Genomic DNA, 60,948 nt, shown 5'->3' on the forward strand with positions numbered 1-60,948 from the left:
TAAAATTGCTATCACTATTTTAGCTGCGAATCGAAGAGTGAAAACGTGATAGAATTCAGTTGAATTGTATAAATAAAACTTAAGTGATTTTTTGTTTGGTTTACTATAATTAGAGAATATTAAAAGCATACAATTTATACATCTATGTATATAAAATATTCTCATTTAATATATATAGGGCAACAGCTTAGCTTAGCTCAAAGTACAAAAGAATTTAAGATTTTATACATGTTTTGTTAGTCTCTAAAATAAATTAGTGAACTCCAGCTGTAATGCCATAGTGTATTAAAAATCTTATTATTTTTAGAATTTTTAACGACTGGAAATAGCTAAACGTATTTTACAAAAATATGTGCATACCCAATTAATTGTAGATATGTTTGTAGGCAACCTTAAAACATACTTTGTTAATCTAGTGTACAGATTCTTTTGGGAGAAAAGAAATATTGAAATATTAATTGAGTGAACATTTAAAAGACTAAAAATTTGAATGAAATAAACGAGATAAATATAACTAAAATAAACATTTATGTTTTACATACATTTCAAAATGAATAGAGTTTGATCTGATATCCCAATTGAAAGTTTATAGTCTTAAAGCTAATAAAATGCTTAGCATTTATAGTTTATAGAAGCCTATATACTCTTTTCAAAAGTTCTTAAGAATATATGCATATACATATGTATGTAAATAATAAATGTATGTATATTGAATATTCTGCTTTCCATTTCTCCCATTTCTTGTATTTTTTAATGCATAGTAATATATACAATATTATATATTCTTTTCATATTGCTAAAATACAATTCAGTTGAATTTTCTGTAAAAAAAAGTACCCAAATTTATAAGCACATCGTTGTGCGACAGAGACAGGTAGAGAATTGAAATTCGATTGTGTGGGATGTTTTGTGATTTCGATTATCGTTGCGTATAACTTTTCCTCAAGTACAAAGAACAAACAAAAAATTGCTAAGCATTTCACTGGCTATTCTTGAATGCGTATTTATAATTTGATTTCATCTGCTGCATTTTGTTGTGGCCTTGTGTAAGGTCGTGTAGCGTTTTATTTACTCTTTCAGCCTTCTTTCATTTTTCCGTATTTTTGTCTCTGTCGTAAGAGTGTTTGTTATTTGAGTTATTTGAAAGCCTCGAGCAGAGCTCAAGTTGTTGCCACATACAGTGCGAGGGACAGCAGCCGTGGCCAGGGACAAAGTTGCGACTCGAAGACTTGTCATGGGTTTTTTCTTTCATCTGCGGCTCTTCGCTTCACAATTTAACTATCTCATTACAGAGCAGCAGAGGTGTACTTCGGCTGGAATTGGTTACACTAAGCGAGCAAAACAAATGAAGTAGTCTTTCGCAGTTTTTACAGTTTGTTAACTTATTTCATTTAAGCGTTAAGTGGGCCAAAAGCGGATTGCGAAACTTTGCCAACTTGCCAACTTGAATGAAAAATCTCTTCAAATTTTCACAAGCTCTTTGGCAACTCCCATTGTTGCTCAAAAGTTGCACAAGGATTATTATTTCCCTCTTTTACACTCATTTTGCTCCATTTTCCATTTGGCTGTTAATTGCAATTTTCATGTCGCCTCATTTGCTTGGTTTATTTATTTGTTCTGTCTGCTCTGCTATGTACAGATAATAAATATCTTCTGAAATGTGTCAAGCAAATATGTCAACTGTGAGCTATCATATTTAAGTAACTAAGACTAATTACAGTGTACATAGATAAGCTCAGATAAGACGATAAAAGTTAAAGCATATTTTAAATAAATAAAAATAATTTAACTTCTATCTGTATCTGTATCTGTATCTGTATCTGTATCTGTATCTGTATCTGTATCTGTATCTGTATCTGTATCTGTATCTGTATCTGTATCTGTATCTGTATCTGTATCTGTATCTGTATCTGTATCTGTATCTGTATCTGTATCTGTATCTGTATCTGTATCTGTATCTGTATCTGTATCTGTATCTGTATCTGTATCTGTATCTGTATCTGTATCTGTATCTGTATCTGTATCTGTATCTGTATCTGTATCTGTATCTGTATCTGTATCTGTATCTGTATCTGTATCTGTATCTGCATCTGTATCTGAGAGTATTCAAATTCTCGACAATTTTGATTGCTATACTTCAAATTTATTAATTATCTTCGTTGTTGTTGTTGTTTATTGCGTGTATTGGCCATTTGCGAGCTGTTAAAAATTGAATTTTTATGACGTTTATTTCACAGGCTTCGTTTACGCACTAAAAAATGTGCTAAACAACAAATTCAAACCCAAATCCGAATTCGAGTTCTATGCTAATTGTTTAACAAAACCATATGAAATATGCTATGGAGTTGTTGTAAATTAATTATAGAAAAATTGATGAGCAATTTGCTAAGCAACTGGTGAAATAAATATATGTATATGTGTATTTATATGCAGATATTTTGTATATATGTATATATATTGTATATAGTATGACTAAAAAGGGCAATTTTATTTCCATGCAATGAAACTTTGCTTTTTGCAGAGCTTTTGGCACGTTTCTGGCAGATGCTCTGAAGGCCGTCGGCTGAGTGGAAATAAATTATATATATATATATATATTGTTTTTCTTATATATTTATTGCTGTGTTTCTTGTCGCTTTTTGTTGTTGGTTTTTGCAGTGCTCATGAAGCTACTGCAACAGTTGGTTATTTTAATTATGGCAAACGACTCGAGTCTCGAGTGCTGCTGGTTAACAAACGGACGACAAAAGCAACAATTGCTTACATAACCAGGCAGACAAGCAAATATACACACGCCCCAGCCATGCCTATATGTATGTAGATGTACCGACATAACTGTGTACATATGTCGGTACACACATACATACAAATATGCATACATATATATGAGCGAAACGTATTTTAGTATGCCCGGTCGCAGGTTGATTATGTTTTCGAAACCAGTTTTTGGGGTGCCTGCAGCCAGTTACCATACTCTCTCACTCTCTCACTCTCTCACTCTCACTCTCACTCTCACACTCTCTCTCTCTTAGTCTCCATCGGCATTTCCATTTCTTTCGCCTGCTCAGTCTTGCATGCTCTTCAGTGGGTCGCCCTAGACTTAGTCACGTGCCTGCTTAGAGCATCAGCAATTCAGCTTCGCTTATGATTTGCATTTTAAGTACGGCTAAAGGTATTTCGAGAATAGTAGAAGACCAGGAAAGTTGAAAGATACTCGATTGAGTTTTAACCAATTACCAACTGCAGTTGATAGCGAAACCTTGCCTCACTCAATGCTCACATTTCAAATATCAAATATCAATATATCAAATATCAAATATTTCAATTGATCGATGTTCCTATGGAATTCTCAAGAATTCCTTTGAGAAATATCTTCAAGCAGGCACATGTGCTAATTGTTATTGACGTTTGGACTTTAAGACTGAGGGCGTTACACATAAATCACTTCCGATAATTATGAGGCTTATCAATTTTCTCACAGCACTCACAAATTAAATGTCGAATCACACACTGACTAGACTACTGCAGAAGTTTGCCAACTGAAGCACCTTGTTCGACCAAGTGTAATCAAACGAAGAACAGATAAGATTCTTGAATTACGAAGGGGACTTAATTTTAGTTTTTATGCTCATTCACTCAACTGATTTGTGAATCACTTTTTAATTTATGTTTAATCTGCAATGTGACTCACTTTAAGCAAAGGGCATTCGCTAGTCGTGCAAGGCAGATACCTATATCGTAGCTTGTCTATCGCGTGCCGTTGTCAAGCTATTGACCTGTCTTTAATTTCTTATAATGTAAACATTACAAATGACTTTCATCCTATTCTGCTTCATGAATATTATATCTATGATCACATGACCACAATAAATAAAAGCAATTGAGGCGCTTAACTCTTTCATAGTCAATGTCAGCAATTCAATTGGCTCACATCGAAGGAAAAATGAAAGAAAGAGGATTTAGTGGGACTTAATTTACGTACGAGAAAAACTTGCGAAAATTCCAGGAAAAAGTACTTTAGTTTGCTATAAAGACTATATAAATATTCGATTTGTTAAAAGTGAAATATATTCCACTAAAATCAACATATTCTAAAAAGTAAACTTTAGGAAAGCACTAAAGTTCATGGTCCCGCATTTAATTCTCTCACACGTCTAGACATTTGTTTAGCATCAGTTAACGGAAACAGATTAATTATCAATTGTTTAGACTGTGCTGCCCCGAACGGCCTTTGGATTGGCTAGCAAAAATTAAACAATTCCTTTGGAAATTTGTATTTCTCTTCTCCTTTCTAGGTAATTGGCATTGCAGTCTCTGGTTAACTCAACACTTTCTCCGGTGGAAGTATTCGGCATTCGGTAGACGGCAACGGAGGCGGATGCGGGTGTCTAACAGATTGCGCAAACTTTGAGATACATTTATGAGCGCCAAGAAAACGGCAAAAGCCAGCCTCGTACGCCGGAAGAGTAGACGCATCTGTTAACAGGCAGTCGCACAGTTCGGTTTTAGTGATAAAATGTGGAGTGCGGCGAGCTGAAGTGAAACAAAGTAGAGAAAAGAAAAGAAGGCAAAAGAAAATAGAGAAAAAAAGCACACACAGACACGCACACACAGACACCCTGTGAACATAAAAGCAGCAAAAGTCAGGAGCAAAGCCGCCAGCTTAAAACTTGCCCTAGTTCGAATTTATCATAAGTTCACGCACACACACTTACACACACGCACGCATCAAATAATAAAAATATGAGCTCCCGCGAGGACTTTGAACGGCTGCGGCAGCAGGAGCAGGAGCAGCAACTCAAACTCGAACTGGAATTGCAGCAGAATCACTCCATCAGCATGCACAGCCATCCCTTGCTCTCCGAGTATTATACATGTGAGTAAAACTTACAAAAAAAAAAAAAAAAAAAAAAATGCTGGCTCATCTGCATAAATAATAGAATGCTAGAAAAAAACTCGAGCTCAATAAAGTTGAAAGTTGTTAAAGTTGCATGAATATTACTCACAGATCAAAGTTTCCATGTGACTAGAACAAACTACACTGAGTGAGCTTGATCGATTTACGCCCTGAATATCTAGGCTATTTATGGCTAGATAAGACTTGTTAACACTAAGATCGAGCCGCATTTTTCTGTCATTCACTCACTTGTACAATAATCTCCTCTTTGCAACCTCTTCAGATATGACGGCCTTTGTCTCGCTGGCCATCTTCGTGGCCGCAATGCTGACCATACTAAACATTTCCATATATCTGACCACTGTGTCGCGGCTGCGTCGGCATCTCAACAAGCCGCTGCTGGTGCCCTCCATTGTGATGGTCAGCCTGTATCCGGTCATCTCGGTGGCTGCCTTGGTCACCATACTGGTGCCGTACTCCTGGTTCATCTGTCACACAGTGATGCACGCCATGTTCATGATAGGCGGGCCCGTCTTTCGTATGCTGCTCTTTCGCTATGTCGAATCGGAGCAGAACTATCTGAAGGAAACATCCGGCGAGCCGGTCGCATTGAATACACCGCCCTGCTGCTGCTGCTGCCTCTGCCTGCCCATGGTGGTGCCGACGAAGACGAAGCTGTGCATCTCCCGCTACATGGTCTGGCAGATGCCCTTCTGGCAGGGCGGCATCATGTTGGTCATGAACATACTCTACTATCGCGATATTACGCTCTATCGTGAGGTGGTCTTCTTCTTCATTCCCTTCATCATAGCATCCATTGTGCTGGGCGCCTGGTCGCTGCAGATCACGGTACGCATGATAACCAAGCTCCACGGCGACTATCAGCTCAGAAAGAAGATGTTCTGCCTGCAACTGATTGTGCTGCTCTGCAAGCTGCAGTACCTGGTACTCTACGAGCAGCTGAACTCCCTCAAGCTGGGCGGCGAATATCCCATCAATCACACAATTTACAAGCAGAGTAAGTGCATCTAGAGATCATTGTGTGTGGTTTGTACAGCCATTAAGTTTCTATTTTTCTTTCATTCTGCAGCCATCATCAATATCCTGATACTGGTCGAAATGGTACTGGTCTCCATGTTGACGCAGAGCGCCTATCGCGTACCCATTCAAGTGCAAATCGACGACTCGAATCGCAAATGATAGAATCGCGAGCTTTAGTTGGTTAGTGACACGAGTTGTATAGCAAAAGATTGTGATAATTTAATAAAGACAAATTAGTTTACAAATAAATAGAGATCAAGTTTAGAAAATAATAAAAATATGGCCAAAAACTTATTGAAACATGGCAATGATTGATATGAAAATATTCCATTTATAGAGACACAACAAATTTATTGTGGCACACAACAATTTGGACACCTGCTGCTAACTGCTGTCTTCTGAATTTCTGCCAATAAAAATCCAATTTATGGCAATATAAATGGCCGAGCCAAAATATTAAGCAAGGTTATCCAGTTCATTTTAGTTGCATTTAGTAGACAATTCTAATGCCCGGCTACTGTCACAATTCCTTAGGCTGTAATTCAAATGAAATGGGTCGAATCTCAGCTGCCTTGTTGGCCAAATAGCCGACCACAAATCATGTGTCTTCCCGGTTCCTGCCTGAAGTGGATGGAGTGTCCAGTGTCCAGTGTCTTGCCCGGCTCAAGCCTGAGGGCTCCCAGGACACGCGTGTCGCGTTTAGCTCATAATTCTCAATGGCCTCAGGGGGCTGGCGTTGGAGCTGGAGTTGGGCTTGAAGTTTGGGTAGCGCTTTACATTTTTCAACAAAATTGTATGCGGCTTAGGCTGCATGGTCTAGGCGCCATAAAAATACAATAAATAAGTGTTGTTTTTTATTTATTTTGTTTTTGGCTAGATAGCCTTTTTCGGATAACTCAATTGCCGTCGTTGGGGCATAGCTGGGGACTGGCCAGGAGGCGGCCACCAGCCGAGGAGAACAAGGAGCAAAGGCACGAGAAAAACAAGAGACAGCAACAGCAACAACAACAACAGTAAGAGCAAATGCGTGTTGTTGCGGCAGTGCGTTGAAATTTATGATTTATTTGAAAAGAAAGTACATTGTGCGCTGCCAAAATAAATCACATCGAAGACGCTGCCAGGGCGCTGGCAACAAGAAAAGAACGCCAGCGAACGAGAATCAAATAAATAATGTGAAACAGTGCAACAACAGGTTCGGCCACTCGAGCAGCGCAAATGCCCTAACATTTAATAGAAGGAATAGGAAACCTTTGCAATTGAGACCAAAAATAAATATTGTATTGCCTACTTTTAAGCTGAAAATAATTTCAGTTGATTTGCGATCGCCATCGCATCTAATATATTTTTTGTTGCATACTTTCGTGCTGAGATATAATAAAATATATATAATTTCAGCACGAAAGTATGCAAGGGAAATTGTACAAATCTCGTACTGCTCTAGAGCAATTCCCCCATGTACTATGTGTGTTGCAAGCAGCTGGGCCAAACTGTAATGCCGTTGGAAAGTGTTTTTATCGAGGTGCTCGTTTTTGGGGCAGCAATAGGGCCACAACAGTCAAGTGCCTTGGTCGGTCGCTGTTATCTTATCGTCCTTTTATGATGTACACAACGCCGCTGAGCGCAGCAATGAAAAGCCTTTGCCAGCGAGCGAACGGCAGCCCTATAGTCGTCCTTTTCCCCTAGTGCCAGGGCATACTGACAGCTCTTGTGTCTGTCTACCTACTTATTTGGAGCGGAGCTGTCGGTTTTTATGAAGACGCTTGTTTACTTGGTCTCCGCAACGGAGTCGTCGAGCTGGCTGCCTTGTCTGCCTTGTCTGCCAGCCCTGCTCGACTGGCAAGGCAAGTAAATCAGATTAAGTACCCGCTGCTCATTTTGATGAGTTGCAAGTGCCGACGACGGCCAACGAGAGGATGAAGACGAGTACGCGGTACGCATCCAGATTAGGTGGCAGCGGGGATGCAATCCTGTGCGGCTTTTTGATTTCAAATTGGATTTTTGCAACGGATATGTGTGCGCGTGCCACACACACACACACACACACACATACGCACACACATCACTCATGTGGAGAGTGCAGAAAAAAATTTAATTAAAATTCGCACAGCAATGTTATTTAAGCTATCGAATAAAGGAGGCACATATGGCGCCCTTTGTTGTGCGTTTTCTTTTTTCTTTGTCTGTTTACAGCAGAATCGAACTAATTGCAACAAAAAAGCAAAAGAAAAACTGTTGGGGCTTTTTTTTAGATACATAAAATATTGCTATACGAAAAAGATATGCTTGGCTTGGATTACAAATGTGTTAGGCCAAAGCTAATCAATAAATTAAATTTTTATATTTCTAGAATTTATATATGTATTAAAGCAAGAGTTTGCTTGCTTTGTTTCTACTTTTTTTTGCAGCAATTTACATATTTCCCTAACATTAATAAAATATTATAGCACATTTCATCTAAAGCACAACGCAGAAAAAAAAAAAAAGATAAATTTTTTCCCTATGCCCGCATGAAATAAGTTGGAGAAATGTCGACGCCCACTTGACGGTCTACGTCTGCTTTTGGCGCTGCGTCTGCTGCTGCTGCTGCTTCTTCTTCTTCTTCTCCTTCATCTTCTGCCGGCAATGTCTGCACTGCTCGGCATGTCCAAACACGTTAGGCCATCAGCTGACACAACACAGCAGACAAACAACAATAGCAACAAACAAACGTTGAGCCTGTCAGACAGTGTCTTATGTCACTGTCCATTAGACGCCAAAGGCGAGCCAGATCAAGAGAGTGAGGGTGAGTGGGAGAGAGAGAGAGAGAGAGAGGGACTGCTGGTTCTTTAAGCTGCCTATTGAATTGCTAACGGTTGCAGGAATATTCATCGAATTGCTATGGACCTACTAGGCTTGGGCCCCAGGCATGACTTATGCGAAAGATAAATTTCATGGCTGCTTGAGCGCGAAAACACTTAGACAAATTAAATAATGCGCATACGCCATGTTGTGCGGCTGTTGAATTCAACAAATAGAAATTATAACACAATATTTGTCATTCACAGACAATTTAACAGATTCCACGATGATGCGCCACTTCTGCCAAGGCATTTTATGATTATTGACTTGACTCGACTCTCGCTTTTTATATTTTCTCGCTTCGCTTTTTTTGTTTTTTTTTTTTACTTGTTTTTTGTTTGCCGCATTCCCGTTATGTCTTATGGCTTTTGTTTGTTTCAGCATTTTGAGTATTTATGCCTGTTCTTTGTTTAGGGCTTTTGCTTCCTTAATTCAATCGCTTGCTTCAGCTGTTTGCCCATTTCACTGGTGCTAAGTAAATCAGTTTTATGACCTTTTTTCGCTCGTGCCTTTAGCTGGCTGCGTCGTAAAATTGCGAATGCCAGTGCCTTATGCTTGATTGATTTCATGCCAAACTTTCCCTCGAATTGGCAAGGCTTGGATTCATTCTTTTTCCACCTTCTTACAGGCGGAATTGACACGCTAGAAGCTTAACGCTGTAGCTGCTTATTGTTGGTATTTAGAAAACCATAAAGTTTCCTCTCCTTTTTTTTTTTTTTTTATTATTAATAATTACACTTGATGTTAAAGTTTTTAAAGTATTTAAGTTTGATTTGATTCTCGCACATATACTGTGCGTAGGCAGTGTAGCTGACTCTGTTCGACGCTCTCCGTCAAGGTTGACTGCTAAGAAGAAGAGTGAATAAGTTTACTTAGATTCTCAACTATGTACAAGCGACAACTTAAAGGAAGTTTAATTAGTAAAGTTCAATATATGAAAATTCGGTTTTTGTATCTCAAAATTCTCTTATATTCTCTTATTCAGCTAGTGTCTCGCTTACATAGCTGCGTCCTACCCAAATTCTGAGAATGTCAGATTTCTAGCTAAAGCTTGCACTACTATGCTTTATCATACTTGCTTTATTATACTTTATTCTCCACTAATTGTAACTGATGTAGCTAAATCACATAATTTATCTGTCATTTTCATGAATTTTATGTTTAGCTCTAGCTATAATTTTTAATTAAAACTTATGATGCTCGGAAGGGCTGGAAATGCGCTGCTAAAACTCTGCGACAGCCTGACAAAAATTTGCATTTTGCACACATTTGATAAATACACTGTTCAAAAGTAAAAGAAGTCTGATGGGAATTAAGTCAACTGTCTTCAATTTACCAAAAATTAAAATTTAATGTCTCAACTGACATAAAGCATGTCTCAAATTCAGCAACTGGGCTACATCTTTCTCTCAGCTTCTCAAATTGTTTCTGCACTCTCAGCAGAGTATGTTGCAGTCAGTATGTTGGCGAGTGAGCTGCAGGGCATTTCTTTGCGGGCGGCTGCTGTTTTCAAATTAGGCAAACACGCTTTGTATCATTTAATTAAAAACTTTTCGGAGCGTTGACTTTTTCGGCCAAAGTCACAGCAGGCCACATATTTAAACCAGCAGAGCCGCGCTGTCGCCTTAAATTAATTAATGCGCCGCTACGAGGCATAAGAAAAATATTTGTGCATGTTTTGGCATAATTAAACGGGGTTTTTCGCACACTCCAGTTAACAGCGCAGAAGGTGAACCAACTCTATGTTTTGCTTAAGAGCCAGTTCAAGTAAGCCAATATTAATGATTTTGGCCTTTGGCTCAAATGAAAAAGATTGTGGTTAAATAGGTCGATTATGTTTAAAGCTAACTTCCAGCTGAGCTGCAGCTAAAGTTAACTTTACGCTCGATTGCTCAGCTGATGCGATACCTGAATGTTCTCTCTCTCGCTCTCTCTCTATTGTTCCACTCTTGTGCATGGGATATAATCTTATAATTGTTTGCCTTTGTGGAGCTTATGTTATTGCTTATTAGGCTTACTTTTACAGGGTATGCAAGTTTGAATTGAAGTTTCTGTTGCTTTAAGCCAGCTGCCCGAAGTATTAGTGTGTGTGTGTGTGTGTGGGTGTGAGTGAGGGAATCAGAGGTCCGCTGTTCTTTGGGCCGGGCCCGAGCCTTATGCTGAGCACTCAGTTTAACAATGGCAAACAACTAAAGCGCTGCCAAATCCGCTTAAAGAGCATTTGTGTGTTACGACAGGAGCAGCAGCAGCAGCAGCAGCAGCAGCAGGAGCAAGAACAAAACCAAAACTGACTAGGCAAGCAGAGTGGCATCTGCTCGTGTTAAGGTTGCTTCAGCTGGCTTCTGTTGCTGCACTGTGCTGCTTTGCCTTTTAGCTGTGTTTGTTGCTTTTTTTTGTGACACCTTGCCATTGCTACATTAGAGGATTTTGCATAAGTGACAAGCAGGCGAGACGATGGAGCCGGAGCCGGAGCCGGAGCTGGAGCAACAGCCACAGCATCGTCAGCTACATTCACATGCTCCGACTTATCCACATTTCCATTCCATTCCAATCCAATGCCATGTGGTGCCATGTGTGAGTGGCTCGACTAAAGCTCCAGGCTAATGCAGGCAGGCAGGCAGGCAGGCAAGCAGGTTAGTAGCCAGGTAGAGGGACAGGCGGACAGACAGACAGCCATAAGACGCTGCTAACACGATACGCTTGTCAAACGCTACCGCCCTCGCCCCCGCAGCCGTCAAGTTCTATGGCAGCCACCGGCTCGCGGGGCGAGAAATTCAGCTTGCAGTCTGCCGCCCGTCGGCTGCCACATTAAGATGCTCTCCAAGTTGCAGGCTCAGCGTTTGCTTGCTTAATTGAATGCCACATTCGTCCCTTCGAGCATGCAGCTGTCTGTGCTAGCTGCATCTGATTGGATAAATGCTTAAGTACTTGTGCAATTACAATTACGTGCGTGAGGCACAGCCCAAAAGCATTTAATAGCCTCTGTTAATATATCACTTAAGTGAAGAGGTATATGCAGACGTGCTCAAAGACAAAAGATAATTAAATGTTGCAAGCTTAATTGTTATTATTATAAAATAATTATTGGTAGTAAACTTGCTTGCTGTTGCTGCAAGTAAATTGAGCTGCAGTTTGTATGTCAGATTTCCTAAATATATAAATATCTGTAGTATTTGTATATAGCGTCGGATCTTTGAATTGGTTGTATTGCCTGAAAGTAAAAGAAGAAAATGAAAATTATTTTAATTTGACTTAATTATCATACGAGGCCATTCGTTATTGAGTTACATGAGGTTCAGCTTGAAAAAAAACCTAAACCTAAACCTAGTTTCATATATTTCAAGCTGTTAAATTATTCTCCAATTCGTGTTGCCAAGACTCATAAAAGTATTTTAATTACAATTTGCTAGCTAGCTACATTCGCTACACTCTGATATACAGATAGATATACAAGTCTCGAGCGACATTAATTATGGCTCACCTAGTTGGACTGCAGCATTTCCTGGCTGTATTTGTTGCAAATGGCGCTCCGTGTCGACCACGAAGGCGTTACAAATCAGGCAGACAGTCCAATAAACAATCAGTCAGCGCCGTGGCAAGTGGCAAAGCAGGCAAAGGAAAACGACGCCTTGGCATAAATAAATATACATACGTACATACATATATAGAGGTGGGCGAGCTCAGGTAACCGAATGCCCATTAATGCTGTCAAATGGACGCCGACTGCTGCCCCAGCCGCTGCAGCAGCTGTTGCGCGTGGCCGAACGCCCGTTTGCTGTTTGCGAAGTAAGGCGAAGCGAAACGAAGCAAAGCGAGGCGCGGCGCAGTTGATCAAAGCAATCAATTTAATTTCACAAAAGCAATTTATTACAATATCGAGTGCGGGGCGTGGCAAAAGGCTATTGACCGGACACAGAGCGAAAGCAATGGGGAATTTGTGGCAGACACCGCTGCGTATACTTAATATGCGCACACATACGCATTAGGGCAGTCACATTTGGAAATACATATGTCTCTCGTTTGGGCTGTAACTATTTATAGCCACGAAAAATGCAATATTAATGGCCCGAATTGATATAAATCTGTAACTGATTGGTTTATTATCATAAGCAATGCTGAGCGTACAAATCCTGAAATGAATTTCTGAAAAATCATCAATTTGGTTCAGCTATATTGATCTTTATTAGTGAAATTGTATGTATTTGTCTTAATTTAATTTATTTATTTTTTAAATTGATATTTATGCATAACAAAATATTTGTCATTGTTTTCATTATTTATTTAATTCATCAATGCATATTGAAATTCTTTAGACACTTTTTAATATTTATAAGTAAATTTTTCTTTTATTTTATATACATATATTTTATTTAAGCATTCAAAATGCAGATTTATGCCCTAGAAAATATTTTTCATTGCTATTATCATAATAAACAATACCAAAAAAGTCTTTAATTGACTTTCTGATATATTTGTATTTATTTACATTTACATTATTTACATGTAATTTATTTAATTTTTTTTTTTTATTAATAATATACATAATAAACCATTTTTTATAGCTGCTGCAATTTCAGCATTGACTTCAGGTAGCTGTATTTCGGTTAGAGTCAATTTTCAGTTTTTATTTTCATTGCAGTGAGTTTCAAAACTTTTCCACTCTGTCCATTTTTAGCTGGCCCAGTTCTTGTGCGCGTTTCATGTTTACTGCGAAAATAATTGCCACTTGAAGTACGCAACATGGTTATAAAATTTTTAACCACTTGACCAAATAGATAAAGGCAAAGAGAGAGAGGGAGGGAGAGAGAGAGAGAGAGAGAGAAAGAGAGAGAGAGAGGGAGCGATGCAGTAGAGTTAGTAGAGTTTGTGAGTGAATATAAGACAGAGACAGAGACAGGCAAATGCCATTAAAGGACTTAACGCTGTCAGGCGAATGCGCCGGGATCAGCATCATTAACACTATTTTCCCTAGATGGTGCTTCAGCCAGATGATGACGACGAGCACCTCGGGGCCTGGTTAGGTAGTTGGCTTCACTGTGAACAGGGAACAGGGAACAGCAAATGGGCAAGTGGGCGTAACAGTCAACAGTCGACAGCTGGCAGTTGGCACAGCGAGTTGGCTCGAGTTCAGTTTGGTTGCCACAATCATTACGCACACTTAAGACTTCGGCTGACAGCCACATGCTGACAGCGGTGTCGCTGACACAGGCCCGAGGGGCCAAGTAGATAGGTGCGTAGGTGATGTGCCAAGCCATGCCAGGCCCACTCGAAAAAAAAGGGACATTACTGCCTGCGCCTGCGAGTCGTCAGCCGCACTTTAACGCACTTTTATACACTTACCGGAGAGAGCATGTCAAGTAGTTGCCTGGCCTGAATGCCAACCAAATCCAAATAGAAATCCATTTAATTTTCAGCTAGAGGAATGTTTGCTCATCTCCTCACACACACACAGACACAGACACAGACAGCCACACACAGACAAACACACATATGTGGGAATGTCCTAGAGCATGTCCTTTGCTGCTGCTATTGCTTTATCCAGCTCAGCTTCACCCGCATGCCTCCCTCGCATTAAATTCCACATTTTCCATTTATTTTCTGTGCCGTTTGTGGGTTCAAAGCAAACCACAACAATTTTCTATGCTGACCAATTCACATTGTTCATAGCTGCAGATAGTTAAGTGGCGCATTCCCAAAATCATTTCAGACCTCAGCTGGATTGTTGGGTTTTGCATTAAATGTATGTATTTATTTATTTTAATTATTTTACTTATGTTTATTTTTTTTTTAATTATTAAATTATTTCTTGTTTTATTTAATGATTTCAATTTATAATTTTATTTATTTTTTTTTTATAATTTAAATTTTATTAGTTTATTTTATTTCTTTTCCATTTGTTTTATTTTAATTAATATATTTATTTTATATATTTCATTTATTTAGTCTATATTATTTAACCTTCTTTTTTACTGAATGTAGGCGACAATGAATCGCGAAAATAAATGGTCATTTTAATTTTTAAATTGCTTCTCTGGAATGCTGTAGTAAAGTAGTCGAATCAAAAATACCCTCTATCGTATCATACCAATACCAGCATAATTATTACTCTTATGGTTCTCTTTCTTATATATGTGTTCACATAGCAATTTTCACTACATCATCGATAACTTGGGGCTTACAGAGTATGCGAGGCCAGAGCATCAATTGCATGGCTCATTAATTATGCCTTCCATGCGCCGTTAATTCGAATGTCGAACAGTCGAACATTCACATAGTCAGACAGTCGACAAGGCCCTGACACGCACATAGAATGGCATGTAAATTGCATTACAGCCGCGCCAATTTGCAGGCTCATTTTTGTGGCAGCAAATGAGGTGCTGCCCCCACCACCACCCCCTCTCCTCCTGCCGAATACCATGTGAATTGACTGTGGCTGTGTTCGTGCATTGATGTGTTTATTTTGCATAATGGACTCTAATTGGTAGCCAAAAGTGTGGACCAGACTGTTGCGGCTGTATTGTATTGGTAACAACAGAGCTAATTGCATGGCAAGTCGAGCAGAGATGATGGCTGAGTGGGGGGGCAAAGGATAGAGACGCACATCCAGAGAAACTGAAGAAGATTTAACCCAAAAAGTCTCTCGCTCTGCCATGAACATAGTTTATAGTGATTGTAGGCATATTTCGAGGAAGTGTCGTGTTATCCTTTCATTATTTGAGAGCACGTACCAGCAGGATATGAGGAGCTTTGATCCCTGCAACCTTCACAGAGCCGCGTTGAATAGTTCATTTTCGAAAACTCTTTATACTCGGATCTTCCAGTTTTATGCGCATTTAGCAAAACAAACGCAAAGCACATGACAAATGAGTTGTTTGCCAAGCATACACACACACATACACACACACACACACACACGCATACATAGTCTAACATCTTAGTGGCAAAGGTCATCGGGTTTCGTTGTTTTGCGTTCGTGTTGTTGTTTTTACTGGCTTTCAGCTTTGGGTTTATGTTCGCCCACCACAGGGGGGCCAAGAAGGCGTGTCATTGATGGCCAACAGCGCCTTGGGTGGTGGAGCTTTAAGGGGAGTAGTTGGCTATGCGAGGCAAGCGCACGTAGAGCATACGTGTCGGACGGATTGCACATAAATGTTGGTGTGTGTCTGTGTGTGTGTGGGTGGGTGGGTGAATGTGTGTGCTTTGACGATGTGTTGGTATTTTTGGGCTCCATTTGAAAAGAGGGGGTGTGGGCGTGGGCTGGCGTGTTAATACAACGCATTTTGTATACAACTTTTCACTTTCAGATTTTGGCTTTCAGTTTTTATTTGCCTTTCAGCTCTTTTGTTGTTTGTGCGCTCGACGCTTTCTATTTATTTATTTATTTGTTGGTTTATTTGTAGTTGTTAGCGTTTATTTGTTAAACTGTTTGGATATTCATTGGAAATGCGAAAGTAAATGCCATTTGCCACATGTTGATTGCTCTGCATACTTAAAAAAAAAAAAAAAAAAAAAATCGAGAATTCATCTCAACTCAGCTCGACTTAACTCGTGCGCCCTGAAAAGTAGGCAATGCTTTTTGAGCTCGATCTTGAGCACTTTGAAGAGCTTAAACGGGCCTTAGTCTGAGGGACAGTAAAAACAGAAAGCAAAGTCGGAGCATAAGCCTTGAATGTACTGCAATTTGTGGTTGGGGTTCTTTTGGCCCATGCAACTAAATCTTGTTTGCGACAGCATTTGCAATTTGTGGCTCGCTTGCGGTTTTTGTGGTTGGGCTCAGGGCATGTGATTAGCTTTGGACTTCTTTGTTTCACGGTTAACCCAGATGTTGGGAGCAGAGAAATGCAAAATAAGCTTGTAATGCCACGCCCATCAATCAGCTTGAAACTCCACTTTTATGCGACAAGGAATTACAATGAAAAGCTATAGAAATAAAACTGGATTACTTGGGGCAGCTGCTTGCTGTTGATATTTTCATGTATTCAACGGAAATTCAAATGGAATAATTTATGCTTTCAAGTTGAGCAATTGCTTGGGGTAATTCATAAATCGCCATCGCATATTCACGCGCTGTAAATTAACGGAGAACGCGCACACACATACACACAACTGCACAGGGCTTGATTTATAATGGAAAATATTTAATTACTTGGCAACGAGCACCTAAATGTGTCGCATATATCAAGTACACACCGTAACGGCAACGACATTGAAATTAATTATGCCAAATGGCATGCGAAGTAATTGCCCCGAATTGGCATGACCGCAAAATGTGTGAAGTGTGAGGGGTGAGGGCAGGTGGGAATCGTAAGGGTCAGGTTAAAGCATTATGCATGAATCGGCCCAGGCTCTAGCTTCGGCTGTGGCCACACAATGCATCAATATTGAAATGTAGCCAGCAGCCAACAAGCAGCAGATTGCATCGGAGCCCATTAGGCGCACCGAGTGCAGCACGTGACCTGGCAAAAGAGTTGAGCCAGCCAGCCAGCCAGCCAGCCAGCCGTCCTGTGTGATCGATGCCAAGTGTAGGCAGAGGGCGTGCACTGCCTTCCTGCTGCTGCTGCTGCTGCTGCTGCTGCTGCTCTTGCAGCTCTTGCGGCTACTACTACTGCTGCTGCTGCTGCGGCTGCTGCTGCTGCTGCTTCACTTGCCACACATCAATGTCTGCTTAGCTGAGCATCCACTGTCAAAGTTGAATTACAAATGAGCCCCAGTCGAGAGCGCCTGCATGCCGGCTATCTGTGCTGATGCTGACAGTTTTTCACAAGCAGGACATTCGAAGGTTTATCATTGTTTGGCCTGCCAGCTGACTGACTGCACCCACACACACCCCCAATGCAAACAAGCAATATAAATAGCAACTACTCACGTATGCCCTCTCTCTATCTATCTCGCTCACTCTCTTTGTATGTGTGCGTCTCTCTGCTGCCGGCTGAGTTGTGTCTTCCATTGAAGTTTGCGACAACTTTCACTGTGAAACTTTTGGCTTTTATCTGCAACTGGCAAGCGAAGGTATTCCAGGTAAGAGTAAAAATGCATAATTAACTTTTTTTTAAGTATATATATATATATGTTATTTTATATACGTACAATCAGCTTTGCACACGGTCCTCAATGTGTGCTGCAATTCCTTTGTGCACGTTTCCTTTGTTCGGTAAAAGAGCCCAGTATGGTAATCAATGGGCAAGCGAGAAATGTGTGAAGCACTCAAAGGACGTTCCGCAATTGAAAATCTGCAAAAAGAAATTTAAGATAGAGTTAAGAAAGAGTTAAAGCTGAATAAACTTTAAGGTATGAATTGGAGATTGTATAGCTATTTTATGAAAATTTAATGAAGTAATTTATGTGTTAAAAGTATTAAATATATTTTATTTTAATAATATAAGAAAAAAAAAAAACTATTTTAATGAATTTTAAGAAAAAATGTATGGTTGCAAAAAATTATATTACAATAAATAAAAACTATAAAATTAATAAAAATTTAATTATAATGAATAAATTATTTTAATAAATTTAAAAATATAAAATTGTAGTGCATTTTACTTAAAAAAAAATAATAATAAAAATAAAAATATTTCAGCCATTCTAAGTAATTGAAAAATATTAATAAATTATAATAATAACAATATTTTTAAAAATTCCAATTTTCAAAATTCAGATTTTAAATTTATGAATAAAATTAAAATAAAATTGTATTTAAAAAAATCAAAAAAAATCAAAGCGTTTATATAAATTATCAAACTAAAATAGCACAGCCAGATATCTTCACATTACAACAAATGAAGAAATTTATATATAACTTTATATGTTATGCATTAAATTAGTATTATATCCAAATATGTAAATAATTCTATAAATAAATTTCAGGTCTGCAAAAAAATTAATTTTTGTGTGCCTTTCTTATGTTCATTGGCGAATTGCATGGGAAATGGATATCAATTGTCTGCGCATTAGTAGAAGTGTCGAAGGCAGGCAACAAAAGCTTGACGCATATGGCACGAGCTCACCTGCCCACCTGCTCAGCTCAGTTCAGCTCAGCCGTGGCGCTACCGATTGTCTGCCACTTCCGCTCTGCAGAACATTTTCAATAAAATTCGCTGAAATTTGCATATTTATTCGAGTTGTATGTCTCTTTGTTGTAACTGCTGTTGTTGTTGTCGTGGTTGTTGTTGTTGTTGTTGGCTGGTCGCGTAACTCAAGACGGAAAAGCCAAATTAAAAAGTCATTTCAAACCTTTAAACGCAAAACGCAAGTAAATTATGTAAACATTATGGTTGGCCCTCGCCGCAAAAAGCCAAAGGACAACGGGCCCCAGGACGAAGCCGTACGAAAAGAATCTTAACCAAGGTCATATGCGCCGTGCCTGACATCGTTTCCAGCCGTCTGCCTCTTGCGCCCCCTCGGACCCCATCTGCCTTGAGGCCATTTTATGAGAATTTCACTTTTTTCTTTGCTTTTTTGCCTGGGGCCTGGGACGATGGCTACAAATGACACTAATAATTTCCATTTAAATGAAGCCATGAATAAGAAGCGAATGCAAGTAAACGCTTTTTATTTTTTATGTATTTTTTCTATTTATTTCATTCTTTTTTGTCAAATGACTTTTCTATTGGCGCCTGGGCAAATGGGGCGTATGAGTTACGGAGCTGTGGTGAGGACTTTAATGCAGTAAGTATATTAAACTGACATAATCTGGTGGCTATGATAAATGATAAATAAATGTATATATACAAATTTAACAATAATTTAATGTGCCTAATAATAATATCTAGTTTTAATTTTAGTACCTTAAGCTCCATCTTTTCATTACATAATCTCTTAGGAAACCCTTCCAACAAAATTTGCGCCTAACTTAAATACAACATTTGGCTTTACATTTACCTGCACAATACACCTGTATAAACAGGCTCATAGCCAGCCTGACACGTTTAGCCTGTGTTCTGCTCTGTCATGTCACCTAAATGTGTTAAATGCAAACTTTCTAACCAAAATCACGAAACATAAATCAGTTAACTTGTAAACAACACACAGACAGACACCCACGCACACCTAGACAAGTCTTATAAATACTTCAACACCTTGCCATCACTGTTGCCCATGTGTGTGTGTGTGTGTCTGTGTGTGTGCCTTATCGCAAACTTTGCACATGTCTCCAGCACCTCATTTGCAAAACTGAAAGTCAAAACTTGTCCAAAGTTCTCTTCATATATCCATCTCTCTCTCTCTATCTCTCTCTCTCTCTCTATGTCTTTTTCTCATTGTCTCTGCTTCTCCCTCTTTCACTATCCTTGCCTTGCTCTTTGATGCGTTGACTCTTGTGTGATGTAAAATAAATTGACATTTAGTTGTCAATGCCACCCGCTCTCTCCTCGCTGCACTGTCTTCATTCTTCTTTCGTCCTGTCTCTAGCAAGCTCTGCTGCAGGTGTCATCACGTGTTAATAGATTGTCAGCGTTCCGTACTCCCCGAAATTATATACTTGCATATTTAAAATTTCGTTACGTGTAGCTGCCAGTGAGGCAAACTGACAGCCCAGCTTCAGCTTCAGCATCAGCCTCAGCTCCGTAGCTCTGTAGCTCTGTAGCTGGCTCCTGCTTCGGCTTTCAGCTGCAACGACGACGAGCAGGTTAACAACGAGGCATTTTGACACACCGCCATGTTGACACATTTTTGGGGGCTTGGTCTTAAGGGGCGTGTGATGAATTTACCGCACATGTCAATCCCCCGGGCGGTTGGTTGCGTCACTCGACTCCGGCTCCTGCTCCTACCTGCTTCTGCCTGCTCCTCCCAGCTGCTGCTGTGATTGCAAGCTCACATTTCGCAAGAGACAGTTAAAAGACGTTTATGAACTCAACTGAAAAATACTCTGCATATCGGTTGGGCATGCAAACTGTGATGCACCATATGTAACATATATAAAATAGTTTATATAAAATCAGCTGATATCAAAGTTTAGCTCAATGAAATTTATTTGCTTGCTTTACATTCCGAATACCCTGGCTTAAGTACATCGCGATTCAGTTCTGCGAAACACAGCTCAAGGCAAGGACTTATTTAAATAAAGGCTAATGGATAAGGATTTGCCTTTACAATCAGTTCCATTGTATTCTTACAAGGTATTTTGTTGCAACAAAATAAGTCTTTTTAATCTCTATTATTGTGTGAGCCTCTATTCCCTGCGGCAAAGCCTTTGCGTCGTAATAAAAACCCAAATAGAAATAGATTCTCATGCGAATCTGCTCCTGAATGCCTTTTGGGAAATCTGCTGCGCTCCTTATCGCCATAAAATACTTTTCATCTGGCACTCAAATGCATTTTACATGAGTCTGAAATTCTAGTATTAAATGCAATTTAGTTAGTTAAACATTTGTCGAGTATTTTTTGTATATATTTTTTAATGGTACCTAAAAAAACAGAAGAGAATTAATTGTACAAATTCCATTTTGTTCTTCCAACAGGCCCACGGTTCATAGGCAAGTCAGCACTTTAGCCGAACAAATATTCCGTTAGCCAGGCAGCTGCCATGAATACCCAACTAGCTGACAAGCTAATGCAATTAAGGCCAATCCAATTTGTATATATTTTTCCATCAGCTTAACACGACCAGCTGTCTGGCAGCCTCTTCGCAGAGTGTGCATATTATATTCTTCTTCTTCTTCTTTTTCCTGTTTTTTTTTGTGCATAGTACCCGTTTCTAATTCCATTACGAAAACTGCAAGTTTGTATTACCCAGTTAATATTACCTGCTGTGCCGTTGGTTACTCTTTCGGCTCGAAATCCAATGCCGCTCAGTCTGTTGTCCTAATAACCTTTACATCAGCTTATATATAGAAAGGGCCCTTAATGTGCTTTTGTTTAGCATAAACAGCCAAGGCGTTGCCCTCATGTTAGCTGTCAACCCCAATCCCAATCCCAATCCCTGTTCCAATCCCAATCCCAATCCCAATCCCAGTCTCAGTCTCCATTAGCAGCATCAAAGTACAGCCAGCGCACTTAGCATAATAGCAAAAGCCAAATTCGAGATTCTCAACAACAATAAATTGGCCGAAAACGTGCTCTCTCTTATTTTGGCTAAGAGAGCGCGCTTTGGTTGGCGCTTAAGAGCGAAAGCTTTCGCTGCGTGCAACAGGCTCTTGTGGGTCCTTTGGCTGGGATCCTTTGGCGCCCGGCTTGTTGGACAATTTTTGTGTTTTGATTTCGCCTAACAAAAGTTTGCCTAATGCTGAAATAGTGCCACGCAAAAGTGTGAAACAAAGAAACTGAAATTTACTTAAATGCGCCAACAATTCAGCTCGCAAATTTACGATAATTGCGACAATTACATTTTGCAAATGATGCTGCAAACAAGTTAAGGGAATCAACGCCAACTCCTCGCCTCGCCCCGACCCGCACCGCCACAGTGCCCGTTGTTCTACTCGCTATGATAAATAGTTGGCAGCCCTTACCGCCCGCCCCGTTCGCATTCGCGTGGCTATAAAAGCAAATTGAAGCCATTGACTTGAGCAAATCTTGTTGGGCATTGCATTAGCTTGGCTTGGCTTGGCTTGGCTTGTCGTTCAAGGTTTTATAAATTTCAATTTGTTAAATGCTTAGCATACTCCACTCCACTTCACTCCACTGCGCACTGCGCACCACAGCACAGCACAGCACAGCACAGCTCCGACTACAATCGTAATCAGCAACATTAGTTCATCTTGTCTAGAATGTGGGCTGGAGGGTGCATAATTAGGTTAAAGTTGGACCTGACTCTGGCGTTGAGCTTGTGGCGCAACTTGTGCCACGAAGACTTTCAGTTTTGAGGAAATGGAGAGCTTAATACATCTCAGAGCTGAGCCAATTTACTTGGCAAGTGATAATTTAATTCGAATTTGACAGCTTAAATAAATTAACGTGTGAGAGTGAAGGAATTGCGGAGCGCGCGACGTAAAAATACCCTTAATCTCAGTTCAAGAATAGCAGTTGAGCATTAAATGAATATATGTGAATATAAATATATGAATATGTGTGAATATTATTTGAGATGGATAATAATAGAGCGACCAAACGGCTTAGAGTTTATATTTAATTTTGCCCTCTTTCTCTGCTCAGTTGCAGAAGCCGACGAACGAGCCCTGAGAGAGTGACTCTAGGGAGAATGAGGTTATTCTGAATGACTCCAGGCAGAATGAGTGTATGCAAAATGAGTCCATTGAGAGCGTGCCTTCGAAGCACGAGCCCTGGGAGAAAGAATGAGTCCAGGGAGAACAAGTCTTAGAAGAAGGAGCCTTGGCAGAATGAGCCATGGCAGAATGAGTCAAAGAGAATGATTACAGGGAGAATAAATCAAGGGAAAATAGATCAAGGGAGAATATATCCAGGGAGAGCCATTTCAACCATTCCAGGGAGAGCAAATCCAACTCTAAAATGTATTACCCATATACTCTTACATATACCTATTATTAAATAATACATATAAATAATAGGCCAACTATAAGGATCATTAACAGAATGATCATTAGCTTAATACTACAATTATTAATATAACAATTTATAAAACAGATCATAAATAATTATATTGACTACAATTTGGCTTAATATACTTAAAATACCTCATATAATACTAAATATACCAACTACTTGCTTAAAAACATACCAAATCCGAAGAAGAAGAGGAGCTCTGCACGACCGACCACCAACAGCCCAAGAAAACAACTGAAGAACTACAGCACCAGGCCTGCCTTTATATAGGGGGAAGCTCTCTCGAAATGCAGAGACCAACTTGTTCGGGCGCAACTCTTTCCAACTCGAACCTTGATCAGAGTTAGTTCTTCGTGTCGATTATTGAGCGGCAAATGGGAGCAATACCTGCTGCTTCTAATCGAATTCTCTCTTAATATAAATGACGACTTGACTAACTGCGATGTTACTTGTTCGATCAGACAGATGGTCAGAGAGAGAGAGAGAGGGAGAGTATTCTAAATATTCTGATAACAAATATAAATAAATTATAAATGCTGCCACGCCTTTGTGCTGCCTATTACACACATTTGCAGAAAACCATTTCAAATAGGGATAATAAAATATTCAATTATTATAAAAAACATCATCAATTGAATTATTTCAATCGGAAATGAAATGAATGTGAATACGTAATTGAGAACATGGCCGTATAATTGTTTATAATGATGATTTCAATCGGCTCCTAATGAAACATCATTCATCATTCATCGAAAATTCAATTAGCGCACGCCCACACAGAAAGGCAGACGCGCAGATGATGCCCAATGATAACGCACAATTATTGTGTGTCATTTTTATTGCTCATACGACATGTTGTGCACACAAATAACCGCCACGCCCACACACACACTCATGTATGTATATGAGGATATCTATGAAATTCAATGGAATCAGGCACTTTGACTTTTGGATAATTATTTCGCATGAGCACGTACTCCCATCCACTCACACTCCATAATAATAATCATTGACAGCAACAGCATAATGTGCTTATCATGATGCGCATCTCGGATTTAAATGGAAACGTGGCACGTGCTGTAGCTAATTAACTTAATTTCAATTTGCAAAACTAGTGTAAAGCCAATAATAGTCATGTTTCATATATTATTGGCAAAAATAAAAAAATCAAATGATTTTTCTGGTTTTTTTCTGGGTTTAATCCCTGCAATTTTTGTTTGTTTTATTGGATTGCGGTGCGAGCAGCAAATTGTCAAGCCACAGCAATTTATCGGCCATGCTGGCAATTGCATTATTAATGGCAGCTTAGACCACATGCAGCGCTCGACGATGTAAGGGTCTTACCAACCAGCACCAGTCGCACAGCAGGAGAACAGCAGGCGAGCAGGAGTCGTGGCGCAGGATGCCCACACAATCACATTCCCAACAATAAACCAATTTAAAGAAACCCTATGTAAACAGTTTTATAATGGATTATATATGTATGTGTGAGAGTTACATCTGTAGGTATTTATTGTTTGAGTATGTGTGCGTTTGTGTGTGTGTGTGTGTGGATGAGGTAAGAGCTGCTTAAAAAGTCATTGAACAACATTGGTAAAAAGTGAAATAAAAAGAAATTCTAAGAATTTACACAGAGACTAAAAAATAATTTTAAATATATATTACCTTCTTATGCAAATAAATATAAATGTAAATAACAATGTAAATATACAAATATATAAATATGAAAATATATTAAAATACAAATACATATATACATATATAATTATAAATAAGAATATGTATATAAGTATAAAAATATATAAATATAATTTAATAATTTTAAAAATATATATTTATATTCATTATTTTTTCCAACGTTTATCATATGAAATGAATAGAATAAAATTCAAATGTATTAAAAAAAATTCAGAGAAATAAGAGAAATATTTATCTATCAAACCATAATCAACAATTGAATTCGAGCTCCACTCGAACCAAAAAGAAGGTCAAACTTAATCTGAGATAAAACTCATGCCAGTTGCAAGTTTCTATCTTTATGTTTGCTCTGGCATATAAATTAATCTTTCCTGCTTCTGGCCTAACGTGTCCATGTACAGGCATGTCCTTTAATCTGACAGCATCTGGTTGCCGTGTTCTTGGCAAATTGTTAGAAATTCCATTTGTTTGACAAGCACAATGGCAGCAGAGCTGAGCTGATCGCAAACCCAAACACATGCTAGCCAAATGCTCTGCCCACAGAATGCATACACAGACACACACACACACACACAATCACGTAAATTGGTGTTCGTGGTGCAAATATGAGTAGAGTCTACTACTACGCATTGGTCCAGTACCGACCATTTTTGTCCAGCTATTGACCACCTCTGGCGCAATAAGCGTTAGCACAATTTGCAATAGCACCAATGGCAATGGCTTCTGCACCTCTTTCCCCCACTCCCCTTCTTCCATTCGCTCCCTTTTAGTTGGTATTCTCTGCTCCAAACGCAATTGCCAGCCATTGTCAGCGGGATTTGCTGACCACACACAGTAGCAGCAGTCCCGGAGAACCATTAGCAAAAGGCCCAGTCCGGACGCTGAGCCAACTCCTGTTGACTGTTCAAGAGATGGCAAACCAGCAAATGCTTATCAATAACACAGTTTCAACGGCATTTCAATTGTTGTCTCAAGCTGTTGTGGCACTTTAAGTATTCAGCTATGCCAGATATTCAGTATGAATATTTTCCCTTTCCTTTTTTTTTTTTTTTTTTTTTTTTTGTAAATGCATATTTTCTATTCATTCCTTGCAAGTTGACAAAGCCATCAGCATATTCAGCAGCTGTGTCTAGGCATTCACCATTGCAACATGTTCGAGCTGCCCAGAGACAAGTGCACTCAAGTTGCAGCAAGACGCTCGACTGGCTGCCTTTGCCTTTGTGGTAATTGTTATTCCAATTTGGAAGATTTATTACGCAGAGGGATTATGCTGCAAGCAGCTCTTAAGCTGATGAATTTAAAGCTTTAAATGATTGCGAAAAATCCCAGCGCTCGCATTAAAGTGTGAATAAAGTTTTTCAGAAAAATTCTCTGCCAAATTTGAAAGGAGAATTGAATGCCAGGCAAAGACACACACATATATTAATGACGGCCGTCAGCAGGACTCGAAATGGGTCCTGTGCGCTGAGCATAATAAATGCGTGCCGAAATGAAGTGATGCCTAGGCAACGTCAACGCCCGGGCAGACATTCAAATCACGCATACGTCGCGTGTGCATATCAATATTCGCATTTTCCATTTTTTTTTCTGTCTCTTTGGCAGGCCTGACAGCTGTCAGCAGTACGCATCTCTCAATGCGTCCGTCGGCTGTCAAATCAATTTATGCTGTCATATAATTATACAGTTGCCGCAGGGCAGAATCAATTAAACGGCGTCTGACTGCAAATGCAAAAATATGGAGAAAAAAAAATGGAAAATTGATTCGCAAATTGAAAACGCTGAGAGCTACACTCCAACTGATATCAAGTATAAGCCGCTTGCACGCATGCTGAAACTTAATTTACCCCACACCTACCACCCCCTGATAAATCTTTGCATTTGCCAAACAATCATCTGGCAGTTTGCCTTTTGTAAATTTTCACGTATCCGCTTGCAGCATATGCAGCATCTCCGCCATTGTTTGGCCACGTACTCAGGTGCCGCTGCCACATCAGCAGTTCCAAGTGATTTCCGTCCCAAAGGCCCTCACAGACACTGAAACAGAAACAGACTCAGGCACCGACCTGGGCCTTGCACACACACACACACATACCAATGAAGCGGGCCATCAGTTAACTGGGCCATGTTCTGTGTCTGCCAACACGCAATGCGCATTTTAAGCACAATTTAAACACATTTCCAATGTGGCCCACATGGAGCCAGACAAACAACTGAGCGGAATGTGTCGTTGTCTGCGCGACGTCAACGGCACAGAAAATGCCCCATTTCAACTGATAAACAGTTGAGCTCTCCATGTGAATATTGAATGCATGAAATAAAGTGTGGCAAAAGCCCAACAGCAATGATTATGGTCATTATATATTTTATAATAATGACTGAGTGGTTGTATATACATATATAGCCTAAGTATACTTATATAGCTAAAGGCGAAAGTTTTTGAATAAAAGATCAAAGGTCTTAAAAATATGAACATTAATATTTAAGCATTGAATAAGTAAAAATTAAAGATAAAATATATAAAATATATAAAAAAGTTGGTCTAAAATAAAATATATTACAAATAAACATATATGTAAATCAGTTAAAGTACATAAAATAAATTATATATATTTATTATATATAGAAATTGGTTAGTTTAAATAAAATAATTTATAAAATAAAAATAAATGTAAATATGTAAATTAGTTAAAGTAAATAAAATCAATTATAAATGAATACATAAATTAGTTGGTCTAAATAAAATAAAGAATAAATACTATATAAATAAATTTATAGGAATTAATTGGTAATAAAAAAAAAAAATAAAAATAAATAAATAAATAAATAAATAAATTTTAAGTACATATTTAGAAATTTGTTAATTTAAATAATGCTTCATAAACTGGCCAACTTGACGTACTGTAGACGCAGAAACAAAAAAAAAAACAATATTTTTGAATAAATTTCTCCCCCTGCACATTGAATAAAAGCTAATATCGAAACAGTTTCATGATGGCTGAATTTGAAATCCTTTAGCCTTTAATTTCATGATATCAAAGAACCTTTTCTCCGAATCGCAACTCCTATTAGATCAACTCTATGATATCATCAAAGAGCTCTTGCTTAAATATTCAAGTGCTCCTACAAAACACTTTAAATTTGATTGAAATATTTTAAGCTGTCAATTGCTGTAACACTTATGCCACTCAAGAGATTGAAAATATAGCTATTCAAGTTTATATCGCTTCTTCCAATTATTATTTATAGTTTATGTAAGTTTTATTAGAAAATGCCTGTCTGTGCAAAATCCATGAATCATTTTCTTAATAAACTTTATTTCATAAGTATTTATTTAGTTTCATTCATCAAACCTTAAAATATCTATGCTCGTAAATATTTTGATTGCTAAGATCATACTTAAAAATTCAATTAAATAATTGATTGAGTTTGATGCTCATTAAACTTGGCTTTCACCGTAATAGCTGCCAAAAAGTCTTGAACATATTTAAGCTGGCGCTTCCCTTGCTTGGCTATCCATTTCATATCTGGCTGGGCACTTGAAGTAAATTAAAATTTGATGGAGTTAAGAATTGGCAGCGCTTTCAAGCCAATGCCCTGCATACAATTTTAATTGAGCTGTCTGCCTTGATTAATTGGCAAATTCAAAGCATCCAACAGCCATCAGCCAGCAGCCAAAAACTTCCCCATCAACGTGTGCTACCTGCTTTAATGAGAGCCACAGGTGCGATGTTTACCAGGCAAATTAAACAAGCGCTTCCCGCCCTCTATGGATGTATGTATGCTATTTGGCCTTGCCTAATAGCCAGTTCTCAAATTAGCAGCTCATTCAGGCATTCGGAAGGCAGCTGGCTGCTGGCATCTGGCAACTGGTTTAAAAAAACACTTTAATGTTCTGCCCGAGTAATGCCCATAAATAAGCCAAAGGGTCGCATAAATTTTAGAGAGAGACCCCTCGGCAGCAAATGTTTCAGTTCGATTAGATCTGTTTGCCTGTTTGCCTTGATTGTCTGTCGAGATACGTGAAATGTTTCAAGCGCTTGCAAATGGAATTCAAACTCAAATCTCGCTCGTTGCTTAGCTGAAAACATAAGACAAGCTCGAATGCGTACAATTCGAATGCTGTGCAAACTTTGAACTGGCTATGGATTCAATGAATTTATTCATTAGTTCGCTTTGATATGCACTTCAGCGCCCCTTACTATGAGCACACACACGCACACATACCAGCCACGCCCTTGCTCATGTTAGCCGCCCCTGTCAGCCGCCTGGTTACACAGCAAACTAAACAAACAAACTTAAATGCTATTTGCCACTAGACAGCACTTCACAGTGGTACCAAACTATGCAAATAGTGCATTGCACGAAAGTATGTAAATAATCTAATATTAAATGGAATTTTGGCTCCATTATTGTAACAGAGAGAAAACTAATTTAAGAGTTCATTAAAAGAACTTGAACAGCAATTGAGTTTTCGCAATTTAAACCACTGTGCAGTCAGTGAAAGCATCGAAAGAGCGTGGGATAGAAAGAGGCAGACGCTGTATTAGCGGCGTCCAGCTGCTTGCATCCTATGGTTGCCCATAAACAGAAATCCACAGACACATATACACACCTATACACACTCATACACACAAGGTCTTTGGCACACACATGAGTTGGCAACTTAAAGGCTTAGAGGTGTGCGAGCCTGGGCCCAGCTAATGCGATTTATTTTTATGGCCAATTTGCTTGATTAGGTTTCGATTTTCATGCGGCCGCTGCACTCGCTGCTTTTGCAGTTGAGTTCATTAAAGTTGCGAAGCAACAAAGTTTATTGAAATATGGCTTGCCAGCATCCGCAGCAGCAGCAGGAGCAACAGCAGCAGCAGGAGCCGCAACAGCTGCTGCGAGCGGATCCAACTTTTGAATCGTTCAGCAAAGGCTGCCTGTTAATAATGGAAAATTAATTAATATTTCGCTAGGCGAACTAAAACAACAATTGCAGTGGCTAACTGAAATGAATTCCAAGTCTCCTCCACACACATACGCATACGCCCACAGACTCACACAGGCGTGTGTGCTCTGTTGTTTTATAGCCGCGCAGGAAAGTATGCAACAGCATTTAAAATTCGCAAGCGCACAGCCCGAAGCCAAACAAATAACAAGAGCAAATATGAAATATGAACGACTTAATAATGCTCTAGAAAGTATGAAAGGAAATTTATTACTCTTTCCTTAGACTTTAGCTTCCTGAAAAGGTTGATCATAGAGCAAAAAGAAGCTATGAGTGCTGCTGAAGAAAATAAAAGCAAATTTTAAGACTATATGAAACAGTCAAACTATTTTAGTATCTCATAAATATTTATAATTAATTAATATTAAAAAGCACAAATGTTATACCCACTAAATAATATGATAAATATCGAACAGCATTTTTGCATATTCTTTGTTTTGTTTAGGCATATAATATATATTGACATAATGCATAATATGTTATGTTATGGTAGGCAGTCATAGACTACTCATTTTATTTTCTGATAACAATGTTTATATAAAATTAACTAATATACTTGTATAAACAAATAGAAACATTGTCGTCAATGCACACATATTAAATCAAATTTTCAATAGAATAGTTGTTTTTTTTTTTGCTGTCATATCAATGCCTGCTTTCAACTTACTATCGTGATAGTCTCATGTAAGGTATGAAGGTTCTAGTCGAGACTGCTCGACTAGAAGATACCCTGAATCCTCCAAGCTGATATTCGAATCATTCTGCACTTCTTTGCAGTGACCTTGAGGAGTCAATGACCTTGAGAAGGCCATGACCTTGAGGAGAGGACAATGACCTTGAGAGGGCAATGACCTTCAGAGGGCAATGACCTTGAGAGGGCAATGATCTTCAGAGGGCAATGACCTTGAGACGGCAATGATCTTGAGAGGGCAATGACCTTGAGAGGACAATGACCTTGAGAGGACAATGACCTTGAGAAGGCAATGACCTTGAGAGGACAATGACCTTGAGAAGGCAATGACCTCGAGAAGGCAATGACCTTGAGAAGGCAATGACCTTGAGGCGGCAATGACCTTGAGAGGACAATGACCTTGAGAAGGCAATGACCTTGAGAGGGCAATGACCTTGAGAGGGCAATGACCTTGAGAGGGCAATGACCTTGAGACGGCAATGACCTTGAGAGGGCAATGACCTTTAGAAGGCAATGACCTTGAGAGGGCAATGACCTTGAGACGGCAATGACCTTGAGAGGGCAATGACCTTGAGAGGGCAATGACCTTGAGAGGGCAATGACCTTGAGAAGGCAATGACCTTGAGAGGGCAATGACCTTGAGAGGGCAATGACCTTGAGAGGGCAATGACCTTGAGAGGGCAACGACCTTGAGAGGGCAATGATCTTGAGAGGGCAATGACCTTGAGAGGGCAATGATCTTGAGAGGGCAATGACCTTGAGAAGGCAATGAGGTCAATGAGGTGCTTGTGACCTCTCAAGGTATACACGAGTATGCATACCAAATTTTAAGTCTCTAGCTATTATAACGTCTGAAATCTAGGCGCTCATACGGACGGAAAGACGGACAGGGCTATATCGACTCAGCTCGTCGTCCTGATCATGAACATATATACCTACCATATAGGGTCTGCGATGATTCCTTCTGCCTGTTACATACTTTTCACAAAACCATTGTACCCTGATTCCCCATTTGCAATGGGTTCAGGGTATAAAAATGACTCTGTGTGAGTTGCTATTGAGACAGCAAAAAACAGAAAAAAAGAAGAGAAATATGTGAAATACCGCATGACATTATGACATTTATGTTCCATAAAACTGCTGCATGCTACGGTGGACCATCGTGCGTCTTCGCGGGGCAACAAATATTATGTCAGAGTTTCTCTGCGCACACACATATGCAAATATGTGTGGGTGTGGGTAGAGAAATTACCACTGCGGCATCCAGAGGGCACGATTTTTCCTATAAATAGGTGTAGGGGTAAAAAACCCTTTTACCTAACATTGGCAAATGTTGTCAGCATTTTTTGCAGCTCCACGCATTTTGTTTTATTTCTACTGCTATTATTATTATTTTCATACGCTGCGTTGCGCATACGCCCCGAAGGCACAATGGTGCTGGCATGTGCATGAGACTTGGCTTAATTAAAATAGCTTTGATACAATACAAGTACATGTGTTTGTATTTGTGTGTGTGTGTGTGTGCATATGTGTGGCAGCATAAACTAAAAGTGAAGAAATTTTCTATGGCAACTTGTTAGCCAAGCAGCAAGTAATCACGATAAAGGCAATAGCTTGAGCAGGAACAGCAGCAGCAGTAGAACAGCAGGAGCAGGAGAAGGAGCTGAAATTGAAGCCATCGGAAACGTGACTAAATCAGTTTTGCCAATAAGACACGCAGGCAGCGTCAAGGATGGCATCGCCCGGAGCTAGATCGCTGGCTGCGTATGGTCGGCAAAGATGAAGGAATAAATATAATATAATCTACGACGCTTCAGGCGGCATTGAACTGTGAAATGACTTCATTAGTAAAAATATTGTATGTAGTGCTCGCATCAAAGATGCCATAAGACCTCTGGGCTGGGCTGATTTATTGCGTATGTCCTAGCGCATAAAAATACATGAAAGTTGAAGTATTAGTGTGTGTGTGTGTGTGTGTGTGTGGGTGTGCATAAGTTGTATTAAAATATTACTTGTCATTGAGAGTTAGGGACACGTCCTCAGTAAACCCACACGATTTCACACATTACAGCAGCTTGAATGCGAAATTTTATGTAAATTTAACAAGGACATAACCGAAAGGCACCTAAAAGTTGGCCATACGAGCGGCAAAACAGAAAACATAAAGCGCAAATTAATTGAGGCAACAAACAAGCGACATGAGAGAGAACGAACGACTCGAGAGAGCGAGAGAGGGAGAGCGAGATAAATATATGGGAAAATCAGGGAAGCTGCCGTTGCCTTTGGGGCAATTTCATCTTTTCTTTCTTTCTGCGTCTTGGCTTTTTTTTATGGCAACTGGGCAAAGGGTCGGAAATGGCAGGAAGTGGTTGGCAAAAGCTAAAGCTATACGATGCCTGATTCCGGTGTTTGCTTAGGCGCCGTAATTATCTTATGATACGGCCATTCCATTTAGAGCATAGAAAAACTCTCCCTCTCTCTCTCGCTCTGATGGTATAATTTTTAGAATTATTTTGGCTTTTACTCTGCGCAATTTTGTTGAATATTTAATATTTATGTTTTGTTTAATTTTATGTTCAAAAGTAAACAGTGCTGCTAAAGAGAACCCTTAATGTTTATGAATGTATATTATCTTGTCTTCTTCAGTTGACTTTGGATATACACATGGTATTCATATGGACAGATGCTCGCATAATTTAATAATGAATTAGATTTAAGACTCTACTGCATCATCATCGTTTTAATCTGTGCCCAGAGCTCTCTGGGGCAAAGCAACTGCCTCTGGCCAATCTTTTCTATTTAATAAAGCCAAAGAGCTTTCATAGAGTTTCATTTCCTTTTGGTTAAATGAAACCTGACTAGTTTCTAGTTTCCTTCGGCATTTCTTAAGTTACTTTTGCATTTCTACTAAACACATTTTACTCTTTGCTGAGCTGCGTTTGCATATTCGCAGTTGACTTTGAGTCGACACAGACTCGTTACGTTGGCATTGATGGTCAGTTTCATCGCTGGCTTATTAGATTTTTCTCCTTCTGTACGGTGACCTTTTTGTTGGAGAAGAGTGAATCGCCAAAATGCGCTACCCATTTCATTCTTTCGTTACCCTATTTCCACAGCTTAAATATATATTGTATTAAATCACCCTCGTCAATCAATTGCGTTGACATGCAACGGACACGCAGCGCGCAGAGCTTCTCAGCGTCTCAGATTATTGTGTTTAATAAAAAATTAAGTACAGGGTTCAAAGTTCAACAATTTCACCAGCTGCTTTAAAGGAAGCGACAGAACGAAAAAATGAAGAATGCGCGTTGCGCACAAAAAATCGCTCATCCGCCACATTGGCGGCATTGGCAATGCGCGTCACGTTTCAATTGTTTCAGCGTGTGCTTGGACAAACACATGTAGGGAACATATTGAGATGTAGAAAAAATCCACTCTGTATGGCATAATACATATTCGCGCGCAACGGTCAGAGCAAGGACAAATGCCAACAAGTGCAAGGACATAAACGTTAACATTACTGCAAAAGGCAGCAGCAGCAGCAGGAATAGCAGGCGTAGCAGCAGGAGCAACATCAGTTGTTGATTTATTGAATACTAAGTGCTTGCAGCAACTACAGAACTGCAACTTTAAAACTTCTCATTGGCGCACGGAAGAAATCCGCTGAGAACTTTGTGAAACAAGCCAATTTGAATAACTAAACAAAGCTTATAAAATGCGAGCATAGAACAAGCATAAAAAACTGTTTTAGTAAATTGTAACCACAAGGCAATGTAGAAACTTTATCATAGAGAATGGAAGGGCAAAGTCTGTAAACTACTTTAAAAATAAATAACAGTGTATTCTTCCAGGCAACTCGACTGGAAGTTGCTCTCCACCATATAAAAAGAAATCATAATAAAAAGTTACATGAGTTTTCTCTTAGCAAAAACAAATGCCCATATAGTCTATATGAATCACAAATGTATATATGTATGTATACATATGTATATAGACATCTTTTATGCATTGCAACATTTAATATGTTACACATTTCGAAATGAAATGTTGTTACCCTGTTGGTTAGGGCATGCCACGTGATGGACGCTCGGGTGTAAAAAGTTTTCCGCCTGAGCGTCAACTTAATTATTGAATGGCCCGGAACAGGCGAGCCGGGAAACAGGTGTGCAAAGCAGCCGCATTTTGTATATTAAATGTCCGACTTAGAGAAAATTTTAAATTGAAAAACTTTGCGCGGCGAACAAATTAAAAAAGCCCATGTCCAAAACTTGGCAGGAGGCGGCAGGCAGCAGGCGACAGTCATAAGGCAACAAATTCAACAATAAATCCGTTCAGCTTTAAGAGATCGAATGAATGAGATTCCCAATAGCTCAATAGCTGCAGTTGCAGCTGGTTGCATGCCGCCATTTATTGCACGAAGTTAAAGAGTCACGTGCCGTCAAATTGATTGCCACACACACACACACATACACATGGTAAAGCAAATAAATGAATAAAAAATTAAATGAATGAATAAATAAATGTAAAAATTATTCAATTCAAATATTTGCGATTTGCGCATTTTAATTGTGGCCAATTTATTTACGTTGACAAGTTAAATCATGCAAAAAATGTACGTTGATTAAGTTTCATTTATGCCAGCCCTGAAAGCCAAATAAATATATCTAATTAAACATCAGATGTCCTTAACACATATATAAGTGTAGGTCACGCCATAATGAAGCATTTCCAGCCTGGGAATATAAATATATTTATCTATGAATATAGTAGAGGGATAGCTGGACTGAATACCAACTCTTTCAGCATTGACTATTGCTTATCATACATTTTTTGTTTATATGTAATATATATTATATATGTATAAAATAGTATAATTAACTAGCTCACACATACATATAATAGTAGAATTAACTATATAGAATTTTAGTATATATTTCTCTCATATATCAGAGCACACGATCTGCAGCTATTTGATGCTCTTCATATTTGGGCAGGTCTTGCTTACTTAGGAGAGCAAACAGTAGGCAGCAGCTTGCTTAGGCTGTGGACACGGCCTTGCACTCAATTTGACGGCTCTGTGATGGTGCTTAAGGCGAGGCCATTGGAGATTGCTGGCCAGACGACGCCGCCTTCTTACATGTGTTGATGCCATTAAAGTTTTCATTGCTTGATTTGACATGAGCCAAGGGCAACACACAATTTCTTGTGCGGGGCGCAGCCCCAACACTTATTTGCCGTTGTCCTCATTGCCAGCTGATGGATGGAGACGCATGGAATGGATGCTGAATGGCCTATCTGTTTAACTGCTGCTTACACGCGTCTCTCTCCCACCCACGCAATCGCAATCTCAATCTCTTCCCATCTCTGTTTCACTGTCTCTCTCAGTTTTATGAGCTTTTAAAATGCTTGTTCAACAACTGAAGGCGAATCCCTTTATGCGCTACATAATATTGAACTCCAGCTGATGATGATGATGAAGTAAGCGGCATCCCTGCTGGATCCACTTGATTTATGCCAACTGCAAGAGCCGAAAGTTAAACTCATTTTCTGCGTCTGCTGCATATAAATTTCGTTAGTAGTTGCAATGGCGCTACGATTACGATGGCCCTGCCCAAGCAAGACAAGGCCAACTTTATGTTGCCCGAAAGTATTAAAACTTTTTTCGTTGCTGCGCCTTTGATCCTTGGGCACAGACAGCGAACATCGGCAGCTGGATGTGGGCCCATAAACGTGCCATTGCCATTGCCACTGACATTGCATATGCCTCAACGGTTCACGGCCTGCCCTTAGCGAAAGTGGCGAGACTCAGTTGCATTCATTTTTAAATAGCTGGCTGACAAGGCGTGGCATGCATGTGTGGCAGCTGACACCTGCACTTCCTCTCCTCTCACTGTCGGTAAATACAAATTAAATGCTTGCTCGAAATGCCCTTTAATGCTTGCCAAGCCGTCATCAACTGAGCATCACTTCGCTTGACAGATGGCTCTCCACTTGACACCCACATTAGCGAAAGTATAAATAGACATAAATAAGCATAAATATATTTTATTATCTCTAGTATTCCATTCAACAAAGGTCAGTGGGCTAAGCCCAATTTGCAGCTAAGCTCATGTTGCTCCTGCTACTGCTGCTGCTCCTACTGCTGCTGCTGATCCTACTGCTACTACTTCTACTACTGCTCCTGCTCCTGCTGCTGTAGCTGCTCCTATTGGTCTTGCTCTTACTGCAGCTGCTCCTACTGCTGCTGCTGCTCCTGCTCCTGCTCCCCCTGCTGCTCCTGCTGCTGCTGCTCAAGTTGCTACTCCTGCTACTGCTCCCGCTCCTACTGATGCTCCTACTCCTGTTCCAACTCCTGCTGCTGATCCTGCTCCTGCTCAAACTCCTGCTACTGCTCCCGCTCCTACTGCTGCTCCTACTCCTGCTCAAACTCCTGCTGCTGCTCCTACTCTTGCTCAAACTCCTGTTGCTGATCCTGCTCCTGCTGCTGCTGCCTGGTTGACATTTGTTGAAACGTTTTGCTTTCAACTCGCGGCCATTTTTATTGCCTGCCATTTTACAAAATGGTGCAGACATAAAAAATGGCCGGCACGCAATGCGGCAACTTGTTGGCTCTCTGATTTGCCTCGATGCGCTGTTGGCCACTTGGATTCGCGGCTAAGGCTATTAAAGCCTTAATATAGTCAAGCCGTTTGACTATTTGGGTATTTCGCCTGCCCGGCTGCCAGTTCGCCCATTTGCATGCGCCCTCACGAAATGTGAGCTCGAAAAACTTGTGCCCAATGCTCCGTAACTTTAGTTTAATAGTTGCCCGCGCGAGTTTCGCTTTGGCAACTCGCGTCGCCTTTTAATGCAAATTATAACGTTGCCGGCGCCAAAAAGTTGCTCGTGCTTCAACAATTTCGTGTGCCAAAGATTAAATGCAACCTCCTCCCCAAGCCAAGCCCCGACTGCATCAACTGCTTTGCAGTTCTGGCTAAAGCGACGTCAATTTCGTCAGGCGCTATTTCTCAATTTGTGTGTTTTGAGTTCAGCAAAGCAGCAGGTGAGCTGTTGGACTAGACTTACAAAAGAGAAAAACAACTTTAAACTTTAACTAGACCAAATTGTTCTACACTATGTGAACAACAACAACAAACAGTCCACAGTCCATTTCTAGATGAAAATGAACTTTTGGTTAAGCTTTAAGGATAACTTGACCATTATTATTTATCATTTAATAAATGTAGAAAATACATACATATATTTAATTTACTTTGCACAGTGAGATTAAAATACTATAAAATTTATTTTTATTAAATATTATATTTTTAAATTCCTGCAGAATTTTTATTTATATTTACATAATATAATACATATACATACACACATAATCGAACCAGCTATATACTTATATGCAAAGCAAATTTTTATTTACGTAATTCGATTGATTTTATATTTTAAAACTATTTTTTAGGCCCACCAATTACTGATGCGGCCAAGTCCCATATACTTTGGGAGGGTATTCGGAATATCGATAAGTCCTGCCAGTAGATTTCTAAGATTTCCACTCTGTAAATTCCCGTATCGCTCACCAAAGACTTCTCCCAATCTCCGGGGAGGCAGCCTCCGTCGCAGTCGCATCCAGCTAAGTTGCACGATCCACGGCCGCAATACGTGCCCCGGAGTGGCCTTCCATCGCCGCATATCTTGATGACGCAGTTGCCGTCATCCGATCTTTGGCCACGAATCGCGGCGCACTGTCCATTCAGCACTTTGTACTTTACGACCTTTGCCTCGGCACAGCATACGGCACTTGCATCCGGCGCCTGCAGCACCAATAGCCAGAGCACGCCGAGCACAGCTATCAGGCACGAGAACTGAAGCATTTTATAGCACACAAGAGACGCGAGCTCGACTAATCTCTTCTCTGGCAAGCTACGACTGATGCTATATGTGTTGCAGAGCAGCTACTTATATACCACAGACGATTGATTCATGCTGATGCTGCTGATGAGCAAACTATGGAGTTGTAAGATATTAAGCTGCATTCAATAAATAATATCTCTAATTTAAAATAATATAAATTTATATATGGGTTGATAAATAAATATCAATTTATATTTAAAAATATATTTTTTAAATAAAAAAAAATTAAAAATTTTTAATGAAATATATATTTACTTAAATATAATATACAACAAAAATATATATAAATATATGTTATGAATGTATTTTTTTACATACATATTAATAAATATAAATATACATATATGGGTAAAATTTATTTATATGTATATGAGTATTTATGCCTCCTTACTACTATATATATAGTATCATCGAATAAGAAAATTGTTAGTTGTTATTGTTAAATTTTTAGATTATTTTGCATAGGTTCTATGTGATAGAAATTGATAGAATTTAATAGAAATTAGTCAATTCAAATCACTTTTGGTTTTTATATATACAACTGTATATATATATATATATATATATATATATACAGATATCTCCTTAAAACCGTTTGGTTGTCTGGTATTTTGTGGCATATATGCTGGAATTGTTGGCATTTGCTGGGAGTTTGGGGCTTGGCTGCGCGGTTTGTATCTGCGGTTTCTCTGGTCTGAGAACTCGGTCACCCCACCCCAATATCTCCCTTTCTCTTTCACTATTCGACTCGGCTTCGCTTTGGCAGCCTGTTGTCGTTAATTTCTGGCTGCCATTCGTGAGCAATTTAATTGAATTATTTGTGCACCGAATGCTCTGCACAGCCTGCGACAGCCCCTCTAATTGGCTGGGCAATGGAATGACGGCCACGTCTGAGGCGATGGCGTTTAATTAGCTCGTCTGGCACTGTACGCACTCTAGGTGTACCGCAGTAGGGTTAAGCTGCTTAGCTCTCACTGAGGCGGCAGGCGGCAGGCGGCAGGCGGCAACACGATGCCATCCATTATGTTGAAGTACGACGCCCTAATCAAATTGAGCTGCCAACGCATCAACCTTTGCCAGCAGCCGAATTTGTGTGGGTCTATCAGCTGCACGCTGAGCAAATTGAATTATCTTTGACAGACATGAGATTATTTGCGTATCCATCTAGCAGACGCACCTACATACATGTATACACCACAGAGACACTTTTAATAAGCAGTTGAAGTCGCACTTCACTTTATATTACAGAGTTTGGCTTATCAGCAACTGCAAGCAAATGCTTATTGATTAACGCTCACGCTATTGACTTATGTTTCAGTAGAAATCGTTATCTTCGGCTGCTACGAGCCTCGTATTATATAAGCATTATATAAGCAAATAGAATTATAGTCCCTACTTTATATGCATTATTTGCCAAAGACTACAATGGACTGGAGCTGCAATAACTGGCTAACTGATAGTTCCTAGCGTTGCAGAGCTCATTGGCAGAGCTCCAGCTGCGATTAATAATTGAGAAACTATCGCACATTTAGTCTGACTATCTATAACAACAAATTAATGGAGAAAAGATTAAATCATTTGGAGCATCGGAAAATTATCTAAAATAAATGGCTCAACAGAATGTTATAAATAAGTAAGTCTAGACTGAAGGTGCAATTTACTGACGTACAAGTCTTGTTTAGAATTTAGAAGGTCTAAACTAAATTCACTTTAGATTCGATGCTAATAAATGTATTATTATTCTGCTTATATATGAGTGATTTTATTTAAAGTAATTCAAATTAATGAAGTTATTGTCGTGATTAATGAGTAATTATTCTTATGATTATATTTAGTGTCATTTATGACTTCTATAAAGATGGTGGGCATAGAAACCTTTATCTCTGCTATTCGCTCTGGTTTGCGCTCCACTCACACAAGTTTTCTCTGCAACCTCAATATTCATTCGAAGAGCAATCCGAACTTGTCTTTGCTTGCAATTGAATATTTGAATAAGAGAGAGATTAATTCGCGCAGCCCCTCGTTACGTGGCGATAATTCCATATGGCATCGCGACGCAGTGTTTATTGACATGGGCTGGCTCGGCTTGTTGGACTGCTTGTCATGTCTGAGCTGCCATAAGCACGTCGCACACGTAGGCGCCATTTTTGAAAATGGCGTCAACGTCGGTTCCGCTGAGCAACAGCAGCAACAGCAGCTAAAATTTTAGGTTATATGTAGGTACGTTTGAATTGAATCGGAATGGAAATCGAATGGCTGGCTCTGCTTATGAAGTCGTTAGCGTTAGTCTCCTGCCGCCGGCTGCTGTCGTTAGCGATATTGGCACATCGTCGAAAATAATTGCCGGAAATACAAAAGGAAAACGGCAATGGCTTTGCCCGTGGCTGTGGCTCTGACTCTGACTCTGATTCTGACTGTGGCCCCGCCTCAAATGAAATCAAATAGAATGCTGCGTGTAGGAAAAGACATTCGAATAGATTTTCAATTTTCTCATCATCTCAGAGAGAAGCACCACAAGCAGCTCAAATACGTATCCGAGTCGCTGCCATTGTCCTCCCCATTGTATTCCGCCTGCTGGCTTACAGGGCGTATGCTCGGCTACAATTAATTACGATATTTGTGCAAGTGCGTGTGTGTGTGTGCGTGTGTGTGCTGTCCTTACTTGAGTGGCTTCTTTTCAATTTCGATTGTGTGGATGGCGCCCGGGGTTCATTGACTGTCCGGCTTAGCTGACCGAGCGCAATCGCCGGACTGCAGCTGCCCTATAAAAACCAACGTCCTGTGCCTGCCAAGCAACATTCTCAACCGGAACAGCCGCGGGCTCGCAACACCTTCGAGAAGCAGCAGCCACAGTGCACATCCTCATTCAGGAGCTAGCGATCAGGCATCATCCAAGCAGCTACACTAGCATGGCCTCACTGCAGTTGCTGCTCTGCTGTGCGACAACCCTACTGATTGCCAACGCCTTGGAGCTGACGCCCCACCTGCTGAGCGCTGCCTCTAATGATCCGGCGAACAGCAAGGCCAAGACGCAGTACACACCCTTTCCGCTAATCGACGACGACGTCGATGTGGAAGCCGTCGAGCTGCCGCTAGATGTGGACCAGGATCAGGATAACGGCGACTCCACCCGCAGGCATCACTCACTGCCGCCAGCCTGGCTGCAGTTCGCCGACGAGCCCGTCCAGAAGCCACGTGTAAGCAACAAGGCCTCCTTCGTCAAGCTGCCCGCAGGACAACAGCACAAGCATCCGCACGGACACGGACATGGCCACGGCGCGTGCACCATTGAGATAACCAGCAAGGTTCCAGGCCTCTGCCAGCCCATGAATATGGGCGTGGGCAGTGCCTGCATATCCGGTGAATTCATGGAGGTCTACAGTGGGTCACACTGCAGTAATTTTTAGAGCCCGACTGCCTCTCTGTATGTGCCTCTGTCTCTGTCTCTCTCGCTCTTTCGCTTTGATTGCTTGTTTAGTGTCTATGTTTAGTGGGTTTAATGGAGGAGTACGACTACCTGGTGCGCGTTTTGCAAATAACAAACAATAATATTTGTATAAATAAAGTATATTTAAAAACATTCGCTTAACAATTCTATTATATTGAGATCAAACTTACATAGGCTAAATAATTCAAAGATGTTCAGCAGCTTTACAGAGTTCTTATGCTATATACTTATATATGTAACTGATTATTTATGCAAGTATATTATTCATGAATTTTAGTTTATACGTTATATTTTTCTCCTGAACGATTAGTAGTCATAGGAATAGTAGTAAATAAAATAGTAGTAGTCATGGAAATAGTATCAGATTTTGAAGTAGTGCTAGTCATTGAAATAATGTCATTGAAAAATAGTAGTCATAAAAATGGTAGTAGAAATTAAAATAGTAGTAATTCTGGAAATAGTAGTATTCATTGAAATGGTAGTAGACGTTAAAGTAATAGAAGTTCTAGAAATAGTAGCAGTTATAGAAATATTAGTGGACATTAAAGTAGTCGTAGTTCTAGAAATAGTAGTGGTCATAGAAATGGTAGTAGACATTAAAGTAGTAATAGTTCTAGAAATAGTTTTTGAAGCAGAAATATTAATTTGGAATAAATCATATTTGTAGAAATAGTACCAGGTATTGAACTAATAGTAGTCATATAAAGAGTAGTAATCATAAAAATAGTAGTAGTTATAGAAATAGTAGCAGTTATATAAATATGTAGAATCAGTCATACAAATAATAATAGTCTTAGAAATTGTTGTAGATATTCAAATAGAAGAAATTATGGAAATACTACCAGTTACCAAAATAGTAGTTGTAATAGAAATAAGAGTAATAATATAAATAGTCGTAGTCATAAAGGAGTAATAGACGTAGAAATAGTAGCTATTCCGCAAAAAATTTTGAACTTATTTATCATATTATTAAACTTCTTTGTATACATCATATATTCTATTCAAAAATCATTATCGCCCTCAAGCAAGCTCTACCTAAAAGTTAAATATTAACTGTAGGGCTTTATATACATACATTAGAATAAATAAAATTTATTTTAACTAAAAAATACCATACCAATATAAACTACCAAACTAAAAATCTCTTCTATATATAAATTTAATAAATTCAAACGTAAACATTTTCTCATGTCAAGACAAATTAAATTGTTATTTATGCCCATAAATATCACGAAACTCAATCTCAATCGAACTAAAACCAAATATAGGATCTCAGCTTTAACAATATAAGAGAAATTCATTTTCACATTTTGGGCTAGATCATAAGACACCTAAACCTCAATCAAATAAAAACCCCTAATATTGAATCATGCTGCTTAATCCATATTTGATGCCCGTCCAGAAACTTACTCATTTCCTCATTTTGGGCCAGACCGTTGGCTTTGTGGGCTTGGCGCCCGGCACTGTGCTGGAGTTGCCAATGGCCACGCATTGGCCACCGAACACCTCCAGCAGCTGGGGCGCCTGGAAGAAGGGGGCGCGCTTCCAGTTGCCAGGACCCACGAGGTCAATGTGATCATAGATCAGCCCGGTTGCATCGATGGCACGAAACAGCTCCAATTGTTGCACATCCTGCAGATTGCTGCCCCACACGAAGACGACCTGCATCAGGTCCAGACCCAGGTCCAGCAGCTTCTGCTTCTGCTGAAAGTTTTTGACATGGGCCGCAGTGCCGAGCAGCTCGGCGCTCTCGGCAAAGTTGATGGCTTGTAGAAATGATTGTGTTCTGAGATCCATGTACTTATCCCAGATGTCCGTGCGGCCCGTGGTCATCAGCATGACCGGAAAGGCCGTTTGCTTCAGCCGCATCATGGTGCAGATGTCGGCATCAAAGCTGGCGAAGATCAGCGGACGCCCGCAGCCATAGTGCGCTGTCACCTCGATGATTCTGTCCACGAACACATTCTTGTTGAGCGACTGCGTGGACTCCAGATCGCCCGAAGCCATCAGCTGCGGCCACTTGACTGCCACGATGAGGCCGAGGCTCTTGGGCAGCGCCTCGTACACCTCGCTCAACTTGGGGAACAGTCGCTGCGCCTGGCTCACATTGCGCACATTCAGGTGGGTGTACTCCTGCATGCTCCATCTCTTCAGCAGGAAGACGCGACTCGCCTTGAGCTCCGCATAGCTGAGCTCCCGCACGAGCACATAGTGCAGATCGAAGCGGTCCTCGACGCGCTGCGTGTTGGCCCGCCTGGTGGTGTAGAAGCCAAAGCCACGCCAAACCACCGGCACGTAATCTCGCGTCAGTTGCACATCCAGGTGCACCATGTCGCCCTTGGCCCGCGGCACAGCCAGAAAACTTTCGATGGTGTTCTCCACGAGCGCCTGATGGCTGATGCCCAGGCCGCGATTGCCCACGTCTAGGGTGGGCCAGTTGTTGGGCCAGTAGCGCTGGAAGCTGACGCGCAAACTGCTGCTGGCAGCATTCGGCATGGGTCGTACCACCAGATAGGGCAAAATCAGCTGACCTATGACCTGCTGGGTGAGCTGACCCTGGATGGCCAGCTGCAGAGTGCCACGACTGCCACGCAGCTGCTCCGGCAGTATATAAGCCTCGCCCAGCGGCAGCTGGCCCTTGACGTCGGGCTCATAGATGGCCAGCCCAAAGGCATTGGACACATCCAGCGCCTGGCTGATGCGAAAGATAACAATGGCGCCTGGAGCATACTTGACGCCATGGCGAGCCTGCGGCCGAAAGGACGAACGATTGTAGGCGTAGCGCGACACCTCGATCAGCGCATTGTCCAGCACGCCCAGCGGCCGCAACTTGAGGCGCAGCTGCTGCTGTTGGCTGGCCAGGCCAGCGAGCAGGAAATGGTGCTGCCAAACGAACTTCAGCTCGATGACGTATTCGCGCTGCAGCCAGCCGCGCTCCAGCGAGTGCCCGCCGCCCACCGATCGGGGATAGGCCTCGCCAAAGACATCCACGCCCGGCGGCCGATAGATCTCGTAGGTCTGCAGCATGCGCGCCACCTGCTGCGCCTCCCAGCGGCGCAGCACGCGTTGCCCGTCGGCGTTTAGCGTATAGATCAGATAGCGATAGTAGACACGATGGCTGGCGCATATCCAACGACGCAGATACCATTTGCTGCGCTGCTTATTCTGGGCACGCAGCGTCAGCGCCTTGGCAACATTCCAGGCACCCAGAGCCGGATGATCGCCGCTAACAGCGATGAACTCATCGGGGGCCAGCTGTAGGTCGGGCCGCAGCTCCACGTTGAACACACGGAAGAAGGGCAGGCAGAGAAAACTGCGCGCGGTTAGCTGAGCGGGTCGGTCGCTATCAAAGATCTTGAAGGCCTGCAGCTGCGCCTGGTCAAACACAGACGATCCATTCAGAATGGTCGAATCGGCCGCTTTGCAAAACAATGGCCACAACAACAAAGCGATCCTATAGAGTATGCTAATTGATTTTAGCACTCGATACATTTTCGTTCTTCTCCAATTTAGGCGGCAGCGGCAACAGCACCATCATCTCGCACGAAATGTCAAAGAAAAAAAAACAAAAGAAAACAAACAACAACAAAACTTGTTTCTTCAACCGCGCAACACTAAGAAGACGCTCTTCTTGGTTGAGATCTTAACCCGGCGCTAACTGACGTTCGAATGAAAGAATTTCTTAATGTTCAGCACAGTTTTGTGGCTGGTGAAGCAGCTGGGAATGCACTGAAAGAAAAGGTGCCAAAGAATTATTGAACTATTGAAAATGAGTGAAAGCAATCGTCAGACATTTTATAAAAATATTTAAAGAGAAAAGTATGGCATTTATTTAATTTAAAATAAAAAATATATAAATCAAAATATTTCATTAGAGCTCAGTTTAGATTTTTAATAAAAATATATTACTATTATTATTATTATTATATTTTTGTTTTTATTTTCTCTCTCTGTACAGCAAAGTTTTAGTTATAGAACGAAAATGAGAAAAGTTTGGTTAAATTTAGAATTTTTATTTTCTAAAATTCAAAATAAAATAATTGAATTCAAATATTTCACTAGAATTTAGTTTAGATTTTTTATAAATGTTTATTATTATTATAATTATTTCTCCTTTTAAATATAAAGAGAAAATTATGATGGTATTAATTGCATTTGAATTATATAAACATCAATATATTTCACAAGAAATTACTTTAGATTAAATCTAATAGATTTTTAAGAAATATTTATTTTTTATTTTTTTTTTTATATGTATTAATTTATTTCCTATACAGAAATATTTATTCACTATACATAAATATATATAAAGAGAAAACTTTCTAAAATAAAAAATATATATATTTATTTTTTTTTTTTTTTTTTTTTTTGTATATATATTTTATTATATTTATTTACATCAATATATTGCAATTGAGAATTTAGTTGAAATTTTAAAGAAATATTAATTATTGTATTTGAAATTTCTCTCAGTGCACACATTTTAGTTATTCCTCTTTGGGCTTGATTAATAAGTTGCCACGAACTAATCAGGTTGGCCCCGAAAATCGGCATATGCAAATTCCGCTGGTCGATGGGGAAGAAAGTTGGAAAGAGCAGCTCAGATATTTTTGTCGACAACGAGAGGCCTCAAATAATGCGGATTGTAGCCCATATGCTGGTACTTGGACAGGTGCCAGCGCTGAATGGGCTCTTTGGGGTTCCTCATGCAGGTTTCCTTATTGACCAGGTGAAAGTCTTGGATCGATAGCCTCACAGTTTTCAGATAATTGCTTACCAGGTCGATTATTTCAATTGATGGGTACTCTCGGCGCGTATAAATAATCATTTGCTGCCGGTAAAAGGGCTGAGAGCAATGCAGCTCCACGGCGATTTGACTATAGTCCGTGTAGGTGATGCGGTTCCAATACAAGTCCACTGAAAGCCGTTTATCAGCTTAATGTACTCTTTCATTCGTTCTTTAGAAGAGCTTCCACTTACTTCCTTCGATCAAACATCTGTTGACTACCTCCGGCCTCGAGGCGTAGATAAACCAAATGCCCCGCATCTACAGGCACACACACACACACACACATATGTATATAAATATATATGAAGATCAATGTTAATTAAATATTTTAATTATTTATCTGGTTCAAGATCAAGACACATTCATTCACCTGTTGGTCGATCACTGGAAACTCTTTGTACAGGCACTTCCAAGCGCAACCCAAATCCAGAAGTGACGCACACAGCAGACACAAAAATAGATTCCAATGGGGCGACAAGCAGCGATTCGCTGTCAACATGGTCTTTATCTTCAGCTTCATCAACATGCAAATGAGTCGCTCCACAATTGAGCGTGGGGCACTAGGCCGTGGCTAACTTGTTTCAGTTTATTACCAATGTTTTCTCGCTATCATTATGGATCGAAAGAATTCGTCAGAGACTATTAAATAATGCCATGTCGAATTTATTAAGTGAATGTTTTCTCTATTATTCACCCACTTACACTCTCACTACCGCGTTCGCTCGCTCTCTCTCTGTATCACTAATTGTTTTCCTCTCTTTCTCTCTCGGTGTCTTCCATTCTGGGGTTCCCAATCTCTCTCGTACCTTACGTACCCCTCTCTCCATCCCTCCCAACTCTTCTCAAAATCTGTAAAGCACCTTCAGTCTGTCTGTTTTGTTCGATCTCTCTCTCTCTCTTTCCCCCTTGCGATACGCACTTTTTTATATCAAATTTAAATGTTTATTTAAATTCCTTTAAATACATATTTAAATTCCTTTAAATACTTATTTAAATTCCTTTAAATGTTTATTTAAATTTATTTAAATTTAATTTAAAAGTTGATATAAATTTGATAAATATTGAATTGATTACTTTTGGTGTTTTAAATATATTTTTATTGCTTTCAATTTTTTGCAGAAAGTTTCTATGTAATTCTTTTTTTCTCTCTTTTTTCATATTTGTGTTTTTTTTAGCATTTCATACCAAATGTTGTGTATTTTTTTTTTTTTTTTTTTGTTTATCCAACATATTGTCTCATTTTAAATTATTATAATATATTTAAATTATATATAAATCATTCTTTCTTTTATTTTATTTTTACATAAAGTCATATCCGTTTGCTTTTTTTCTCATTTTTTTTATGAATGAAATTTGTAGCATTGTCTTTTATAATTTATACAAAAATAGTATTTTTTTCTTTTCTTTTCATTGTTCATATGAAGCAGAACAAGGATTAAAAATATGAATAGCGATTACATATAAATTTAGTTAAAAGCTTTTCATTTCAATAGTTTCATAGAAATTAGAAATTTATATAATTCATTTTCCTTCCCTGAGCTCGCCAGCGAAACTTTACTGTACAATTTTTGCTTTCGACATAATTTGAATAAATATAAAATCAATTTGCTTAGAACGAAATACAAATATAGCTTCAATTAGACTTAAGCTGAGTTCACAATGATTATTACAAAATATATATAAATTTAACTCTCAGATATTTACATTCTATGGATAGGTACGCAATAGTATATACAAGTTCTGGTTACCTGGTGTAGATCGCTAGCTTGAGTAAATTTTTTATTTTTTTCTTTTTTTTTTGTGATCTCAGTGTAATGCTTAAACTACGTTTATGGGCCCATCCCAATGGCTACCCTCAATACCCATCCCTCATCCCCCGATTTCCCCTTTTACATTCTGCATTGAGCCTCGAACTCGGCGAGCAGAGCGCTGGAATTGAAGAACGATCGCTGCTTCGTCTCGGAGATATAGAGATCGCTGCGATCGTAGCAGGTGGCCGTGGCTCCAATTTCCGTGAAATATTTGACGCGCTCCTTGGAATTACAGTCGTCTCCCCAGATGACGATTATCTGGCCCTGGACACGCGCCTGCTCCAGCAAATGGGCAGCATTCTCGCCCAGAAAATCCTCGGCATGTGGCGCCGTGCCGGCCAGCTCGAAGGCCTGCGCATTGTTAACTGCGGCCAGGAAGTTGCGCGTGCGCAGATCACTGAAGGGCTGCCATTTCTTGGTCTCGCCCTGAGTGAGGAACATGACGGGGAAGATGTTTTGCTTGAAACGCAGCATGGTGCACATGTCGGCATCGAAGCTGGAGAAGATCAGCGGGCGGCCGCAGCCGAATTGAATGACCTCGTACAGCACACGATCCGCAAAGAAGTTCTTGTCGATGGTCTGCTCCGCCTCAGAGCCGCCGCCCTGGCGCCGCTGCGGCCACTTGATCTCCACATCGATGCCCAGCGACTTGGGCAGCTGCTGCAGCACGTCGACCAGTCTGGGGAAGATGCGATGCTCTGGCCGTGGCTCCGCATTGTGTGCTGGATACTCCATCACCTTGCCATTGACCACCGAGAAGATGCGCAGCCGCTTGAGCAGCTCATAGTTGATGTCCTTGATCAGCACGTACTCCAGCTGCTCGGGCTTCTCGATCAGCTTGCCCGGCGGCGCAGTGCGCAGGCCAAAGTCATGATAGATCACTGGGATCCCGTCAGCCGTCAGGTGCACATCCAGCTCCACCATATCCGCATGATGTGCATAGGCGCTCAGGAACGAGGCGATTGTGTTCTCCCGCTCCAGCGGCGCCTCGGCAATGTAGCTCTTGCCATTGCCGCGATGGCCCACATCCAGGTTGGGCCAGCTGCGCGGCCAGTAGTGGGCGTAGGTGGTCTTGAAGTCCAGCGGCGAGTACTGATATGGCTGCACCACCACATAAGGCAGCCGCAGGCGTGCCAACGTCTCCTCCGGCCGCTCGGCGGACTTGATGTGCAGCTGCAGCAGCCCCTCGCTGCCCACCAGCTGTGCGGCACTCAGACTGGCACTGCCCAAGAGTTCCTGGTCCAAGCTGTAGCACTCCAGCCGGAAGTTCTGCAGCATCATGCGATCCAGCGGCAAGGTGATATGGAAGATGACTATGTCGCCTTTCGTATATGAAACGCCATAGGCCGGCTGCAGCTGCAGTTGGCTCTTGCCGTAGAGCTGCTTGCTGTACTCTACCACCAGTCCGGCGGACTCCTCGACGGGCACGATTTTCAGCTGGACATGCTGCGGATCGAAGGTCTCAATGTCATGCACCTGGAACATCTTCTCGCCATTGAACTTTAGCTGTACGATAGCCTCGTGGTTGAGCCAGCCCCGATGCACCTGAGCCGAGCTCTCGTCCAAGCTGGTCAAGCCGAAGACATCCAGCGGACCGTGGCACTGCTGCTCCGGACAGGGATACAGCACGCGCGGCTTGAAGTGAGTCTCCCAGCGACGGATTTGCTTGTAGCCCGCCGCGTTCTCAATGTAGACAAAGTAACGGTACTCCAGCTGACGGCAAGACTGCAGCCGCACATTAGTCTGCCAGGTGAGATCGTCCAAGCGCTCGAGCGGCACACAGCGCGACAATTGCCACTCGCCCAGGGCCTTGGCATCGCCAGTCAGCCCCAGTTGCTCCTCGGGTGCCAACGGTGTCTCCAGCCGAACATTGAACTTCCTCATCGTGGGCTTGCAGTTGCCAGCCAGCGAAGCCGACTCGAGCAGCTCGTTGCCCGTGCCGCCATAGTTGTTGGCAGTGATGGCTGCTGCAGCATCGGCGCACTGTAAAACAGATGAGACGACAAGGCCAAGGATTAGTGAAATGGCGAGCATGGCGACAACTATGAAATGCGCGCAGAAACTGAATGCCAAAAGCATCAGACAGCGGCTAAAATACACCGAAAACTAATTGAACGATAAGGAAGCTGCGACAGCGTACGAATCAGTTATATTATTAGAATATGGATCGCAGGTTATCAGATGCGCTTCATCAGCTCGTGACTTTGGCGCAAGTGCAAACAGAATCACGTGTTGACCCCGCCCAACCGACGAGCTGCGATTGCGTTGAAGACTTCAACAATTTCTAATTACGCTTTAATCAGCCACCAGCTCAGGCTGGCTAATCAGAACAGACCCAATTGTCGAATGTGCTACGATCTATATGTACGTACATATAAATATGTTGACTGTCTTATAAACATATGTAGATGGGTATATATGTACATATGTATAGTGTATATGATATACATATATACATCATGTTTACACGACCGACACGTGCCTAACGAGCAGAACAACGCATTGCGATCTACAATTCTATAATATATTTATAAATATATAAATTGTGGTCTTTGTACCCGAGTATACATGGTTAAACAAAGAAAACAAGGAAAGTGTGGCGTGTTTGTCAATACAAACTATGAAAGTCACATATATCAATAACTACAGTATATAAAGTTTTTCTAAATAAATGTAATTTGAAGCTAATCTAATTTTAAGCTAATTTTTACTACAATATATAGATGCGTGAAAAAAATATTAATCAAAAACGGATATTGTATATAAAAACGTTATAAAAGTACACGCATATGTCTAAATCAACTCTATGAGTATAAATCAAAATAAAGCTTATCGCAAAACAATCAAAACTTTGAACTTCTATCAAAGAACTTTTGAAAAAAGCTTACAAAAACGCGCGCGCGTTTTAAAACGCACTGTCGCGCGCGATTTACCTGCACATAGAAACGCGCGCGCTGCTGCCAACACAATCGATGTACTTGTCGCTGTAGTTGTAAACAACGTTTCATGACGTCACTGTGGGCTGCTGCCCTAGCAACCAAAATCGAAATGTTTCTAAATTTATGCAGCCGAATAAGCCATACAGAAACGACACTTATTTAACGGCTCTTATTGTTGCCACGCGATCACGTGTTAAGGTCGCGATTTTGTTTTGATCAACTTGGACGTCGAAATTTATAGAATATTACAATTTCAACAGAAAGAAGCGCCCACGCAGCGCGAGTCGAATCGGGCCAACAGACACAGCGAATGCGAATGGCCAAAATTTAGCGCTACAAGCCAAAAAAAAATCAAAACATCAAAAAAATTAGCACCGACTTTTTCGGGAGAATCGTTCTATAAGATTTGGCAGCTATTACGATGCCAACTATATATACCTATATACTAGTTTTGCTCAGTTTCCGTATGTTGTTTTTGCTTTTTTTGTTACTGTCTGTTACGTCAATCATTTGGCCAGGCCAGGCCCCTTGCGCTCTTGGCACAATTACTGAAGCCTTGCTAAGGCTTTCAGAACTAAAACTTTTGCCAACAACTTATCTAGCGAGAAGAAATTTCCAACAAACCTAAAACACCTGAGAGTATGAAATATATACATACGTCTATAATTTAATTAAAATGATTTTTTTTTTTTTTTTTTTTTTTTTTGTCGAATGATAAGATTTGCCTAATTTCGCTAATAGCAATGTTTTTCGTCTTAATATCTTTGGCACGTGTTGCCAACCAAACTCCCTCTCTCTCGCTCGCTCTCTCACTCTGACGCAGCTGAGCTTTTGCACTCATCTGTTTTTTGTTTTGGGAAATTTCATGTAAAAAGCTCTTTTGGTACATTCTCTTGGCTCTTGGCTCTATTTACATGCAACCCAAAAGACAAGTTTCTTACCATCTGCTTAATTGTTTTTATTGAGAGGGAAATCGCTTTGTTGTATTCTTAACACTAATTGAAATCGATACGTTCATAAATTAATAGTTTATATTGGGCTTGTAAATTGAATAAGCCACAATCTTATCGAGCAACAGCTTGAAGTGCTACTTATGTGAACAAGTTTTCGCGACTCGAAACCCGATAGCAACAGCGAAACTATGGCATGAACACGTGACACCAACAATTTGCAACATGTGGCAAAGCTTTTTGCAGAGAAAGCATAAGGGCCAAAAAGCAATGGGGCTACAGCTGCAGATGAGTCAGCCAGCAATAATCAATTTTCTGTCATTATAAACAATGAATATGATATCATATATAAATAATTTCAAGGAAGGCTTAGCTAAGACAAAAAAAGAAAAGAACAAATGAGGACACAAGTGATACGCAGCTCATGTTTCAACTAATATAACTGAGAGTACATGACTTTCTCACAAATCTATATAGTCTATACTATATATACTTATATACTAAGTATTTGAATTTGACAAGCAGCTTTGACCTTCAGCTAAAGCAAAATGTCAAAATAAGGTACAATGGCACTTGCACAGTGCACTGCACATTGACGTCAGATGGGGCCAACTGCGATGTAATTTACTGTGATATTAAAATAAATCCTTAAGGATATTTACATTTTGCATGTGCTCATCGAGCGATTGGATTTCCAGCGGTGTTAATAACATAGGTACAGACATCGTAACTGTGGCACAGATTTTGTTAAATATATACTCTTTTGAGCACACAGTAAATATTGAATGAAGAAATTATAAGTTGTTTATCACAGTTAAGTTTTCTTTGTTTTGTATTTTTTTTTTCTTTCTTATTTTGCACAACGCGTCGTATGCGCAATTTACTGCTTAGCTAGGCAAGCATTTTGTACTAGGTTCAAGTTTTTGGTGAATATCTTCAAACTGTTTGTTCAGTTGTTTTTTGTTTGCTTGACTTGTTTGTATTTTATTTTATTTTTTTAGTTAATATCCTTTGTAGATGGTGGAAGGACGTTCTAGACGTTCCGTCGTCGTTGACCGACGTTGCATTCGCAACTGTTCCCAGCGCTTTTGTTGTGCGCGCAATTTAAACGAATTCTTTTTATCGTAAACAGCTCGTGAGCTGCAAAGCTTTTGCTGCCTGTTTTCGTTGTGTTGGTGTCTGTCGACGACGTTGGCGGTTTGTTTTGGTTTTCAACTTTCGGGGTACAGTTGCGGCTTCGATTTTTTATTATAAAATGTTGTTGGCCTCAGCTGGCGAGAACAACAAACACAGTTCATACAACGTGTATACTTGACTAATCTAAATATATTTACGTATATATAGCCGACTTTACGATACCCTAAAAATAATTGCTGATAAGCCAACAAAGAGGCCAACAAAGAGTCTCAAGTCATTAAATCTTTGATATATATAGACATGTGTATATACATATTATACATTGAAGTCACTCAATATTCGCATTATGAAAAATGATTTCCCGTTCATACCTCGCGTTCAGGTCAGCGTTCGATGCATCCTCGTTCAGTCAATTGCCTATAGGGTATAAGCAAAGCGTGCAAATATTTGTATACATCTTCGAGTGCCTTATAAAACGCATAGCGGCCACAGCTGAAAAGCTCAACATCAGCAAACGGCACACAACAAATGCCAGCTGTGAGAGCGAAAGAGAGCGCGTGAGCGAGCGAGCAGCAGCAGCTCAGTCTCACACACAGTCGCCGTCAATCACGCATTGCTTCAAACAAAAACGTGTTGGTCGTGTGCTCGGCGTCGGCGTCGCTCTTGCAGCGCACGTGTAAAGTTTTCGGTTGCAAGGGGCGTGCTGGGCCGGGCCCCTCCTAATGCCGTTGCTATGTGAGCTTTTGCTCTCACTGCCTGGCCGCGTCTCTCTCACAAACCGGTTTGGGTCGGTTGTGTGGTCATTGTTTTCCTTGTTGTTTGTTTACGTCGGCGGCCCATTCGAGTTGTTGATAACGCATAATAAACATTTCAAACGAATTCGAAAGCTTTTTGCCCCCGTGTGCAAATCGCTTTGAATCCAAAGCTCTGCAGTCAAGGCCTTTCCTCTATGCGAGCAACGATCGCAATTATAGGCTCATGAAATCAATTGTGCGTGTTTGTGTGTGTTACCAGGCAACGCCACGCCCCACAACATATAAATATAAACATATTAGAGTAGAGTAGATTAATTCAGATGCCCCGATGTGTCTCAATCTCTTGTCTTTCTATATTGCTCTCTTGTGACTTCTTTACTCTCGATCGTTTTCCATTTGATTTATTGTAAATTGTGTTTTATTTGCTCATTTTTGTTTTATTTTACTGCCGTCTTCGCTTCGCTCGTGTTTTGGTTTTGTTTTTCTTTTAAAATACATTTCACGCTGCAGACAAACACCTCATCAAAGTCCAAAGTGCAATTTGCTGCGGATAGTCTGCTCTCATAATTATATATAAATAAATGTCTATTATATACATATGTATATACATATGTATTCATAAGCATGAACACATAGAGACAAACATATACACATGCCTACATATAAATTAGTTTATTCACTATGTACGTGCCCTCGATCACACACATTCGATATTTTGGCATTGGTTTGTGTAAACATGTTTTCAATAATGTTTTGCCGTTACATTGTGACTTGTTTTTGTTTATTATTATTTTTGTTGTTGTTTGCAATAACAAAAGTTGTTTACCCCATTGAAAGCGTTGCGATAATATCTACGATAAGGCTGAACAATAATATACAGCTGATTAGCTGTGTAAGTTGTGCAAAGTTAAAGTACTCCGTAATCTTACCGGCTATTAACGACTATACTACACTCGCTCACACTAAAGCTTAACCCTATAATCTGTCAATTTACAGCCTATTAAGTTGACTATGAATCTTAAAATGAGAGAATATTTGTGAATCCCACTTTTATATACAAATTAAGTACGACCTAAAGTCCATTTACAATTGTCAAAATTTAATTATATAGACTTAAATAAAATAACTTTGCTCATATATCAACATTCTCGTATCTACATGTTACGATCGTACTAATTTCTCGTATGAATATGTCAAAAGGCATACCTGATCAGACATGTCTGCGCGCGATTCACTACAGGTGCACGAGTGCATGTATGTATGCAGCTTGCAAGTCGAACGCAGTAGGAGGCGTAGGTGAAATTGACAATTTGTTTTCACTTGTATTTTAAGCGATTCGCGCTTTTTAGTTTTGCAACCACTTCTTATCAAGGGATCGTATCACACTGGCGAGAGTTGGGTATATTGCCGAGCACAGTTCTTAAACTATTTAACAGGAAGTCGCATTTTCGCAGCAGACGCCGGAACAACGTAAATACAATTAATTCAATTTAAAACAATAAAATTTGCTACCCCAGCCGCACAAAGAGCCGATGATGGATGTCAACATCGCGATAAGCGACAGAGAGGCGCGCAGAGCAGAGCACATCAGAGCAGACAGTCAAACGAGAGAGGTCTGTAATAAAGTGATTATCAGTGAAAATGGCATCAAGGTCCCATATGTATTGAGAAACTGTACCGTTGCCATCACGCAGTTGCTGCCAGCGACTCGTTGCACTCTTTTGTTCTCTCCTGCTCCACAGACTCAGCTGGTGTTGTCTTAGAGTCACGCTCAAACAAGATGACCAGCTCCGTGTGTGTTGTGTGTGGAAACATGTCGACGGCAACAGCTGTCTTCGGATAGAACGGCTCCCCTTTGTACTGCTTGGACTCGGGCCGAGCTAACTCAATAAAATTGCGCTTGGCACTGTTGGGGTTGCATGACACATAGACCAAACGTTTGATGTCGCTCGCTGAGCGAATCGCGGCTATGGAGCGTGTGTCTGCAGGAAAGCAGAGGGAGAACAACATGTTAATTCAATTATCTAGTTAGAGTCCATCAACTACCTACGCAGTCCAGCACGTGGGGGATCCACAACAGCTATTAAATCAATGGGTTTGCCCGGCTCCTGGCCATACACGGCCTCACGCACCATGCTCTTTATATAGTCGTCGGCGTTGCCCGTAAAGAACTTGCAGTTCTTGATGCCATTCGTTTCCGCATTATGCTCTGCATCCTTGATGGCATCTGGCACAATCTCGACGCCCAGCACCTGTTTGCAGTGCTTGGCAAAGGCCAGGGCAATGGTGCCAGTGCCACAGCAAATGTCCAGCATGATTGTCTCCTGGTTGGGCGCAGCCAAGTCGATAGCCTGCTGATAAAGGACATCGGCGCCGGCTGTATTGATTTGAAAGAAGGCCAAGGGACTAATGCGGAACTGTAGCCCCTGAATGGTGTCCGTAATGTGCGTGCTGCCCGACAGATGGGTGACAGGATTCACCATTTGTCCCGCCTCGCGATGCTTGACATCCTGATAGTAGAGCGAAGTACATTTGTGAGTTTCGTTCTGCTCTGGCTGCTCATAAAAGGCTTTCAATTCCTGCTGCAGCTCTAGCAGCTCAGCTTCATTCAGATTTGACGAGTATATGCCAGCCACCAGCATTAGTTCACCGGTGGCACTGGAGCAGCGCACCATCAACTGCCGGAAGTGACCCACATTGCCATCGGGATTGAATGGCTGAAATTTAGATTGCCTGACCAGCTGCTGGAAGCTTCGCGCCGCCCACTTAGCTTGCGCTGGCAAATGTGGCAGTTCCTGCACCTCGGCCACTTCCACGGAGCCATCGCTGTAGCTTCCCAGCCGGAAACCTACTACAATCTCTCCTGCGGCATTTTTGCCCACTGTAAACTCGTTCTTGTTCCTATAGCCCTGCACAGTGGGCGACGGCAGAACGCCCTTGAACTCAAACTTGTCCAGATGAGGCTTGGCATCGGCATTCAGATGCCTTAACTCCTGTGTGTATTTCTTCAGCAGAGCAGACATTTCCTCTGTCTTTTGCTCCAGCTGCTGCTCATAGGGCATCTCAGCCAACGGACAGGTGGCCTCCACGGCTGTGCGCTGTCGCTTCGGTTTAACATCGCCGTCGTTCGCTTCCCCGCGGCGTTTCTGTAACGGATCGGCCGATGCTTTAGCTGCCACCGCTTTCAGTATCCTGCCCTTCCACTTGTACCCGTTGAGCGTTTCCAGTGCTCGCTGCTGATCCGCCTGACTGCGAAAGCAAACGAAGGCATATTCCTTGCGGGCGGGTGACTTTATTTTGGTCATGTCCAGCTTCAGCGTGTTCTTCAACAGCTTTTTGAGCTCCTGCATTGAAATATGAATATGTTATTAATGCAGATCTCTCAACTGCTGTATTCACTCACCCCGATGCCAAAATATCCCATATTCTTCACTTCAATTTTATAGATTTCCGAAGTAAATTCATTTCGCTCCAAATAATCGAATTCATTGCCGGCTTTTGGCTCTACTCCATCTGCAGCTGTTTCAACTTGTTGCGCCTCCGCTTCTTCATTTTCAGCAACGGCTTCACTTTGCTCTGGATGTTTCTCTACTGAAGCTGCACTCATTTTAACTGTTTTATAAACAAAATCTTCGGAAAGTATTTAAAAACGTGCAACACGTGAAATTGTTTAATGCATTGCAAGAACTATCGCTAATCTACGATAGTTCGATTGTTACATACACATGTGGTGGCTAGTCGATTAATACACACAGAGGAACGTCGTTTACGCGTTGCCAACTATTGCAAATATTCAAAAGCGAAAACCGCCAAAGTTTCAAAGTAAATGGTTAAAAATGATATTTTATTAACAAGTTGAACAATTAATATAATTTTACAGTTGTTAAGCATTGTTTGAAAATCGCTCTAGTGCCGCATCTAATATTTGTTTACGTTCTGTTAGCAACTGTTGCATCTCCGGCTCATGTTTCATAATATTTGTGATTTCCTCCAAAATTTCGGCTGCTTTCTTCAGCTTCGCCTCGCATTCACTGGCCTCATCCAAGCGCATAGCCTGCGTCACAGTCGCCTCCTCCAGGGCAATCAGCAAGTTACCTCTAAAGATGCTCCAGCCACTGTCAAACAGATTCGAAATCTCCAATAGCTCCTCGCAGAGCTCCACTTTCCGCTTGAGCGAGACGTCACTGAGTTCTGTTGGCATTGAAATTAGATTATAAAATATTTATATGTTTCTGAGTGTAGGTAATTTAATCTCACCGTCCATGCCAAAGCCTTTCACATTGCCATAGATCTGTGTCAAGGCATATTTCGCTTGGAGAATATGCGTATTCGTCTCATGCAGCTCCACGCGATGGCGATAGAGGAAATCCTCAAAGCTCTGCGGCGTTGTCTTGTCCAGTGATTCCAGCTCTGCCTCTATTTTTGCATCGTTTATCAAGTATTCCTTCGCGGGTCTTATCAAATTGCAAACCTCGCACCTCCAGTTGGCAGCATTTTGAAGTGGATCCATTGAGATGAACTAAATTAATAAATAAATATTTTAAAAAAATTTAAATCAATATATGAATAAATAAGTCAATAAAGTAATTAAAATTAAGTATATAAGAATAAATAAATAAAAATAAATAAAGTCAATAAAAATAAATAAATAACAAATAAATAAAAAATTATATTATAATGTATAAATAAATAAATTATGAATTATAAATAAATTAATAAATTAAATTATTGGAACTTAATGTATAAAAAGTATAAAATATAACTGAATTACAATAAATAAGTAAATAAATAATTAAATAAAAAATAAATAAATAAATGATAATCAAATAAAGTAATATATTAATTCATGAAAATTAATATATAAATATAAAATATAGCTAAATTCCAGTTATAATTACCTTTCCCACTTTACACTTGGCACACATATGCGCACCTGCATAGGTGCCAAGCTCCGTGGGATCTGCACAGCGTGCACAGGCGCACTCGAAGCACTTCACCTGCTTCAGGTGCAGCCGCCTTTGGATGGTGCTGCGCAACTGTTGGGTGTAGGAGATGCTGAGGATTTCGCCCTTGGCAATCGGGCGTTTGGCCAGGAACATGATGTTCATGTCGTCGTCGAAGCGATGCCGCATGTTGGGCACACAGTCGTGCGAGAACATGGCGCCACCTGGGAACAGGCCGCGCACCTTGATGCGATCGCCCGCCTGCCGCACCTCGAAGGCGTTCGTGTCCAATATGGCAGCGATACGCAGGATGTCCAGGTCCGGCCACTCGCGCAGCCCCAGCACCGTCTTGATGAACGAGATTAGATTGGCGCGCAGCACCTGATACAGCGGCGTCTCCAGACGCTCCTTCAGGTGATCCTCGAGCTCGCACAGGCGGGCGAATGCCGCTGGCTTGGACTCCTTCAGTTGCATGCAGCGCAGCAGCATGATCACACAATAGGCCGACTCCTTGCCCACCGGCTGCCCTGGACTATAGTTGATCTTCGACTGAAACTTACTGGCCGCCATCAAACGACATTCGTCCACATGGAACGCGGACCTCTCGCACTCGGGCCCGCACAGCGGCCAGCTGCAGGCGCTGCATTTGTAGTAGTTGAGGGCCGGCTTCTGCGGCGGCAACAGATTCCTGTGGCAGCCCAGGCAGATGGGCATCGAGGCCACCTTCGGGCCCAGCACCAGCGGCGCCTCACGCATGATCAGCTCGCCCATCTTGATGTCGCGCGTGGCACGCAGATGCCTGCCCAGCAGCTCATTGCTGGCCAGCTCGTAGCACTTGCACTCCAATTTGTGGCCTCGCTTCCAATGCTCCTTCTGATGCTCCCGGCTGCAGTAGACCACGTTGCGGCAGGCCGCGCACAGCTGTGTGGCATGTGCCTGGCAGTAGGCACATTTCGTTGGCGTAGTCATCTCCTAATCCCAATCCTGGCCCCAGCTGAACACCGCTATATCTTCTCTCCGCCTGTTTGCGTAACGTTCGACGTTTGAAAATTCACTGAAACAAACAAAAAATTTCTTTTGTGTCTCTGGCGCAACCGTGCGATCTCAATCTTGATCTTCATCTCTTGTCACTTGGCACACGACGATTTATTTTAAGACCCCAACCGACTCGAACAATACACAATTTGTGTGTCGAAATACATATCCACTCTTTCTCTCTCTCTCTTTTTTGACTCTCTCCCTCTATCTCTCAGTTATGCTCTCTCTCTCTCTCTCTCTCTCTAATATAATTGCTCTATTTGTTTTACTGTATTATTAGCTATTTAAAACATGTTAATAAAGCTATGAACACAGAATAAGATGTTCACCAAAATAAAGCTAATTATAATTATACGATAATTATACGAAAAAACATTTGCTAGAAGTCAGACTGAATGATATACATTTTTGTGTATGGAAAATGTCTCCTAAATTTTTATAGAAAGAGTCGCTTAAATTGTATTAGAAAATATTTCCAAATATTTCTTATTAACTTCGAAATTCTACTCCATTTTAACCCAATTTTTTAGACTTTATTATATTTAATTCTTAAGAAAAGAAAAAAATGCAATAACACTCTGTCTGACATCCATATATTTACTGTGATTAGCTCTAATTTTA

The 60,948-nt window shown here is 40.6% G+C and overlaps 8 protein-coding genes and 1 long non-coding RNA gene across 14 annotated transcripts in view; 2 read left to right on the forward strand and 7 right to left on the reverse strand.

Annotated features, from left to right (window-relative positions):
* The window catches only part of LOC6582741 (organic solute transporter alpha-like protein), a 6,915-nt gene extending 728 nt beyond the window's left edge, over positions 1-6,187 (forward strand). For 2 of the 3 annotated variants that reach the window (XM_015162574.3, XM_002008396.4), the window contains exons 2-4: positions 4,296-4,876; positions 5,181-5,915; positions 5,988-6,187. In XM_015162574.3, the coding sequence (XP_015018060.1) occupies positions 4,744-4,876; positions 5,181-5,915; positions 5,988-6,097 (978 nt within the window). In that variant the 5' untranslated portion in view covers positions 4,296-4,743 and the 3' untranslated portion in view covers positions 6,098-6,187. Of the gene's footprint in view, positions 1-3,913; positions 3,979-4,295; positions 4,877-5,180; positions 5,916-5,987 lie in introns of those variants that run through there. The other variant, XM_032731433.2, reaches the window with a different exon arrangement.
* An 11,496-nt stretch (positions 6,188-17,683) lies between these two features.
* Positions 17,684-23,457, reverse strand: LOC122757553. Its single transcript, XR_006357621.1, has 3 exons — positions 23,406-23,457; positions 17,864-18,006; positions 17,684-17,772 (listed from the first exon to the last, which is right to left on the reverse strand). It is a non-coding gene; the product is annotated as an uncharacterized LOC122757553 (long non-coding RNA).
* Positions 23,458-37,991: 14,534 nt separating this feature from the next.
* Positions 37,992-38,551, reverse strand: LOC6582745 (protein Diedel). Its single transcript, XM_032731390.2, has one exon. It carries the CDS (start codon positions 38,475-38,477, stop codon positions 38,055-38,057), a length of 423 nt encoding a protein of 140 aa, XP_032587281.1. The 5' UTR covers positions 38,478-38,551; the 3' UTR covers positions 37,992-38,054.
* A 2,785-nt stretch (positions 38,552-41,336) lies between these two features.
* On the forward strand, positions 41,337-42,097 carry LOC6582746. The gene has a single exon (XM_002008401.3). The coding sequence runs from the start codon at positions 41,427-41,429 to the stop codon at positions 41,922-41,924; it is 498 nt and encodes a 165-aa protein (XP_002008437.1). The 5' UTR covers positions 41,337-41,426; the 3' UTR covers positions 41,925-42,097.
* A 9-nt stretch (positions 42,098-42,106) lies between these two features.
* LOC6582747 (glycerophosphocholine phosphodiesterase GPCPD1) lies at positions 42,107-45,781 on the reverse strand. The gene has a single exon (XM_002008402.4). The coding sequence runs from the start codon at positions 45,455-45,457 to the stop codon at positions 43,376-43,378; it is 2,082 nt and encodes a 693-aa protein (XP_002008438.1). The 5' UTR covers positions 45,458-45,781; the 3' UTR covers positions 42,107-43,375.
* Positions 45,782-46,396: 615 nt separating this feature from the next.
* Positions 46,397-47,538, reverse strand: LOC6582748. Of its 2 annotated transcripts, XM_015162575.3 has the most exons (4): positions 47,125-47,538; positions 46,946-47,012; positions 46,743-46,882; positions 46,397-46,682 (listed from the first exon to the last, which is right to left on the reverse strand). In XM_015162575.3, exons 1-4 carry the CDS (start codon positions 47,278-47,280, stop codon positions 46,566-46,568), a joined length of 480 nt encoding a protein of 159 aa, XP_015018061.2. In that variant the 5' UTR covers positions 47,281-47,538; the 3' UTR covers positions 46,397-46,565. The 2 variants fall into 2 exon arrangements, with proteins under 2 accessions (XP_015018061.2, XP_002008439.3); XM_002008403.4 differs by having other exon boundaries at positions 46,397-46,882; positions 47,125-47,527.
* Positions 47,539-48,274: 736 nt separating this feature from the next.
* On the reverse strand, positions 48,275-55,814 carry LOC6582749 (glycerophosphocholine phosphodiesterase GPCPD1). 3 transcript variants are annotated; one of them, XM_015162577.3, is made up of 2 exons: positions 55,553-55,814; positions 48,275-50,548 (listed from the first exon to the last, which is right to left on the reverse strand). In XM_015162577.3, the coding sequence occupies exons 1-2, from the start codon at positions 55,598-55,600 to the stop codon at positions 48,644-48,646; spliced, it is 1,953 nt and encodes a 650-aa protein (XP_015018063.1). In that variant the 5' UTR covers positions 55,601-55,814; the 3' UTR covers positions 48,275-48,643. The 3 variants fall into 3 exon arrangements, with proteins under 3 accessions (XP_015018063.1, XP_002008440.1, XP_015018062.1); XM_002008404.4 differs by lacking the exon at positions 55,553-55,814 and adding an exon at positions 53,117-53,537; XM_015162576.3 differs by lacking the exon at positions 55,553-55,814 and adding an exon at positions 51,499-51,822.
* Positions 55,714-58,048, reverse strand: LOC6582750 (tRNA (uracil-5-)-methyltransferase homolog A). The gene is made up of 4 exons (XM_002008405.4): positions 57,750-58,048; positions 56,397-57,690; positions 56,025-56,328; positions 55,714-55,961 (listed from the first exon to the last, which is right to left on the reverse strand). Exons 1-3 carry the CDS (start codon positions 57,951-57,953, stop codon positions 56,033-56,035), a joined length of 1,794 nt encoding a protein of 597 aa, XP_002008441.2. The 5' UTR covers positions 57,954-58,048; the 3' UTR covers positions 55,714-55,961; positions 56,025-56,032.
* A 121-nt stretch (positions 58,049-58,169) lies between these two features.
* Positions 58,170-60,529, reverse strand: LOC6582751 (SET domain-containing protein SmydA-8). Its single transcript, XM_002008406.4, has 3 exons — positions 59,245-60,529; positions 58,604-58,865; positions 58,170-58,537 (listed from the first exon to the last, which is right to left on the reverse strand). The coding sequence occupies exons 1-3, from the start codon at positions 60,256-60,258 to the stop codon at positions 58,230-58,232; spliced, it is 1,584 nt and encodes a 527-aa protein (XP_002008442.2). The 5' UTR covers positions 60,259-60,529; the 3' UTR covers positions 58,170-58,229.
* Between the last annotated feature and the right edge of the window lie 419 nt (positions 60,530-60,948).

The sequence above is a fragment of the Drosophila mojavensis genome, unplaced genomic scaffold (genome assembly GCF_018153725.1).
Source record: "Drosophila mojavensis isolate 15081-1352.22 unplaced genomic scaffold, ASM1815372v1 contig_74, whole genome shotgun sequence".
NCBI lineage: Eukaryota > Metazoa > Arthropoda > Insecta > Diptera > Drosophilidae > Drosophila > Drosophila mojavensis.

Excerpts from the sequence above, each read along its gene's own strand:
- LOC6582745 (XM_032731390.2), bottom strand. The coding sequence starts at position 38,477 with ATGCTTCAGTTCTCGTGCCTGATAGCTGTGCTCGGCGTGCTCTGGCTA.
- LOC6582747 (XM_002008402.4), bottom strand. The coding sequence starts at position 45,457 with ATGTATCGAGTGCTAAAATCAATTAGCATACTCTATAGGATCGCTTTG.
- LOC6582746 (XM_002008401.3), top strand. The coding sequence starts at position 41,427 with ATGGCCTCACTGCAGTTGCTGCTCTGCTGTGCGACAACCCTACTGATT.
- LOC6582751 (XM_002008406.4), bottom strand. The coding sequence starts at position 60,258 with ATGACTACGCCAACGAAATGTGCCTACTGCCAGGCACATGCCACACAG. Across the intron at positions 58,866-59,244 it reads CCAAGTGTAAAGTGGGAAAG|TTCATCTCAATGGATCCACT; the intron begins GTAATTATAACT and ends TTATTAATTTAG. Across the intron at positions 58,538-58,603 it reads GAAAGGCTTTGGCATGGACG|AACTCAGTGACGTCTCGCTC; the intron begins GTGAGATTAAAT and ends CAATGCCAACAG.
- LOC6582750 (XM_002008405.4), bottom strand. The coding sequence starts at position 57,953 with ATGAGTGCAGCTTCAGTAGAGAAACATCCAGAGCAAAGTGAAGCCGTT. Across the intron at positions 57,691-57,749 it reads TGGGATATTTTGGCATCGGG|GAGCTCAAAAAGCTGTTGAA; the intron begins GTGAGTGAATAC and ends ATTTCAATGCAG. Across the intron at positions 56,329-56,396 it reads TCCCCCACGTGCTGGACTGC|ACACACGCTCCATAGCCGCG; the intron begins GTAGGTAGTTGA and ends GCTTTCCTGCAG.
- LOC6582749 (XM_015162576.3), bottom strand. The coding sequence starts at position 51,573 with ATGAAACGTTGTTTACAACTACAGCGACAAGTACATCGATTGTGTTGG. Across the intron at positions 50,549-51,498 it reads GCGCGCGTTTCTATGTGCAG|TGCGCCGATGCTGCAGCAGC; the intron begins GTAAATCGCGCG and ends TCTGTTTTACAG.
- LOC6582748 (XM_002008403.4), bottom strand. The coding sequence starts at position 47,280 with ATGTTGATGAAGCTGAAGATAAAGACCATGTTGACAGCGAATCGCTGC. Across the intron at positions 47,013-47,124 it reads TTCCAGTGATCGACCAACAG|ATGCGGGGCATTTGGTTTAT; the intron begins GTGAATGAATGT and ends GTGTGCCTGTAG. Across the intron at positions 46,883-46,945 it reads CAGATGTTTGATCGAAGGAA|TGGACTTGTATTGGAACCGC; the intron begins GTAAGTGGAAGC and ends AACGGCTTTCAG.